Source organism: Pseudophryne corroboree, chromosome 5 (assembly GCF_028390025.1).
Source record: "Pseudophryne corroboree isolate aPseCor3 chromosome 5, aPseCor3.hap2, whole genome shotgun sequence".
In the NCBI taxonomy this organism is placed as follows: Eukaryota; Metazoa; Chordata; class Amphibia; order Anura; family Myobatrachidae; genus Pseudophryne; species Pseudophryne corroboree.
This window is the reverse complement of record NC_086448.1, coordinates 262110107-262182195: the sequence shown is the minus strand read 5'-3', so window position 1 is coordinate 262182195 and position 72089 is coordinate 262110107.

Below are 72089 nucleotides of genomic sequence, written 5' to 3'. Positions count from 1 at the left end.
ACCCCTTCCCTTTTGTAGCACCTGGTATACAGTACCTATCTCCAGAATGATTGAGCAGCTACCACAGTTTGTCTGCATGTGTGAGAAGGCATTGAATGGGAGCAGCATTTGGAAGGCATGCTGGCTAATGGGAGATCTTAGGGGTGACTCTCAGATAAAATAGCCATCAGTCTGGATCCATTTTAGTATGAGCCTTTATCATGAGGCCTTAATGTAGACAAATCACATGGCCCTATGTGAGCACTGCTATTATGTAGTGTTAAAACTGCTGACATCAGAGAAGCCTTGACATGGCCCAGCAGCTTATCCATGTCTTTGCAAATGCATGTAACAAATATCTCTGAAATTTTATTACCAGATAGATTCAGGTATTGTTACAGGTATTATTCATACCCCTTTCAGACCGCCACCTATGAACATGGGTTATTGGCACATGAGCGCGCATAACCCGTATACAGGTGCGGTCTGAAAGGTGCAAGAGTTGAAATACCGGGTCGTGCGACACAGTATTTCAACCCTGGTCATGAGCATGGTTGAACTCGTGTTCAACCTGGCATTCTATGTGGTGTGAACGGGATCCGGGTCAATGTGACCCATTTCCCATTCACTGTATGTGGACGGGCGGTGCTTGGAGATCATGTGTGCTCCAAGCACTGTCCCCACTGTGTCACCGCTGTTATCACCAACTCGGCAATATGCCGTGTTGCAGACAGTGGCAGCGGGGTGCCTGAAGCGGGGCGCACACTGGGAGCTCCCATGTCAGGCTCCCGGGTGAGACCCACCTCAGGCAGACTGAAAGGGCTATAAGTTTGCTGGGGGGCTACCAGGGGGGGGGGGGGGGGTAAACACATCCCATCTCTGATGTGTGGATGTATGTATTATATGTGCTGCCCCTGTATCCAATCGTCAGTGGCGCTGTATACCACAGCTGCCATGCAGCAACCGGGACTCGGCATTAGGCTTCACTCTCCTAAGCCTCTCCAGACTCTCACTGGCTAGTTTCACAGGAGTAACAGAAGAAGCTGATTTTATAAATGACCTACAGTATATAATGAACATAAAGTTTCAGTATAGTAGGTGTGGTTTCGATAGGGTATGGTATAGTAGTTCAACAATGTTTTGGTTGACAGTTAATAGGTTGACATCAAATGGTCGACATGCATTAGGTTGACAGGTAAAGATTGACATATGAAAGGTCAGCAGATGTTAAGGTCAACAGGTACAAAAGGTCGACATGTCAATGGTATACACTTTTTTTAGGCAAAATCTTGTATATTTCAGTTCTGTGACCACCATCAGTCCAAACGTAGATGCTTGCCACGCTTTGGGCAATGTGACTTGCTCTATTCCCAACCGATGTCCACATGGGTAATAAATCAAACAAATGTTGCGAAAACATGTGAAACCCCCCATAAAATGTGTCAAACATTTGTGTGTTAACCATTGTCATGTCGACTTTTGAACATGCCGTCCGTTCAGCTGATGACTTTTTGTACCTGTCCACATAATTTATGTCGACCATATGGTGTCAACCTATTGACTGTTGACCAATACATTGTCGATCTATCATCCAGATACCCAGTAAATACAAAGCCGAGGGCTGGTAAACATAGATGCTGATTATTGTGATGGTGACATCACCAGCAGTAGGTAGCCACTTCTGATTGCAAATTCACCTCTGAAGCTGGCAGGTGCTGTCTGCATTGATCCTGCTATGTTATATGATTTAATGTGCATATTCTATAATAATTATTTAGCATTTTTAAGAAGGAATATTATATGTGATTTCTTATAAAGAGTTTCTTTTTATTTAATTCAAATCTAATGGTAAATATGTTGCTCCTCATCAAAACAAGTGTCAACAAACCTATCAGCATAATTATGGGCGTAGATATGCTATGTCTGTGTTAAAGTTCTTTTATTTATTTTTGAAATCATACTGTACGCTTTTAATTCCCCTAAATGGGTTTTTCATTTTCATTTTTTTTCGTTAAAATTACAGTACTTTGCAGCTTCTGGGATTGTAACAACATTTTTAAAAATGTTTTCATTTATATAAAAAAACACACAAACTTCACTTTCATCCAAGTTAATTGCTCTAAATTTCATGTTTCTACTGACCTCCAATATCCACTTTGCCTTTTTGACATTGACATTTAATGCTTCTCATTATGTTCCTTGATTATACTAGAGAAAGCATTATAATGTTATCATTTTTATTACTTTTTAAACAACCCAAGGGATTAATATCACAAGAGCAGAAATGTCAGTATATTTTGCAAACTAATTTTAATGCGGTACACCATTAGTTTCTTGTGCTTGGTGCATTACATATATATATATATATATATATAGTGAGGGGGATGAGACAAGCGCCAAACAGTGAAATACAGACAGTGGCACTGAAGGGGGGGGGGGGGGGGGGTACTTTTTACCCAGGCCCTGTTATTCAGAATTAATCACAGCAACAAATGTGTTAGCTGAAGGGCAAAACCATGTGCACTGCAGGTATAACATGTGCAGAGAGAGTCAGTTTTGGGTGTGGTGTGTTCAAAATAAAAACTAAACTGCAGTGTAAAAATAAAGCAGCCAGTATTTACCCTGCACAAAACAAAATAACCCACCCAGATCCAACTCTCTTGACGTTATATCTGCCCCCCCCCCCCTACAGTGCACATGGTTTTGTCCATTAGCTAACAAATTTGCTGCTGCGATCAGGTTTGAAGTAGGCCAAAAGAATGCTCTACACATTTGTATATTTTTATTTTTTCTATGTTCTCCACATAATTAAAACTGGGAACTAAGCACTGAATGACACTAGAAAGAAAGAATCTAACCAGACTCCACCAAAAGGAACGTATTGTATAAACTACATAATCAATGTATTGTGTTTTGTAGCGCTCAGGATTGTGTCTCTCCAATTTGCAGTGCACGTGGTTTTGTCCATTAGCTAACAAATTTGCTGCTGCAATCAGATCTGAATTAGGCCCTTTTTTTTTTTAACAAATATGCAAAAGTTTTGGCAGGTGTTGAGAAAGTGCTGCATAGTAAGAATGCTTTCAAAAATAGAAGTGTTAATAGTTTATTTTTATCAATTAACAAAACGCAAAGTGAATGAACAGAATATATATCTAAATCAAATCAATATTTTGTGTGACCACCCTTAGCCTTCAAATAAGCATCAGTTCTGCTAGATACACTTGCACACAGTTTTTGAAGGAACTCGGCAGGGAGGTTGTTTCAGACATCTTGGAGAACTAACCACAGATCTTCTGTGGATGTAGGCTTTCTCAAATCCTTCCACGGGATCCGAACCCCCCCGAACTTCACCCATTTTACACGGTTCCGAGGCAGCCTCGGATCCTTCCGCCTTGCTCGGTTAACCCGAGCGCGCCCGAACGTCATCATCCCACTGTCGGATACTTGCGAGATTCGTATTCTATATAAGGAGCCGTGTGTTGCCGCCATTTTCACTCGTGCATTGGAGATGATAGCGAGAGGACGTGGCTGCGTTCTCTCAGTTTCTGTGTTCAGTGTGCTGCAAATATCTGTGCTCAGTGTGCTGCAAATATCTGTGCTCAGTGTGCTGCAAATATCTGTGCTCAGTGTGCTAAAAATATAAACGTGCTCAGTGTGCTGAAAAACACTCCATATCTGTGCTGCATTGTAGTATATAGTAGGAGTACAGTGCAGAATTTTGCTGACCACCAGTATATATATAGCAGTACGGTACAGTAGTCCATTGCTCTACCTCTGTGTCGTCAAGTATACTATCCATCCCTGTGCTGCATTTTAGTTGTGCGCAGTATATAGTAGGAGGACAGTGCAGAATTTTGCTGACCACCAGTATATATATAGCAGTACGGTACAGTAGTCCATTACTTTACCTCTGTGTCGTCAAGTATACTATCCATCCATACCTGTGCTGCATTTTAGTTGTGCGCAGTATATAGTAGGAGGACAGTGCAGAATTTTGCTGACCACCAGTATATATATAGCAGTACGGTACAGTAGTCCATTGCTCTACCTCTGTGTCGTCAAGTATACTATCCATATGTGTGCTGCATGTGCTGTTTGGGGACTATTTTTTAAATCTGCCATCCTGTCTGACACTGCAGTGCCACTCCTAGATGGGCCAGGTGTTTGTGTTGGCCACTTGGGTCGCTTAGCTTAGCCATCCAGCGACCTTGGTGCACCTCTTTTTTTCTTTGCTTCATGTGCTGTTTGGGGACTATTTTTTAAATTTGCCATCCTGTCTGACACTGCAGTGCCACTCCTAGACTCAAAAATAGTTTAGATACACCATTTGGGAATGAAATTCAAAACAAATAATCCATATGTGATCCATTGATTATCTATGTTGGAATAATGAGTATATAGGAATTATTAGAAATTATACTTACCGTTTTGAACAGATACCTCGAATTTAAAAAGAGACAACTACACCAGGAATAATGGGGACAAGGAGATATATGCAGATTTGGGAATAATATGGGAAAATACATCTGAGAAAATTAGGGATGTGTACATCCACTCATACTGAGAGGAACAGGTTCCATAGGTTCCTACGATACAAGATAAGGGATGCTACCGTGGAATGAGATAGTAGGTATATTTATATACAACAGGTAGACTCAATATCTCTCAATTATAAGGTGGCTCAATATATTAAATGTATTATAATAATGAGATTGCTGGGTACTACTCCATGAATTAGTATTCTGTAGGACCACCTTTATAATATATTTATAAGTGTACAATTTGTATGCAGATCACATATTTTTAATCACATTTATTTGGAGGGTCACTATTAGATCAAATCATCATTATAATTTCACCATTTTCAGTTCACTCACCAGATAATAAACACTCTTGGCCATGAAATATTTACATGACCATTATAAATAACATACAGTCACTATCTTATTTTCACTGTATTACATTAAATTCTGACACAGACACACATAGTATACCACTCAGTTGTTTTTCACATTTTTATTGTTTATTTTATTTTCACATTGCACAGTTTGAGGTGTTCATTTTGTTGTTTTTCCTATTATGTGGTTGCCAATTACAACTGTTATACATCACTTTTCCAATACACACTCACCTTACTTACTAAGCATATTCAAGTTTATCTCTCATACTGGAAACACCGAGTATCCCTTTAATATTACTCTCAGGAACCTATTATTATGATTCCATTGGATCTAACTAGTCAGATGACTTGAACCGTAGCCCAGAATCAGAGACACAGATTTAACATTATGTCTATTTCTGGTGCACGTAATTTGGGCTCTCTGATAGGTTAATAGGTGTCACATGATTAGACTGAGCACAGTCCAAATCCCATTAACAGGAGACGCAACGTGATTGGATGGCTCAGTCATGTGACCGGGAATCTGCCCCGTGATTGGTGTATCTGTACTGTTAAATTAGGGCTATTGGAGGCATTCTGGTTAGCCCTGAAAAAACTTAACTGTGAAACACGTTTCGGCGAGTCACACTGTGCTGCTGTGTATAATAACAATGTGCTAAATGTATTGTGTTGTTAGGAATAGAGCGAGATCTATACTAAAGCTGAGCTGGCTATTGTGAAGCCTCATGACACTGATGGAGCTCACAAGCTTTCCTGCACTGAGAGGATTATTTAACAACATATGACTCAGCAAGCTGCATGTACTAGCAACATTGTAGCAAGACTAAGATACACTGCTTAATGTAGCAGCTGATACATCTCTACAGCACTGCTTGTTACTTTACAAGTATAGAACAATTATCTAGCAATGTTTATGTGCTACTCAGGTTAAATGCTGTTTATTTGATATATAGGTTTCCATCACACAGCTGATAATTACAAAACAGCTAGTTAGGATATACTGCTATTAACAGCTGATGGAGTGTTTCAGTGTATGGCATTAGTGCAATATTCAAACAGCTCACTAAACCCTGTGCCTCACAGCTATGATCTATATTCCACTATAATAGTAGTGAATATTGTGGAAAACTGTCAGTTTATATGCATTCTTGGACATTACAGTGTCTCTCATTAACAATATCACTAATGAACATTGTGATTACTCACTTAAAGTGATATTGACTTTATTAATTACCTGCTGTAAATAGACTGAGAACAGCTAATTATATTGCGATCACTAGTGGGGAGAAGCACTGATCTATAGCTGTATAAGCATATAAGTGAACATCAATTATCATTCACTTAAAGTGACACTGACTTCAGGTATTACCTGCTGTAAATCCATTAATGAACAGCCAATTACATTGAGATCACTAGTGAGGAGAAACACGGATTCATAGCTGTATAAGCATATGAATGCATATAAGTGAGGGGTCATAGCACCCAAACAGATTATTCACTTAAAGTGATACTGACTTCAGATATTACCTGCTGGAAATTGATTGAGAACAGCTAATTACATTGAGATCACTAGTGAGGATAAACACTGACTCACAGCTGTACAAGCATATGATTGCACATAAGTGAGGGGTCACAGCGCCCAAACTGAGGGGGAGCTTTCTATTGGAATATTGCACTTTACAGTACCCTCAGTAAGCCTATCTAGTACAACTGATCAGTGACTTCAAAGCGCCATTGGGCACTCAGCCTAACAACACAGATAATTTGATTCAAGCGTCATAGTACCTATAATATATTATATATGTGTGGCACTACACAGTTAGCACAGTGTGTGTATTTATTCACACATATCACATTTTGTTTTGTCAATTTATATGTTTTTGGTTTTACTATTTCACAGCTACAGGTCTTTTTAACGAATATGCTCTAATAAAAGTTATAATTTATGTATCAATTTAATGTTTAAGTGCGCCACTTCAAGTCCAATCCTTCTCTGTTTCTTTTTGTCCACTCCTAGATGGGCCAGGTGTTTGTGTCGGCCACTTGGGTCGCTTAGCTTAGCCATCCAACGACCTTGGTGCACCTCTTTTTTTCTTTGCATCATGTGCTGTTTGGGGACTATTTTTTAAATCTGCCATCCTGTCTGACACTGCAGTGCCACTCCTAGATGGGCCAGGTGTTTGTGTCGGCCACTTGGGTCGCTTATCTTAGCCATCCAGCGACCTTGGTGCACCTCTTTTTTTCTTTGCATCATGTGCTGTTTGGGGACTATTTTTTAAATCTGCCATCCTGTCTGACACTGCAGTGCCACTTCTACATAGGCCAGGTGTTTGTGTCGGCCACTTGGGTCACTTAGCTTAGCCATCCAGCGACCTTGGTGCACCTCTTTTTTTCTTTGCATCATGTGCTGTTTGGGGACTATTTTTTAAATCTGCCATCCTGTCTGACACTGCAGTGCCACTCCTAGATGGGCCAGGTGTTTGTGTCGGCCACTTGGGTCGCTTAGCTTAGCCATCCAGCGACCTTGGTGCACCTCTTTTCCTCTTTTTTCTTTGCATTATGTGCTGTTTGGGGACTATTTTTTTAAGTGCCATCCTATCTGACACTGCAGTGCCATGCCTAGATGGGCCAGGTGTTTGTGCCGGCCACTTGGGTCGCTTAGCTTAGTCATACAGCGACCTTGGTGCAAATTTTAGGACTAAAAATAATATTGTGAGGTGTGAGGTGTTTAGAATAGACTGGAAATGAGTGGAAATTATGGTTATTGGGGTTAATAATACTATGGGCTCAAAGTGGCCCCAAATTCTATGATTTAAGCTGTTTTTGAGTGTTTTTTGTTAAAAAACACCCGAATCCAAAACACATCCAAAATACGACAAAAAATTTTCAGGGAGGTTTTGCCAAAATGTGTCCGAATCCAAAATACGGCCGCGGAACCGAATCCAAAACCAAAACCCGAAAAATTTCCCGTGCAAATCACTAGAATAAATTTGGAGCCAAACAGATGCCTCCTTGATGGTACTGAATGATGGATAAATACCTGCCTGATTTGATTTAGTTCTTTTTCTGTCCATTCACTTTTCATTTTGTTAAATGATAAAAATAAACTATTAACACTTCTATTTTTGAAAGCATTCTTACTTTGCCACATTTACAGTATTTCACACCTGCCTAAAACTTTTGCACAGTGCTGTACTTCTGCCAAGATCCCAAATAAATTGCATGTGTGGTTCTTCATCAAGGTATAGTATGTAATGACATTGAAGCTGGGTACACATTAGACGACCAGCAAATTATACAATGTATGGCACCCAAGATGGCTGCCTCACCTTTTGTATGCTCCTGATCATCTCCATAAAACAGCTTAAATTCACCACAACTGACCTATGAATCATCATAAATATCCAAGGACTTACCTTGAACTTGTACTACTCTACGCGGACATTTCATCAAAACCAACGGATTGCATTCCTGCGCTGAGATACACACTGGATTGAATCCTGGACTGAATCCTCTGCATATCTCCACTGAGAAATCCTTCAGTTTAGCAGCTGCTGTACTCTGCATTGGACATTACCCAGATAAGGTACTGTGGATTACAACCTATCTTTGGCTACATCCTGCCCCTCACTCAGACATCATCCACCTCTGTTCTCTGAGCAACAAATAACTGACTTATTGCATTAATCTACTAATATCAGTATATTCAGGCTCTGAATTGCTTAAGGCTCACTGTTTAAAATCAGGATCAATTTCCAGGACACGTTATTACTACCCCCACAAAAAAATCTACTTCAAAGGCCTCTCACACTGAGACTTTCACACCTACACAGTAGCAATTGGCTTCTAACACCTTTCCAAAAGGCTGCCTATCCTAGGATAATTGACTAAATCAGCAGTTATTTTATTTATTACTTGCTTCAAATATACACAATAGGTTATAGCAATAACTTTGTTCATAATACCATTATAATTTTGGATCACATACCGAATTGGGGGAAAACAAAACACAAAAAGGAAAAAAGAAAAAAAAACAAGAACAAAAAAAAAAACCCCCACTGCTTTCTCTCCCTCTCTCATCATCATATGCAGCTCAAATTTATAGTAATCTGTCATTGATGACCAAATGTATACGTATTGCTCCAGCTTCATTCTTTCACTCCGCCCACCACGTTCTGCAGTTCCTATCACACCATCCCAGGCTTCTATTCTCCAATCCCTTGGCATTTTAAAAAGAAAACACAGGCGCATTTGTGGGAAGCGAGCATGCCGGAAATGTATTTCCCCCGGTAACAATCTAAGTCCTTTGCTCACCTGCTCACCCCCATACATAAAGAACAATCAAATAGAAGTGATACCCAAAAGACGGCCCTGTGTTTGGAAGGACAGAACTGTCAACTCTCACTTTGTGACCCCCATACCCAGAGCTCCTGCACTTAACATAAAGAAAACTGAAGGCCCTCTGGTATGCCCAATCAGGTCAGTCCTTTGTAATGCCAGATCTATAAGAAACAAGACTGCAACAATTGCTGCCCTTATTGAATCTGCAGATCTAGTCTGTATTACAGAGACCTGGCTAGATGAAAATTCAGCACCTATATTGGAGGCTGCAGTACCAACAAACTACTCTGTCATCCACAACCCAAGACTGGACCGCAGGGGTGGCGGGGTGGCTATCTGCTTCAAAAAAGAACTTAAACTTAGGGTCCACCCTATTGAAACTACTCGCTCATTTGAGTGCATTGCTGCCCGGAGTTCGACAGGATTAGGTTTCAGAGTACTTCTCATTTACCGGCCACCTGGAGATGGAAAGATATTTCTACAAGAAATTGCAGACACTGTTGCTGGCCTGGTTCTGGAATATCAAAGATGGCTCATCCTCGGGGATTTCAATGCATGGGTGGATGATGAGCTCTCACGCCTTGGCCAAGACCTCCTGTGCACAATGAATGGTCTGGGCTTCACACAGGTCATTCCCTCTGCCACACATAAAAGTGGTCACACTCTCGACCTTGTCTTTCAGATTGGATTAGAAGTCACTGACCTAAAAATAAACCCAGTCATCTGGTCAGACCACTACTCCCTCTGGTTCTCAGTTGCAACCCCTCAATTAAGATCTCTGCCCGTGGAATTGACCAGGTATCGTCCAAGGAGGGGTATGACTCCCCAGGCTCTTGCAGCAAATCTGGATCTCTCTGCTATACTGGGTGCCTGTGAAGATCCCTGTTCCCTAGTCCGTTATTATAATAGGGATGTTATGGCTGCAATTGATATTATCGCCCCTGTGCGTTTAAGACCTCGTAAACCACAACGTCAAGCTCCATGGTTCGACAACAGTGTTAGTGAGCTCAAGAAAAGGGGGCGTAGACTGGAAAGACGATGGAGGAAGACTAACCTAGTTTATGACAAAATAAAACTAATAAAGCATAACGAAGAATATCAATCGACAATCACTCGTAAGAAAGCACAGTTCCTGTCAAATGAGATCACAGCAGCAAACAATAGGCTAGCTCAACTTTTCCGCACAGTGGAGATGCTTTGCAAGCCAGCATGCCTGCAGACTGATGAGACCCTCTCCCAGGCAAGATGCAACGAGTTTGCAAACTTCTTTGCAGATAAAATATCCACTATCCGGGTTGGAATCTCCACAGTGCCATCAAAGGAGTGCCAAACTACAAAGCCTGCCAATATAAGCTACCTGCCTTCATGGACCATCTTTGATCCAGTGGATGTAAAGGACACTGCTGAAATTGCTCGGATTTTGCGTCCCACCACCTGTGATCTGGACCCAGCCTCAACCAAGCTTCTAATAGGTTGTATGGATATAATTGGTCCTGTCTTTACAAAAATTGTTCAATGCTCTTTGCAGACAGGCATTTTTCCTGGACCCCTAAAGGAAGCAATTGTTAGACCGCTTCTTAAAAAACCTAATTTAGATCCCGACTGACTGCATGACCAACTACAGACCGGTATCAAACCTTCCTTTCCTAGGAAAGGTTATTGAGAAAGTCGTTGCAACTCAACTGGAAACCCGCCTGACAACCCATGATATTTATGATCCATTTCAATCAGGATTCAGGAGAAGACATAGCACTGAAACAGCCCTGGTGTGTGTGTTAAATGATCTTCTGATAGCAAAAGACAGAGGTGACTGTTCAATATTAATCCTTCTGGATCTCTCGGCAGCATTTGATACCGTGGACCATGGGCTTCTGATTGAGCGACTGATACATTTCTGTGGTCTGGATGGCACAGTCCTAAGCTGGTTCAAATAATTTCTCACAGGCAGGTCACAGACAGTATCATCTGGATTATACTCATCACCATCAGTGCCATTGCCATGTGGTGTCCCACAAGGTTCTATACTATCCCCCATGCTTTTTGCAGTATACATGCTCCCTTTGGGTGAAATAATCAGGCGCCATGTCCTGGTCTACCACTGCTATGCAGATGATACACAACTGTACTTGTCCTTTGCTCCGGACACTGAAAACCCAATAGCAACCCTAAATGGCTGCCTAGCTGAACTACAGGAGTGGATGAGCGCTAGTTGGCTGCGACTGAACCCGGATAAAACAGAGGTCCTTATGATGCGACCGCAACATCAAAGGACAAGACTGCAGCATAGTCAACCAACTGGACTTACACTCGGGGATTCAGAATTACAGACCAGTGATCGTGTGCGGAATCTTGGCGTTGTCCTGGATGGTGGCTTGACACTTAAACATCAGATATCAGCCACAATCAAATCCTCATTCTTTCACCTGAGGAACATAGCCAGAATCAAGCACTTAATTCCCTCAGATGATATACCAAAAGTCATACATGCATTTGTATCATCTCGTTTAGACTACTGTAATGCCCTCTACCTTGGTCTACCAGCAAAAGAATTTCAGCGCTTACAGCTGGTGCAAAACACAGCTGCCAGGCTATTAACCAACCAGCCCCGTTCTAGCCACATAACACCCATCATCTACTCCCTTCACTGGCTGCCTGTACGATGGCGAATCATCTTCAAGATTGACTTACTGAGTTTCAAAGCATTACATGACCAAGGCCCAAGGTACCTGAAGCAGCTTCTGACCCCATACTGCCCCACTCGATTACTGCGATCTGAAGATGAAGGACTTTTAGTAGTACCTAGAATCTCCCGTAATTCATCTGGGGGTCGAGCTTTTAGTCATGCGGCTCCGACTCTATGGAACTCACTTCCCCGCACAGTGCGAGAGGCCCCAAGTATAGAATCCTTCAAAAGTAGACTCAAGACTTTTCTGTTTACTCAAGCATTTCCATAATGTCCCTTTTTGTATCTTCATGCTTCTGTATTTTATGAAAATGTACTTCATTATTTTCTGTACTATATTATGCTATGTATCTGTTAAGCGCCTTGAGTCCTATTGGAGAAAGAGCGCTATATAAATAAAATTATTATTATTATTATTATTATTATTATTCAATGATTTTCCTTGAACTCCCGAGCAAATTATATAGTGTGTACAATCTTGCAATAGATATCATCAGTGGCCGCATCCAGGAATATGCTGTTGTTGATGATTTCTTAAGATTTTTCTGCATGTAGGTCGGACCAGAAGATGTTGCTGGTGATCATGGGGCACGCAAATAGTGCGTACACACTGGATGATTTAAATGATTTGGCATTCCAATACGTTGGAATATGCCATTTTTTTTAAATCGTCTAGTGAGTACCCACCTTAATAAGTACAGAAGACAATTGTGTTTTGCATTTGTCAGTATATTTTAGTGAGGTTGTAAAATGTGTAAGAAGGAAAAGGAAAATATAACTTTATTCATTAGTTTATTCAATATGTCAAAGCTACAGTATGTAGTCAAAAAGTCGACACTAAAAATTATAACCAGTTTGAAACTTTTGATGATAACTATTATACACCAAGCATTAGAATGTTTTGAACTTTGACAGTTCCAAAAAAGAGGCACTGTCGTATTACAGGAGATGAAAAGAAAATCCACCATATATGGCGAAAAAACAGGCGCTGTGAATGGGCTGGTTCTCTAAGCTGCCGTTGGAAAGGGTGATAGTTGGTCACCCTACAATCATGAACATATAAGTGTGAAGAAACCAACTGCGCTTAAATGTATATAATAAATTTTATATTGGCTGAATAAAAAAAGCCACAATACACATATACAATATAAAATCACACATGGGATCAATAAAAATTCATATACAAAGAATAATCAATGCTAAATAAAAACAAAGCCTTACTGAGCCAATCTCTAAATAGCAATTCATTTCTCTTACGGCAGTTTTTGTATGCAAAAAGCCGGTATATACAAATTTTGCTGATGAAAACGAAGAATCCTGCAGGACATACATACACATGTGTTTTGTAGCATCCAAATTGGAATGAATAGTTACCAAGTCTCCTGTGGTGTCTCGGCTGAGTATTCCACCTAGCGTAGGTCCAGAGTGTTCTCTTGCTCCAACGCAATGGTAGTGATGGTTCTCCCCGTATTAATCTCTACAAAAGAGGGACTGGGAGCTCCCAACATGCAAATGTTTTTTGTAAAGTCCTGCATGAATGGTCAGCAGTGATCGGGTAAGAGATATGGCTCCTTTCTAATGCCTTTCGCTGTCACTTGGCAGCTTTATCAAAGAGAAATTAATTGCTATTTAGAGATTGGCTCAGTAAGGCTTTGTTTTTATTTAGCATTGATTATTCTTTGTATATGAATTTTTATTGATCCCATGTGTGATTTTATATTGTATATGTGTATTGTGGCTTTTTCTATTTAGCCAATATAAAATTTATTATATACATTTAAGCGCAGTTGGTTTCTTCACACTTATACTGTTGTGTTACAACTCGGTCATTGCTAGGTGCTTCCTAGGAGTGTTTCTAGTGCTTCCAAAGTAGGGCTAATAGAGTAGTGGGGACGAAGCCCCCCTCAAACCTACATCTTTAGCCAAAAGAAAACACTTATTTGATACACATCAATGGGGGATGTAGTTATATGACCAATGCTGGGATCCCGGACGATTCAGAGTCTGTCAGTTGGCATTCTGACTAACAGGGACAATTCCTACTCGTGGGTGTCCATGACACCCATAGAGTGGGAACAGAACCTGTGGCGAGCGCAGTGAGCCACCGAGCCTGCTGCTTGGCGAGAGCAGTGAGCCCGTAAGGGGCTTCGTTGTGCTCGCCCACCCATCAGCCATCTAAAGATTGGGATCCTGGCATCATTATGGTGACCGGCGGGATCCCAAACACCAGTCATCCGAACCCACCCCACCAATGGTGCTGCAATATTCACTGTTTTTGATTGTCCTGACTATCCAGACTTTAGGACAGTCCTCAAGTAGAGGGACTATCCACTCTAATTTAGAATAGTGGGAAGTGGTTGTTTACTTTGAGAGCATTAACACTCTTTTATGTACTGCTCACCTTATGTTTCTGTTCTGTTCTTGAATTTAAGTGGATGGAATCCCCTGTTCTTAAAATGTAAACAGATCAGCTGCATTCTCAAAAATTCATCTTCACAATTTAGCAGATGAAACAGTGGAGATTATGGTGGTTACTATCAGTGTCATTGTTCATAACCAAGCACTTCTGCATAACAATGTGCCCTATTGGCACAAGGTTATCACTGGTACTAAGGCAATTTACCCATTGTAAACAAAAAAAATGTACCACAGCTTCTACTTTAAGATTTGCAGCATCACTAGGTCTATGATATTTAAAGAAGATGCAGTTATGTGTCCCATATTAGGGGGGCTGCTGTCTGATTAAGAGAGTTCCTGGGCAGTAGAGACAGAAATAGGGGGGAGATATGAGAAATGGGATGCATTTAAAGAAGAAACAGAGAAGGATAGATGAAATAATTGAAGTGAAGAAAAACAAAGAGAGGTTTAGTGTATAGAAAGAACTGTAGATGAGGGAGGAGAAGATATCTACTGATTAGGGAGTGTCACGGTCCGGCGGGAGACTGTGCAGGGGAGCCGGCTCTTACCTGTCCGGTCCCTTTGGAGAGGTCCAGCTGGCGGAGGTGCGGGCTGCTGGCGCCGGGCAGGGTGTGCTGGGAGGACAGGCAGGGGCACTGGTTGGCAGCTCAGCAAACTGGCAGCATGTCCCTCCGGCAGGGGTTAGCAGTGCTGCTGTGAAGCCAGGGCTTCTGTGAACAGGCTGGGCTGTGTTCCCAGTGGCCATCTTGGATGTGAGCAAAAACCCTGTCTTGCCCACACTTCACCAATTTATCACTTTCCTGTGGCCAATTAGCTCTGAGCAGCTGCTATAATACAGGAAGGCCTGGGGGAGGGAATTTGCCAGTGCAACGTCTTTCACAGTATCTGTGAAGCTAGTTCTCTGTGCTCCCACAGCGTCTTCAGTGTCAGGTTCTTGTTAAAGCAAATTACCCAAGCCTTCTGATATAGCCTTATGCAGACTGCCGACTCTGTTCCCGTATCCTATCCAGCTACCTGTTCTGGACGCTGCAGTAACCAGCCTTCGGAATTCCTCCTTTAAAGTACTGGGTCACGGTTCCAGTATCCTCAGCCACCCGCTAACCTACAGTAGTATCTCTATTCAACTGTCTTTGGCAAACTCTGTTAAACTACTCCAAGTAATAAATGCGCAAGACCTTCATCCGTCCCGCTCGTTTGTTATTCAGAGATCCAAGTGCACCAGAATCATATCCCCAAATCCGGATCCACAAAAATCCTGAGAAGTGACAGTTTGCACTGTCCACATGGATCCAGGAACTGGACAGGATTCTGGCTTGGATCTCCTATACAGCATAGCGAGGCGTCTGGAGGGATTGGAAAATTCACAGAGACATTTGGCGCAGTGCCTCAAAGAGATATCCACTCGGCAGGATTCCATCCAAGCCTCTCTAGCGAATACTACTCCTGCCCGTCGACCGGAGTCACAAGTTTCTCAGCCTGTCCTGGTGTCATTGGGGTCATCACCGCCCTCTCTCCGTTTGCCAACCCCCAACAAGTTTGACGGGAACTCTATACTCTGTTGTGGATTCCTTAATCAGTGCGATGTGCACTTTACATTACAGTCAGCCAATTTCCCAATGCAAAAGGCGAAGGTGGCGTACATAGTCTCCTTACTCTCAAGGGTAGCCCAGGAATGGGTCTCACCGCTCTGGGAAAGAGATGATGCTCTGCTGATTGACTATCCAAAATTCAGAGCCACTTTTAGGAAGATCTTTGATGAACCGGGATGCTCAACAACAGCATCCATTGAGATTATACGTCTACGCCAAGGGAATAGGCCAGTCGGCCAGTATATCATTCAGTTTCAAACCTACGCATCTGAACTATAATGGAATGAGGAAGCCTTGGTTGCAGCGTTTTGGAGTGGCCTTTCTGACCGTTTGAAGGATGATCTAGCGCCTCGAGACTTACCACCAAAACTGTATGATCTCATTTCATTAGGTAACTAACTCGATCTACGATTCTGGGAGAGGCAGGCCGAAAAAAGCAAGGGCGATCGCTATAGTTTCCGCCCTGTACCTCTGGCACCCACTCCACTAGCAGTAGATTCTCCTGACGAACCCATGCAGCTGAACCGGGCCCGACTTACTCCTGAGGAGCACCAGAAACGGCGGTGAGAAAATTTGTATCTTTACTGTGGGGCACCGGGACACATGGGGGCATCATGCCCACGGCATCCGGGAAACTCCCGCTCCTAACTGGGCTAGGAGACACCAGGTTAGGAGTCTTGTCTCGCTCTCCAAAATACTCTGAACCTACTCTACCAGTCACTATTGAACTCTAGCAAGGTACTAAGTCCATTCTCTCTCTTTTAGATACAGCAGCAGCAGAGAATTTCATCACAGCTTATCTGGTTCAGCAGCTTCAGATCCCTGTGCGAGATTTGTCCCGTTCCATTTCGTTATCTGCGGTTGATGGAAGCCGTATTCCTGGTGGAGTAATTTCTCAACGGACTCTTCCTATTTGAGTTGGTATCAGTGCTCTTCATAAAGAGCAATTGGAACTTTTAGTTATACCCAAGGCATCACATCAAATTATGCTGGGTTACCCTTGGTTTAGTAGGCATAACCCGCATATCGATTGTCACTCCATTCAAATCTTATCCTGGGGGAAGACTTATCAAACCACTCAATAAAACCCTTGTCACATCACCCCCGCAGATTCCGTCTCAGTACGCCTCTTTCTCCGACGTCTTCAGTAAACAGGGAGCAGATATCTTGCCACCCCATAGGAAATGGGACTGTCCTATAGGCCTCGAACCAGGGAAAGATCCACCCAGAGGTCGGACATACCCTTTATCAATTCCAGAAACTAAGGCTATGTCCGAGTATATCCAAGAAAACTTGGCCAAGGGGTTCATTCGGTCATCTACCTCACCATCTGGAGCTTTGTTCTTCTTTGTCCAGAAAAAAGATGGGGGGTTAAGACCTTGTATAGATTACGGAGGCCTGAATAACATCACGGTAAAAAATCATTACCCTCTACCCCTCATTTCCGAATTATTTAATCGAGTCAAGGGAGCGACCAACTTCTCCAAACTAGATCTAAGAGGAGCCTACAATCTGATCGGGATACGAGCAGGCGATGAATGGAAAACCGCGTTCAATACCAGGGGTGGTCATTTTGAATATCTCATCATGCCATTTGGTCTGAGTAACGCCCCTGCCGTATTCCAAAATTTTGTCAAAGAAATTTTCCGAGACCTTCTATATCAATCTGTCGTGGTCTATCTGGATGACATCTTAATCTTTTCCCCAGACCTTGGCACACATCGACGACACATCCTAGAGGTTCTACGTAGACTGCGGGAGAACCATCTGTATTGCAAGCTAGAGAAATGCATCTTCGAGCTGGTTTCAGTTCCCTTTCTAGGGTATATAATTTCAGGCTCCTGATTACAGCTGGATCCGGAGAAAGTACAAGCCATATTGAATTGGTCAAGACCTTCCTCTCTTAAAGCGGTGCAGCGTTTTCTAGGGTTCTCTAACTACTATCAGAAATTTATTAGAGGATTCTCCGCCTTGGTAGCCCCCATCACCGCTCTTACTCGAAAAGGAGCAGACCCGTCTCATTGGTCCCCAGAAGCAGAGTCCGCTTTCCATCTGCTTAAACAAGCATTCATATCAGCACCAGTATTAAGGCAACCAGATATAAATAAACCCTTTTTCCTCGAAGTGGATGCCTCCTTGGAAGTGGTAGGACCGGTACTCTCTCAAAGATACGAAGATCATAAGTTTCATCCTTGTGGTTACTTCTCGAAGAAGTTTCTCTCCGCCGAGAAGAACTACACTATCAGGGAGCAGAAGTTGTTGGCAGTTAAGCTAGCCCTAGAGGAATGGCGATACCTCCTGGAAGGCGCTAACTTCACAATTACCATTTATACAGATCATTGGAACTTAACCTTCCTGAAAGATCTACAATGTCTGAGTCCGCGTCTTGCTCATTGGACTATATTCTTCTCCCGCTTTTCGTTCATCCTGACTTAACGGTCCGGTTCACAGAATCTAAAAGCAGATGCTCTGTCACGATCCACTACTTCCATTGAATCTGAAGAACCTCCTCAAACACACCCAATTCAAGATGCAAAAGTTTTTGCCTCCACTCGTCTACAACCTCCTGCAGGGAAAACTTTTGTCACTCCCCAACTACGGAAGAAACTCATATCTTGGGGTCACACTTCCCGATTTTCAGGTCATCCAGGTGTTCACAAGACAATGGAATTTCTGCAAAGATCATATTGGTGGCCCACGCTGAAAGCAGATGTGACAGCCTTAATTTTCTCCTGCGTTAAGTGTGCCCAACACAAGGTCTCTCGGCAACCTCCAGCTGGGAAGTTACTGCCTCTTTCTGTACCCTTTCAACCGTGGTCCTATTTATCAATGGACTTCATAACAGATTTACCATCTTCTAGAGGCTACACTACAATCTGGGTGGTAATAGACCGATTCTCCAAAATGGCCCACTTTGTACCATTGAAGAAATTACCAACAGCGTCTGAATTGGCCCATCATTTCATTTCCGAGATTTTCAGGCTTCACCAAAATTGTGTCTGATCGAAGGGTGCAATTTGTAGCAAAGTTCTGGAAATCCCTTTGCACAGCCTTACAAATTAAATTGCAGTATTCCACAGCCTATCATCCACAGTCCAACGGTTCCACGGAACGAGTTAATCAAGATTTGGAGACCTTTCTATGCATTCACCTTTCCTCTTCTCAGGATGATTGGGTAGAACATTTACCTTGGGCTGACTTTGCCCACAACAATACTTACCATTCTTCTACTGGGCTTACGCCCTTCCTCATTGTATACGGAGCCCATCCTAAAGTTCCTGCATTTGAAACCGGCACTCGACTAACCATCAGTGGAAACTTCCCTTAAGCGTTTTTTGAACATTTGGAATCGGGTTCATACCAATTTTCAAAAGGCTTCTCTTCGTTACAAGAAATGGGCTGATAGAAAACGAAAAACAATTCCTAGTCTCAAGGTAGGAGACCAAGTTTGGCTTTCTACAAGGAACTTACGCTTACGAGTACCTTCAATGAAGTTTGATCCCCACTTTATAGGTCCTTTTCCAATTGTGGGAATAATTAAACCAGTGGTTTATAAACTCAAACTACCCCCTTACCTAAAAATTCCTTCTTTCCATGTTTCCTTGCTAAATCTTTTAGTTTTGAACCAATTTCGGAGACTGTTACCACGACCACCCAAAGTACTAACCCAGAGTGGAATAGAGTTTGAGGTTAAAAAGGTACTTGACTCCCGAATTCGTTATGGTCGGTTACAGTACCTATTGGACTGGAAAGGATATGGTCCGGAGGAACGGTCCTGGGAGTATGCAACAGATGTTCATGCCCTAGCATTAGTTTGCAAATTTCATTCTGAACATCCAGAGAAGCCTAAATTGTGTCCAGGGGCCACTCTAAAGAGGGGGGGGGGGTAATGTCACGGTCCGGCGGGAGACTGTGCAGGGGAGCTGGCTCTTACCTGTCCGGTCCCTTTGGAGAGGTCCAGCTGGCGGAGGTGCAGGCTGCTGGTGCCGGGCAGGGTGTGCTGGGAGGACATTCAGGGGCACTGGTTGGCAGCTCAGCAGACTGGCAGCATGTCCCTCCGGCAGGGGTTAGCAGTGCTGCTGTGGAGCCAGGGCTTCTGTGAACAGGCTGGGCTGTGTTCCCGGTGGCCATCTTGGATGTGGGCAAAAAGCCTGTCTTGCCCACACTTCACCAATTTACCACTTTCCTGTGGCCAATTAGCTCTGAGCAGCTGCTATAATACAGGAAGGCCTGGAGGAGGGAATTTGCCAGTGCAACATCTTTCACAGTATCTGTGAAGCTAGTTCTCTGTGCTCCCGCAGCGTCTCCAGTGTCAGGTTCTTGTTACAGCAAATTGCCCAAGCCTCCTGATATAGCCTTACGCAGACTGACGACTCTGTTCCCGTGTCCTATCCAGCTACCTGTTCTGGACGCTGCAGTAACCAGCCTTCGTAATTCCACCTTTAAAGTACTGAGTCACGGTTCCGGTATCCTCAGCCACCCGCTAACCTACAGCAGTATCTCTATTCAACTGTCTTTGGAGAACTCTGTTAAACTACTCCAAGTAATAAATGCGCAAGACCTTCATCTGTCCTGCTCGTTTGTTATTCAGAGATCCAAGTGCACCAGAATCATCTTCCCCAAATACGGATCCACAAGAATCCTCAGACGTGACAGGGAGGGCCCCAGAATGGATATAGCACAGGGCCTTGCATTTGCAAAGACAAGGCCCTGCACATTAACTGCTGCACAGTGGAGGCAGAGCAAAAAATGGAGAACTGTCCATAAGTGGGCAATCCATTTAACAAAAGTGTAGTAGAATGACATTGTAAGATACAGCAAAAGAGGTTTTGTACAGTTGTGCCTAAGAGTTTAACCAGTGAACATTACCGTGAAGAGGATGAAATTCTTTAGGAGATGCATTGTACAAAAGTGTAAGATCAAGTCCAACCTCTTCTTAGAACATTGTGCCTTGTTAACAATAAACTGTCATTCACAAACTCTGAATTCATGTAGAGAGCGCAATCCTGTACAATCACCCTCTCATTGGATCATGTTGTGATACAAAGGCAGTAAGGACTATTGCAGGTGATAACTTCAGCTTCAGTTATGCTTCCCTTCCCTCATCATTGTTTCTGATTAGTATTTACTAAGATTGTTAGCTAATTGCCTTTGTTTGACTTTGTATTTTGCTTATTCCTTTTTGTACTTTGCTATATTCTTTAATACAGTATGATTATTTTTTATTGTTTTCTTCATTTTTCACCCTCTGCTATTGTTGGATACAACCTCAGTGTATTAATCTGGTTATTATAAGAGGGTGCATGTTACCTTCACTTTACAGTATATTCCCACAGGTATTGTTTACTATTGTTACCTCGTTCCGGTAATCTTGAGTACTATAGCAGTTGTTATTAGGTAAAGCTTCCATTAGTTGTCTCATTAAACTAATTTGAATATACTATTAATTCATATCTAATTTAGAATTATAGAGTATTGTCCTGACAGATACAGTATAAAATAAACATCTAAGTGATCAATACACAATGAAGCTCTGTCCTATTGGCACCTTGACATGTGATCTGACAAAGTGATGGAACAGTATTCATATTCTCACCTACATATTAATTCCCCTCAAACTCTCACTTTCCTCCACATCTGCATCATTTTCATCTATCATTCCCCACAACCAGTCTGCCAATTTATTGTGAATGTTGCAGCCTGACTTTCACTAACCTAATAGCTCTCATTCTAGTGGATCTTAATATCACTTTTTGATATCCAGCTGCCACTGCATTAACTCATCTCACTTCCTTCTATTCTTCTAAGCTTTCTCCAATTGGACATCATTATGCACAACTGACAATGAAAATTCTTGGGCATCAAATAAAGTTGTCTTTGTTCCATCTCTAAATTTTGCAACTTCAGTTTCTTGCTCTATAACCACATAAGCTTTTCCTTTCATCTCACATCCTAAATTCAAATCAAGGAGCACATAACAGCAGATGAAGTTCCAGTCACCACATATCATCTCACTTGATCCAAACTTTAACTTTGGTACTCCGGCAGACCTTTCAGTTGCTTTTAGACAAATATCTTTCTCTCTATCAGTTGTCTTGCTCTCCCTTGATTGTCTGCAATTGGCCTACCACATTCAACATGCCATGGAGACAAGGGACGTGCGTTGAGGTAAATGGCTCAGAAGGCAGAGATGTGCAGAAAATATAGGCAGGGGAGGCACTGCCTCACCTGTCATAGACTTTGTACTCCAGAGTTTTGACTATAAAAATGATTAGAATAATACAAAAAATACTGTATTTATGTTACATTCTTTCATATAGTCAAAACTGGACTATGACAGGAAAGGCGCTGCCTCACCTGCCTCACCTCACCGCACACCACTGATTGAGATTGTGCTAACTAAGGACCTTATTCGGCTTCAGTTGCAGTTCTGCGATTGTAGCAGAACTGCAACTGCTGAGAATTGCACAGCAAGAGCCGCCCAGCATGTTAAAAGTCCACCCGGTACAGAACAAGCCGCCCACCAATGCGTTTGCAATTATGCAAATGCAGCCGCAGAATTGCAAATGCATCGTAAAAATCAAGCAACATTGACAGTTGCAATTGAACCAGGGCTACTCAGAATAATGAGAATGCAGTCAAACCGGGCACCATGTTTTAAGTCGCAGCAATCGCAGCTGATGTGAGATGCATGCCATTAAAAATGCCATGATACGCCTGCATTTTCTCAACCACTCTCTGCAAAAGCCATGTGCATGCCCACGAACACCTGCCATGTGTCAATCATTCTGCAATCGCATCCTGGCAAGATGAGATCACAGAAGAATTGCAGATCACGGGTCATGCATGCGCAGATGGCCAATAATCGTCCAATTTGCAATTTTGCAACTGAACCTGAATAAGGCCCTAAATTAACAAATAATCAATATTCACACTCTCCCTTCTTGATATCTCTGGCCCATTTAATACAGTTGACCACATTTTCCGCCTGTACACTCTTTACCCGTTTGTTCTTCATGGCACTGTTTTATCCCACTTCACCTCCTACCTTTCTAGTTTGACAAAATGTGCACTAGACTTTCTATCTTTATGCCTCAAGGCTAGGAATTCCAATACCAGGATCCTGGATTCCCAGGAATCTGGCATTCCAGACAACTTTCTGTACTGGATAAAGACGGGATTACAAACATACTGTAACATCTCAGGTATTTAGACGTTTCACTTCAGACTGAGACTGAGCCAGTATTTGACCGCCATCTTCCTAGTTGCTGAACAAACAGCATATCACTCTTGATTAAGTCATATTACTTCAACCGAGGCTGGGTGCATTGAATAGAAGTGACGTGTGTGTCAAGTTGCCATTTTAACCATGCTCTGTTTTGCTTCTGCTGTGTTACTGTGAGTGTAATATTTCTGCTGGAGCTTCTGACTTCCTGTAATTACATTATTTGAGTCATTACATATGCAGCAAGTTATAATTTAAATGATTACTTAATTAACTAGTACACAGGAACAAAAGGTAGGAGTTATTATATAATCACTGAAATATGATGCTCCAATTTAAGGCATCTAGCTTTGACCCTCACTAATATTCTGTCATCAATATATTTTTGAAACTAAGTTTTCTGTATGATGACCCAGATCCAGTCTCATCTACAGAAGTTCATCTTGTTCACTATTAACAAAGCAGCAATACTTTTGAGTATATATTGTAGTATTCTGTTGTTGAGCCTCTTATTAAAAGCTACATGAGAATTATCCAATCCTACAGTCGGAAGTATTGTTGAATTCATCAACGTTTGTTTGATATTCTACTCTACTCCAGATTCTTTATAATCAATATTGATAGAATATTAAGAGAAAGCTAACAGAAACACATGCTTTTTGTAAATCACTTTTCCTTTATTGCAATACAGGGTTAAACCTGATTGGATCTTGGTAATACCTATCACTGACCTGGGGGTAAATTTACTACGGTGGGAGATTTGTAGAACTGGTGATGTTGCCCATAGCAACCAATCAGATTATATATATGATCTGCTAGAAGCAGCTAGATAAATGGTAAGTAGAATCTGATTGGTTGACATGGGCAACATCACCAGTTCTAAAAATCTCCCACCTTAGTAAATGTACCCCCTGGTTTGGGAGTGTTGTGGACTCAGGGTTTCTTCCGGTGACCGGGAAGAGGAACCGCAACTGGGCCACAGTAGAGATGGCCGAATGTAAGTTTTCCTCATGCAGGATCAGGTCGGCAGACAGGAGGCACGCGTGGACGCTAAAGGTCTCCTGAAAGATAGAACTTGAAAGGTGCTGATGAATCAGTGAGGAATACCAGGTGCTGGAGGCACAAACTGCGCTAAAGTGCACAGGGGTTTGGAGAGTCTGAAGTGCTTGTAGGCGCTGAAGTGCTTGGAGGCACTGAGGTGCGGGGAGGCGCGGAAGTGCTTGGAGGCGCTGAGGTGCTTGGAGGCACGGAGATGCTTGGAGGCATGGAGGTGATTGGAGGCATGGAGGTGCTTGGAGGCCCGGAGGTGCTTGGAGGCACGGAGGAGCTTGAAGGCATGGAGATGCTTGGAGGCATGGAGGTCCTTGGGGGCACGGAGATGCTTGGAGGCACGGAGGTGCTTGGAGGCACGGAGGTGCTTGGAGGCACGGAGGTGCTTGGAGGCATGGAGATGCTTGGAAACCACAGGAATGCGGGAGCACTGGAGATCACAACTTCTGTAGGCAGAATAGATGATACTCAGGCACTGATGCAGTGCCTGACGCCTGAATTTATACTTCCCACCACCATCTGGTTGGTGGGAAGTGCCTGATTACGTCACCCGCCCAGACGCCGGGCCGAGTGACGGAAGCCGGGAGCCGCCAGTGAGGACGGCCGCAGGGAGGACCAGCGCACCCGGAGAGGTAAGTAAGGCGGACGGGGCGGCGGCGTGACAGTACCCCCTCCTCTAGGGGTGGCCCCTGGACACTCCCCAGGTTTTGTAGGGTGCTTGGCATGGATGATTCGGATTAGTCGAGGAGCTGAGACCTCAGAAGCTCCTATCCAACTTCTCTCCTCAGGACCATAACCTTTCCATTCTACCAGATATTGCAGGTTCTTATGAAGATAACGAGAGTCCAGAATAGTTTTGATCTCGAAGTCTGTCCCAGTTTCAGTTTCTACCGAAGTGGGGCTTGAGGGCTTAGAATGAAAATGATTAAGGATGAGAGGACAAAGGAGAAAAAACATGAAAGGCATTTGGTATGCGTAGATGAGAAGGTAATCCCAACTTGCAGACCACAGGATTCAGGATTTGTAGCACAGGGTAAGGACCGATGAACCTTGGGGCGAACTTCATGGTGGTACCTTTAGCTGGAGGTTACGTGTGGAGAGCCATACCCTGTCACCAACCTTGTATTGAGGAGCGGCTCGCCGTTTCTTGTCCGCAAAGAACTTGTATCGGACAGAAACCTTTTTAAGACTAGCATGAACCTTACTCCAAATTTGTCTGAAGTGTAGTAGAGTGGAAGTCACAGCTGGAACCTCTCCTGTTGGAAGAATTGGTAATTCCGGAACTTGTCGGTGGAAGCCATAGTTGATGAAGAACGGAGATTCACCAGTGGAGGAATGAAATGAATGGTTATGTGCAAACTCTGCCCAAGGCAATAACTCTACCTAGTTGTCCTGTGAAGGGGAGAGATACAGGTGGAGGAAAGTCTCCAAGTCTTGATTGACTCATTCCGTTTGTCCATTAGTTTGGGGGTGATAAGCGGACGAAAACTTAAGTTTTATTTGTAAGGCCGAGCAGAGAGCTTTCCAAAACCTTGCGGTGAACTGTACCCCTCGATCAGAGACTATTTCTTGAGGTAACCCATATAACCGAAAATGTTCTTGGACAAATATTAGAGCTAATTTAGGAGCTGTCGGCAGACCAGTCAATGGAACGAAGTGCGCCATCTTCGAAAAACGGTCGACGATCCCCCAGACAGTGTTGAAACCTTTGGAACAGGGCAAGTCGGTGATGAAGTCCATGGAAATGTGAGTCCAGGGTTTCATAGGAATGGACAGAGGACGAAGTAACCCAGCAGGAGGTAGGCGAGGAGATTTATGCTGTGTACACTGTGGACAAGAATTAACGTAATCCTGTACATCCTTCCTCATGGAATCCCACCAGTAGGAACTTTGCAGAAACTTGTACATCTTCTGGGTGCCGGGATGACCGGAAAACTTGGAGATATGGGCCCACTGTAGTATCCTCGACCGGAATTTAGCTGGTACGGTCATTCTTCCAGGGGGAGGACCTGGAGTAGTTGAGGCAGCGGAGACAGAAATTGGATTCAGAATTAAACTCCGCTCAAAAGAATCCTCTTCATCTGTGGGAGTTTGTGAACGGGACAGTGCATCCGCTTTAGTATTGAAAGTCCCGGCTCGGTACTTGATAACAAAAGAGAATCGAGTGAAGAAGAGTGCCCATCTAGCTTGGCGAGGATTCAAGCACTGTGTGGTTTTGATGTACAACAAATTTTTGTGATAAGTGTAAATGGTAATCACGTTTGGCCCCTTCTAAGAGATATCTCCACTCTTCCAAGGCAGATTTAATTGCCAAGAGTTCCTGGTCTCCAATAGTGTAATTTCGTTCAGCTGGAGAGAATTTATGAGAGTGGAAACCACACGGATGTAATCTCTTATCTGAGGAGTACTGAGAAAGAACGGCCCCAACTCCGACCGAGGACGCGTCAACTTCTAGGAAGAAAGGTTCCTCGAAATTTGGTTGTTGGAGTACTGGAGTGGACATAAAAGCCGATTTCAAGTGGGAAAAAGCCTCTATGGCTTCGGGAGGCCACAAACCTGGGTTCGAACCCTTTCTCGTCAAGGCGGTAATGGGTGCAACAATGGTGGAGAAACTTCTAATGAACTTTCTGTAATAGTTCGCAAAACCCAGGAATCTTTGTATTGCTTTCAAGGAGAGTGGCTGTGCCCAGTCCCGAATGGCGGAAAGTTTCTCCGGGTCCATGCGAAGCTCCATCCCCGAGATGATATAACCGAGGAACGCTATTGATGTTACTTCGAAGGTACACTTGGATATCTTGGCATAGAGATGATTCTCACGTAGACGGCAGGGTACCTCTTTGACCTGTATCCTGTGTTCAGCAAGGTCTTTGGAAAAAATCAGTATGTCATCCAAATATACCACGACACTTAGGTATAACATGTCTCGGAAGATTTCGTTGACGAATCCCTGGAAGACAGCAGGAGCATTGCTAAGACCGAACGGCATCACCAGATACTCATAATGCCCATCCCGGGTATTGAAGGCGATCTTCCATTCATCTCCCTCTCTGATGCGTATAAGGTTATAGGCCCCCCTCAATTCGAGCTTGGAAAAAACATGGGCACCACGAACTCTATCAAATAGCTCTGTGATTAGAGGCAAGGGGTATTTATTTTTGATGGTAATATCATTTAAGGCCGCGGTAGTCGATACATGGTCTTAACCCCCCGTCCTTCTTTTTCACAAAGAAGAAGCCCGCTCCAGCCGGGGAGATAGAGGGGCGAATGAATCCCTTGTGAAGATTGGACTTGATATAGTCTGACATAGCTTGTGTCTCTGGAAGGGACAGAGGATAAATGTGACCCCGGGGCGGCATTTTCCCTGGGATGAGGTCAATGGGGCAGTCCCAAGACCTATGGGGTGATAACTGGTCAGCCGCCTGTTCCGAGAACACATCCTTGAACTCTTGGTACGCCTCCAGGATAAGTTCTTCCTCCGCCTTAGTAGAAACACGAAGCAGATAGACAGGGGTGAGACAGTTAGCATGACAAAAAGAACTCCAAGACCGAATCTGTGCGGTCTTCCAATCGATATGGGGATTGTGAATTTTGAGCCAAGGCATTCTGAGAACCAGATCGTGATGCATTTCCAGAATCACCAGGAACTCCAAATATTCTTGATGTAGAGCCCCGACCTGTAATTTAACTGGAACCGTGCGCTCTGTTATGATACCCTTGGATATCCTAGTACCATTGATAGCTGTCAAGGAAATAGGCCGTTCGATGGACCATACTTCCAAATTCAGGCTTTGGACACAGAGAGAAGAAACTAAATTCCCCGCAGCCCCGGAGTCCAACAGGGCTTCAAAAGACTTGGTAGTAACCTTGGTGGTTAACGTTACAGGAAGCAAACAGTCCGAAGTCGGAAAAGATTTGGTCGTAACCCCCAACTTGACTCCTCCGGAACAAGCTAGGCCTGCCCGTTTCCCGGACGGGATTTGCAGGACTTGATGAAGTGACCCGCAGCTCCGCAGTACAGACAGAGTTTACCTTCATGACGATACTGTCGCTCCTCCGGGGACAATCGGGATCGGTTAATCTGCATGGGTTCGTCCGGACTTGGGACCACCGCTTGCCTTGCAGGGGGAAGCCGGAACCTAGAATGATCCGATCGACTATGTTCACCTCCACGTTCCTGCATCCGGAGATCTACCTTGACACAGAGAGAGATCAATTCCTCTAAAGAATCCGGAAGCTCCCGAGTGACCAACTCATCCTTCAGGCGATCAGAGAGACCGTTCCAGAAAGCAGCTCTCAGAGCCTCATTATTCCAGTGAAGTTCAGAGGCAATGGTTTGAAAATGAACCACATACTGACCCACGGATCGGGAGCCTTGACGGATGCGGAGCAAGTCAGAAGAGGCCGAAGTCATCCTGCCGAGCTCGTCAAAAATTCGTCGAAAAGACGTGATGAATTCGGAGTAATTGGAAACCAGTGAATCAGAACGTTCCCATAATGGAGACACCCAATCCAAGGGAGATCCTTCCAGCAGAGAAATAATATATGCCACTTTGGACCGGTCTGTAGGAAAGTTATGTGCAAGTAGCTCGAAATGTACCTCGCATTGGTTTAAAAAACCACGACAATTTTTAGGATTCCCATTATAACGGGACGGAGTAGGCAGCTGAAGGCACGGAGTGGCACCGGCCGATGGCTGAACATTGCTGGAAGCGGCAACTGGTGCGGCTACTGGAACTGGTGCTGGAATTACCAAGGCTAGGGACACCTGAATCTGATCCAGACGCCCGGACAACTCCTGGAGGTACTGCATCACCTGACCTTGAGCCGCTTCCTGACTTTGTACTCGGGAAGCCAGATTCTGGATGGCACTTGAGTCCGTGTTCCGATCCTCCGGCTCCATGGGGCCTGAGTATACTATCACTGACCTGGTTTGGGAGTGTTGTGGACTCGGGGTTTCTTCCGGTGACCAGGAAGAGGAACCGCAACTGGGCCGCAGCAGAGATGGCCGAATGTAAGTTTTCCTCATGCAGGATCAGGTCGGCAGACAGGAGGCACGCATGGACGCTGAAGGTCTCCTGAAAGACAGAACTTGAAAGGTGCTGATGAATCAGTGAGGAATACCAGATGCTGGAGGCACAAACTGCGCTAAAGTGCACAGGGGTTTGGAGAGACTGAAGTGTTTGTAGGCGCTGAAGTGCTTGGAGGCACTGAGGTGCGGGGAGGCGCTGAAGTGCTTGTAGGCGCTGAAGTGCTTGGAGGTGCTGAAGCGCTTGGTGGCACTGAGGTGCTTGGAGGCGCTGAGGAACTTGGAGACACTGAGGTGCTTGGAGGTGCTGAGGCACTTGGAGGCACTGAGGCGCTTGGAGGCACTGAGGTGCTTGGAGGCGCTGAGGCACTTGGAGACACTGAGGTGCTTGGAGGAGCTGAGGCGTTTGGAGGCACGAAGATGCTTGGAGGCACGGAAGTGCTTGGAGGCACGGAGATGCTTGGAGGCACGGAGGTGCTTGGAGGCACGGAGGTGCTTGGAGGCACGGAGGTGCTTGGGGGCACGGAGGTGCTTGGAGGCATGGAGGTGCTTGGAGGCATGGAGGTGCTTGGAGGCACGGAGGTGCTTGGAAACCACAGGAATGCGGGAGCACTGGAGATCACAACTTCTGTAGGCAGAATAGATGATACTCAGGCACTGATGCAGTGCCTGACGCCTGAATTTATACTTCCCACCACCATCTGGTTGGTGGGAAGTGCCTGATGACGTCACCCGCCCAGACGCCGGGCCGAGCGACGGAAACCGGGAGCCGCCAGCGAGGACGGCCGCAGGGAGGACCAGCGCGCCCGGAGAGGTAAGTAAGGCGGACGGGGCGGCGGCGTGACAATACCAAAATCCTGGGATTTCATAATGTGTCCTAGATTTTAATCTCTACTTAATTGCTGAATCGCTCAACTACAGATGTGTCCTTCCTCAGTTTACATACAATCGATTGTCATGTGTGAAAGCATCGCAGTAGCGACTAGTTGCAGCTGTGTGTATGCACCATGCATTTCCATGGCAGTGGGTACATACACACGTGCCGGCAAATAGTCACACTCTTTGCAGCAAACAAGTCGCATTTACCATGACTCATTTGCAAGAGGATTAAGGACAGATCTGTACATTAGAGGCATTTCTGTGCATACTGAGTAGTTGTAGCATGGAGCTTCATTACCTAGTACACCTAACATGCTGTCTGTTCATAAAGAAACAGCTGGTGGAGGGGACAGGGGAACCAGGCTGACAGCAGGGTACGTAGAGTAGTATACCTAGGTATATTCGGGCGCTGTAGACGTGAGGTGCTTTGCTAAGCAGCTGTCTCAAACACAGGGAAGTCACTGCCACAATTCAAAACCAACAGAGAAAAAAAGACTGCGCTAAATATTATATTTGTATAGTACAATATGAAAGAGCAAATAAATAGCTCTAATAAAACAATTTATTATACAATTAATAACACTTTATAAAAAACATTCATGTCACATTAAATTAAAAACTGCAGATTCATGCAGTGAATTGATAAATTGTTACCATCCATGTGCATCTGCAACAAAGGATTTACCCTGGAATAGTCCGTTCCTATTAGCACCCCTGTAGCGAATAGTAAAGTCCAATGCAATAGTTACCCAGTTTGGGTGGGAGTCCAGTGGAGGAGTACTGCGATTTTGACCATTAGAGGTTGATTTGATTCAAGTGTCCCTTAATGATGGGCTCCTCATGCAGTGCGGTCTGAAGCCTCCTAATCCAAACTGTTACTGGGCTCCTCTTAAGATGCGATGGATAATGATGTCCAGGGGTTGGTTCAGGTCCTTTCTCCAGCGCACTTGTAGCTTGGTAACACAGGCACCTGACCGGTTTCGCTGCACTCCAAATGGCAGCTTTATCAAAGGTGTAGATTGCTTGTAACACTGGGCTTTATATACCCTTCCCAATAAGGTGTCTAATTAGCACCTGGTGACATGATTAGCAATTCTACTACAATATCATTATAGACATCTAAAAACAATTAAAAGAATATATATGTACAATACAATTTTTATTATAGTGTAGTAACTCCTAATTTGTTTTATTCAGTATTATCGATAGACAGCAATGCTTACTGGACAGTTTCAGCCAATCATAACAATTGTTATGTTCCCGTTGTCATGGAAACAAGACCTAGGACTTCTCTTATGGGTGAGGTCCTGATCAGCTGGTTAAGTTAATCTCTGCCCCTTGATCACCTGATCAGGTCTCCGGTCACATCGCCACACTCCCGGTCACATGATCCACCCGGAACTCATTTCACTGGCTAGTATTACCAGATCGGCAGCGTACATTGCTGAGTAACCGATCACCTGACTCTCTGTCCTGTCACATGACTCTCACAAAGTTAGTACAAGAAAATTTGTTTTTTTACATGACGATACACGTGACTAGGATGCCGATCACGTGACCGCATTACGGCCACGGGACCCGCATCCAAACATAACATACATTCAAAAGACTTGTATAGCCCCAAGTTTCACAATAATATAAAGGTCTGTATATATTTTTTCATACCATTTCGATATTCAAAAATCCCATCTATACAGATGATACATAAACAATATATGTCACTGGGGTGCCGATCACGAGACCACATTCTCGGTCACATGATCCGCATCCCGGACACAAATGTATATTCAATTGGCCTAAATAAATATGTATATGATACTACAGAGAAAGAGATATCTCAGAAAATATATAGTGCTGTAATCCAACTCGAGTTCTTTATCAATAAGAAGTAATAACACTTTTCTCTGCTTTTGTATATGACGTGGTTGTCACGGCAACCAAAACTATGTGATAAAGAACTCAGATAATAATATCTGTTTAAATCATTATTTGTATTAAAATATTATTTTCAATGTAGATACCTACTATATTTACTATTCCTATGCAAAACTAATTGGAGATCTTACTATGAAGTTTCTGAACAAACTAGAGACCATCCTTAAAGAGGGTTTGTTCTCTAAATGTATATCCTTGAATGAGTTTAACTACCTTCCGAACAAGCATCCTCAGATAGCCACGTTCTATCACATCCCAAAAATCCATAAGAACTTATCCCACATTCCCAGGTAGACCCATTATTAGTGGAATTGGGTCTTTGACTTCAAGAATATCTGAATTTGTCGATAGCTATACAGGTTGAGTATCCCATATCCAAATATTCCAAAATACGGAATTTTTTGAGTGAGAGTGAGATAGTGAAACCTTTGTTTTCTGATGGCTCAATGTACACAAACTTTGTTTAATACACAAAGTTATTAAAAGTATTGTATTAAATTACCTCCAGGCTGTGTGTATAAGGTGTATATGAAACATAAATGAATTGTGTAAATGTACACACACTTTGTTTAATGCACAAAGGTACTAAAAATATTGTCTAGAATTACCTTTAGGCTGTGTGTATAAGGTGTATATGAAACATAAATGCATTCTGTGCTTATACTTGGGTCCCATCACCAGGATAACTCATCGTTGTATGCAATTATTCCAAAATATGGAAAAATCCGATATCCAAAATACTTCTGGTCCCAAGCATTTTGGATAAGGGATACTCAGTCTGTATAAAAAAGTATGTTCCTTTATTGGAGTCCTACATTCAAGACTCCACATATGTGTTAAAATTGGTTAATGATTTACAATGGCAAGACTCCTACAAATGGTGTTCTGTGGATGTAGTCTTTGTATATGTCCATTCCTCATGATAAAGGCATTTGGGCAGTTGAGAATAGGTTAAGAGAGGATCCAGAAATTAGTGATGTGAAACTTAAATTTACTTCTCAATGTCTGCATTTCGTTCTCAAATATAATTATTTTTAATTTCTTGATGAGTGGTTCCAACAGGTATGTGGCTCAGCAATGGGCAGTATTTGTGCTCCAAGTCTAGCCAACATATATATGGACTAATGGGAACAGAAAGCGATCCAGGGAAGACTAAAAGAAAATATCATCATGTACAAGAAGTACATAGATGATGTACTGATAGTCTGGAATGGTACTGAACTGGAGTGGAATGAGTTTATGAGACAAATCAACATAAACTCGTACAATCTGAAGTTTACGGGCACATTTAGCCCCAGCCGTCTGGAATTTCTGGACCTGGTACTGTCAACTGAGAATTTTCATAATACTGGGATGATTGAGACGTTGACACATTTTAAACAAGTAGATAGCAACAACTATTTAGAATTTAACAGCTGTCACCTTCCACAATGGAAGGAAAATATCCCCCTCTCTCAATACACTAGGCTTCAGAGGAATTGTACACACTTATACAAGTTTTATGAACAGGCAAGGGTCTACACTGAGAGATTTAATGAAAGGGGCTACCCAGAGAAACTTGCAACAATGGCTAGAGAAAATGCAAGAGCAACAGAAAGATATAGCTTACTCAAGTATAAGAAAAAGGAGAAGAATAGGAGAATTTTCTGCACCTTTGTTACTCAATTCAGTGCAGGGTTTCGAGAACTGGAAAAGATAGCTAGAAAAAATTGGCATATTCTCCAATTAGATCCAGTCCTTGGGCCCAAACTTCCGAAGGAACCTGAAATTATTTATAAAAGGGTTAAAACAGTAAAATTGCTGATATTTAGAAGTAAACTGCAGAAAATTCAAGGGGACAAGACTGAAAACTTCCTGGGAGAAAGAAAAGGTTTCTTTAGCTGTGGTAACTGCAAGGTCTGTAGTGTGGCAGAAAAAGGAAAAAAGACGTTTATAGGGAGTGGGAATCAGACTTCTCCCAATAAGATTAAATATTTCATTAATTGTAACAGCTCTTTCTGTATAAACATACTTAGCTGCCCATGTGCGTTAAGATATGTTGGTAAGACCAAAAGTGTGCTGAAGATCAGAATCTTGGAGCATACCCGGAATATAAAAAAAAACTGGTTCTAAATCATAGTGTTCCCGACATTTTTGCTGAATGTCACAACGCCGATCCTAGCTTTACTTAGATTCATGGGAATTAAACTTGTACCCCATAATAAGGATGGGGGAAATAGAGAGGAACAACTGCTGAGACGGGAGACTTTTTGGATCTTGTCTTTGGACACGCTGATCCCCAGGGATCTAAATGAGACACATGAAATCACCCCTTTCATTAGACAGAGATGAGAATTTGATGAACAAATTTGATAAGTGATAAATGTATTTCTTTATTCATATGAGATAATTAATTAGTATCCACCTTTTCACCCTCATGCTAAAACTGACTAGTATCAAAAGGGGTGAGAGAGTTAAAAATCTATGTCTAGTATGTCCAATTTGAAGGTTGAAATTTAGCATACGTAGAAATGTATTATATTTTGATGACTCTTATTCTCATTTTTATTATTATATATCTTTTTATATCATCTATTCTTCAGTATGCTTCCATTTCTAGGTGTTCCTGGATATAATAATAATATCAAAACGTAATACTTGCCCTGTCTAGAGAGTTTTTTCTAGTGCTGATCGATAGTATCTATTTTGTTGCAAAGGTCTTTTAATTTGTGAAAAAAGTAGCGTAATTGATCCCAGTGGCTGAATACAATATAATGTTACTGATTTGCGGCTGCTGTTTATTTGGATACTCGTTTTGGGCACACAGACGTATACATTTTGAATATAGTAATAGACACTGAGAAAGTAAAAGAAAACTATGGAGTTTCTGTAAAATTCAGCTGAGTGTGTAAAAAGCTGCTAAACCGATTTTTAGAATGTTTCCATGTTGTTTTCTGTGTTTATTTATCTCCCAACTGCTATGTGCATTTTTAAAGTGCATCTTTAAAGGTAAACTTTTTTTTTTAAAGTAAATATGTATTTTGTGTATGTAATCTCACTGTGTATTACCACCTACAAATGGCTTCCTCTTGTCAATCACCTTGCAAACGCAATTGGATTTTTTGCACCATCCCGTCGCTGACCAGCGCTGCCCTTTGTTTTTGTACGACGTGTGTCTGCATTGTGGTGCATGCGCAGTTACTGCCTGATCACCCGCTGTGCGAAAACACAGCAGCGGTCAGGTCTGAATCACCCCCCAGAGTGCACTAGAGTAAAGCTCACTAACCAGCACAAACAATAGATATATATTTCTTTATTTTTAAAACTTGCAGCTCGGTTCAAACTGTGTGGATTACAGGGTTTATAGATGCATGTCAACAAAGTGCAGGGTACAGTGCCACAGCAGCATGCCCCCTAGACACAGTCTCATTATACAGCACAGCCACTTGTGAGTCCAAAGTATCAGTACAGCCACTACAGCAAAGTATAGCGCTGCTTTCAGCAGCATGGCCCCTATACACAGTCACTTTAAGCAGAGCAACTTGTGAGTCTGGACAAAGCACAATACAGCAGCGTGCACCCTATACACAGTCACTTAAAAAGCACAGTCACTTGTGAGACTGGACACAGCACAATACAGCAGCGTGCCCCTATACACAGTCACTTAACCACTTGCCTGGCATGGTTGCATCAGATGTGCCCATACCAGCAAGTGCTTTATCTGACCTGGTTGCACAGGATGCGACCAGTCAGACAAACAGTGTTAGCAGCTGCAAGGAAGGGAATTTTCCCTCTGCTGCTGCTCACAGAGGGACCGGAAGGTCCCTCTGACTCCCTGCACCCTCCCCTCAGTATTGCCGTGCTGCCGATCATTGCTGATCGGTCAGCACGGCAGGACCCCCTACCCAGCAGCTGCAGGCAATAGCAGCTGCTATGAAAGTGTAAACCAACCCCCCCAAGCCCCACCCATGTGTACCTGGCAGCTGTGTGGGGTTTAAAAAGTAATGTTGCGATGTTACAGATGTTACTGATATTTCTGTCCAATGTTCCGATGTTTGAGAATTTCTTTTCTTTAACTAAAATCATTTTGGATAGAGTTAAATTCATGTTCTTCACCTAATTCACTCATAAAAACCCCCAAAAAATTTCTAAGCAGTTTTTGGGAATAACCGTTAGTGGTTAAAGAGCACAGCCACTTGTGAGTCTGGACACAGCACAATACAGCAGAGTATAGCACTGCATACAGCAGCATGCAGCTTGCCCCTAATACACAGTCACTTTAAGCACAGCCACTTGTGAGTCTGGACACAGCACACAGCCAATAAAGCAGTCAGTGCAGCCTACAGCAGCGTGCGTTACTGTGAAATGGCACCGAGTCCCAGCCGCGACACCTGACATAGATTCCAACTCCATCAAGAATCCGATGCCGGGAGGATGACATTTGGCCTTGAAGTGGGATCCGATCCTAGTGGGAACACCCAAGCCTTGGCTCAAGTGGACTCGGGTCCCTGGTGTTCGGAGTGGCTCGGATTCCACAGAATCCAAACCGTTCATCTCTAGTACATAGTACAGATGTACCCAAGCTCATCATGGCTACATCTGCGGCAAACGGGCACTCTCGGCGTAGCTAGATGCACCCACGCCGAGCCGTGTCTATTGCCACCCATATTCATGAGAATAGGGTGTGTGTGTGCGAGCTTAGACGTGCACATAGTCACGTTGAGATGTAGCCATGATGAGCTTGGCTACATATGTAGAGTAAGGCATATTGGACTTATATCGGTTCGTAATCAAACCATTTTACCATGCCACATTTCCATAATTTGTTTCCAAGATTTCAACAAGCATATTAGAGAAGTGTCCGGTATGTATTTCCGGTGGTCGGGATCCCGGTAGTCAGGAGACCAACGGCAGAATCCCGACAGCTGGAATCCCAGCGGCGAGCGCAGTAAGTCCCCTTGCTGGCTCGCTGCGCTCGCCATATTTTGGGCCTGGTGGCGAGCACAGCAACCCACACTATTCCATTCCACCCCGGGTAGTGGCATGGACCACCACGTGAGTGGGAAGTAGGGGCTTTGGTTGGGATTCTGACCACCGGCATTTCACTGGCTGTTGGGATTCCAGCATAGATCTCCTAAACCGCCCGAATCGCGACAGCCGGTAAATTAACTGCATCCCTTTGAGACAGAAGTCTTATTTAAAATATTATGGGCTATTCTAGTAAATAATATAAATAAGCTTAATGATTTTTGAAACATAGAATTTGAAACAAAGAATTTGATGGCATATAAGAACCGCTTGGTCCATCTAGTCTGCCACTTTTTTTTTTTATTTAAACTCAACCTTATAGAAACATAGAATTTAACAGTTATGTGGCACCCCATCAGAGCTGCCACGGACTTTTAACTTCTGTGCCCCTTTCCACCCCCTTACATAATACAGCCTGGCTGAACGCTTTGTTCTTGTCAGCAGTGAAATAGTTAAAGTCATATTCTGTGCTGTATCTGGCATGCACTGGGACAGTTAACAGTTGGGTGCTGGGACCGTTGGCAGTTGGGCAGCAGCCATCTTAAGGGAGAGTGATGGAGAGGGTGTGTGAGGAGACGCTGTGCAACTGATCTGTCGGAGCCACTGTTCCTGGCGACCAGGGTTAGTAAAACAGCAACTGGAGAACAGTCTGAGACTCCATGAGCACATCCACAGCATCCGTTGGCAGTGGCTAGCAAGTAATGGACTGGGGCAGAGCAGAGGTGGAGACCCCATTGCTGGAGTCGCCCAGGGACTGTGGTGATGCAGTTCCACCCACACAGCTAAGGAAGGTAGAGGTGGGATGTGAGATGGATTCCCGGCCCTGCACGGAAAGTAAAACGCACACTCACACTGAAGGGAGACAGGGAGCAGTTAGAGGGGACGGAGTACTTGGTCATTGAGAGACCCTTCTTTTACGTGAACCCGAAAGGACTCTGTGTAAAAGTGCAGGTTCATTAACTACTAGCCACCATCCCAGCCATATATATTACAGAGACTACTGCTGAGAGACTATTTCTAAAGTAGTGCAACTGGAGAGATACTAACCTAATAGAGCAAAAGCAGCTTAAACTAAACCCTATTGTGGACAGTGATAAATATAGTGGTAAACTACCACTTCATAACCCTGTACTGTTAAGCACCATTATTACCATCCAGGCCATCTCATGTAGTGACAAGAATTCCTTTAATGTAGAAGGAAAAGGATTAACTGATAATGAAGGACCTCTGCAACCAGTAAGTTTGAGGGATAGCATACAGCTGTAGTGAATTACTGCTTGACACCTTAATCTATAACGCTACATAGTGTATTGATATTCCCCTGACATCATATGGAGAGACTTAGATTGTACAAGAGCAGGGTATTACCTTATGTGTGCAGCATGTGATTAGAAACATGAATCTAGGCCCTCCAACTGTGTCAGAATAAAAGTCACTATATAATATTAATCTTATAGAATTTGAAATCTAAGCAAAAATTCACTATGACATTTTATTATACATAAACTTAAATTATTTTGCAGTTCTGTGTTTTCAAAACAACAGCAATATAAGTTCAGTTTTGGTGATTGAGCTCAGCAAACCATTCAATATATTTTTTTTGTGAATAGTGGAAATAAAGTTATATAGATGAAAGAAAATACATTTAATAGGTATCATGACTTGATATGGACATGAAAACTAATAGGTTGCACGCATGCTATCAGGTGAAGGAGTATTGTATGTGATTATTATCTAATAATGTCTTTGTAAACAAGTAAGACTGAATTCACCATGTCATTTGAGGCAATTGCCTAGTTAATGTTATTGTTTATGTAAAAACCTTTTGAGTTAATTTCGTAAGCTTGTATACTTATTGTATGTACTCATACAGTATATCACTCACCTAGAGCATTTATTGAGTAAACTCCAATGTATTAGTTAATAAATGTAAACCTTATTTGAAGCTAGTGTTATTACTTTGAAATTGAGTTCACTTTTCCATCTCAACGATCTTTGAGATGTAACAGAGAACTTACCCAAGCCTGCTGTGAAGGAAGATACTGTGTCCTCATATCCAGTTGTCACAGTAACACTAGGCTTGAGTGCAGTAACCCATTCAGGTCCTGCCTGATGTTTGTAATTCAATGTCCATATTTAATTCCTCTAAAATTGGATGTGGAAGATTAAATGGGGAAAGTCTAGGGGTAACAGTATTGGAAAATGATTTGGGGGTACTTATTGATAATAGGCTTAATAACCGTACACAATGACAAAGAGCAGTAAAGAAGGCAAGTAAGGTGCTAGCGTGCATAAAACGGGGAATTGAGACAAGGGACGAGGATGTAATCCTGCCGCTGTACAAATCATTGGTACGTCCGCACCTGGAATATTGTGTTCAGTTTGGGACACCACTGTATAAAAAAGATATCGGTGAACTCAAAGGGTCCAAAGGCGAGCTGCTTAATTGATTAAAGGGCAAGAGGGACTGGATTACGAGGAAAGGCTTACTAGGTTGAATATGTATACACTGGAAAAGAGGCGTCTAAGAAGAGACATTTTCTCTAACGTCCTAAGTGGATGCTGGGGACTCCGTAAGGACCATGGGGATTAGCGGCTCCGCAGGAGACTGGGCACAAAAGTAAAGCTTTAGAACTATCTGGTGTGCACTGGCTCCTCCCCCTATGACCCTCCTCCAAGCCTCAGTTAGATTTCTGTGCCCGAACGAGAAGGGTGCACACTAGGTGGCTCTCCTGAGCTGCTTAGTGAAAAGTTTAGTTTTAGGTTTTTTATTTTCAGTGAGACCTGCTGGCAACAGGCTCACTGCATCGAGGGACTAAGGGGAGAAGAAGCGAACTCACCTGCGTGCAGAGTGGATTGGGCTTCTTAGGCTACTGGACATTAGCTCCAGAGGGACGATCACAGGCCCAGCCATGGATGGGTCCCAGAGCCGCGCCGCCGGCCCCCTTACAGAGCCAGAAGACAGAAGAGGTCCGGAAAATCGGCGGCAGAAGACGTCCTGTCTTCAACAAGGTAGCGCACAGCACTGCAGCTGTGCGCCATTGCTCTCAGCACACTTCACACTCCGGTCACTGAGGGTGCAGGGCGCTGGGGGGGGGCGCCCTGAGACGCAATGAAAAAACACCTTGGATGGCAAAAAATGCATCACATATAGCTCCTGGGCTATATGGATGCATTTAACCCTTGCCAGAATACTTAGAAAAACGGGAGATAAGGCCGCCGATAAGGGGGCGGAGCCTATCTCCTCAGCACACTGGCGCCATTTTCCCTCACAGCTCCGTTGGAGGGAAGCTCCCTGGCTCTCCCCTGCAGTCACTACACTACAGAAAGGGTTAAAAAAGAGAGGGGGGGCACTAATTACGCGCAGTATAAAAGATACAGCAGCTATAAGGGGAAAAACACTTATATAAGGTTATCCCTGTATATATATAGCGCTCTGGTGTGTGCTGGCAAACTCTCCCTCTGTCTCCCCAAAGGGCTAGTGGGGTCCTGTCCTCTATCAGAGCATTCCCTGTGTGTGTGCTGTATGTCGGTACGTTTGTGTCGACATGTATGAGGAGAAAAATGATGTGGAGACGGAGCAGATTGCCTGTAATAGTGATGTCACCCCCTAGGGGGTCGACACCTGAGTGGATGAACTGTTGGAAGGAATTACGTGACAGTGTCAGCTCTGTATAAAAGACAGTGGTTGACATGAGACAGCCGGCTACTCAGCTTGTGCCTGTCCAGACGTCTCATAGGCCGTCAGGGGCTCTAAAGCGCCCGTTACCTCAGATGGCAGATATAGACGCCGACACGGATACTGACTCCAGTGTCGACGGTGAAGAGACAAATGTGACTTCCAGTAGGGCCACACGTTACATGATGGAGGCAATGAAAAATGTTTTACACATTTCTGATAATACGAGTACCACCAAAAAGGGGTATTATGTTCGGTGAGGAAAAACTACCTGTAGTTTTCCTGAATCTGAGAAATTAAATGAGGTGTGTGATGATGCGTGGGTTTCCCCCGATAACAACTGATAATTTCTAAAATGTTATTGGCATTATATCCTTTCCCGCCAGAGGTTAGGGTGCGTTGGGAAACACCCCCTAGGGTGGATAAAGCGCTCACACACTTGTAAGGGCTCTACCCTCTCCTGAGATGGCCGCCCTTAAGGATCCTGCTGATAGAAAGCAGGAGGGTATCCTAAAATGTATTTACACACATACTGGTGTTATACTGCGACCAGCAATCGCCTCAGCCTGGATGTGCAGTGCTGGGTTGGCGTGGTCGGATTCCCTGACTGAAAATATTGATACCCTAGATAGGGACAGTATATTTTTGCCTATAGAGCATTTAAAAGATGCATTTCTATATATGCGTGATACACAGCGGAATATTTGCCGACTGGCATCAAGTCTAAGTGCGTTGTCCATTTCTACCAGTAGAGGGTTATGGACACGACAGTGGTCAGGTGATGCGGATTTCAAACGGCATTTGGAAGTATTGCCTTATTAAGGGGAGGAGTTATTTGGGGTCGGTCTTTCAGACCTGGTGGCCACGGCAACAGCTGGGAAATCCACGTTTGTACCCCAGGTCGCCTCTCAACATGAGAAGACGCCGTATTATCAGGCGCAGTCTTTTCGTGGACAAGCGGGCAAAAGGTTCCTCATTTCTGCCCGTGACAGAGGGAGAGGAAAAAAGGCTGCAGAAATCAGCCAGTTCCCAGGAACAGAAACCCTCTCCCGCCACTGCCAAGCCCTCAGTATGACGCTGGGGCTTTACAAGCAGAATCAGGCACGGTGGGGGGCCCGTCTCAATGATTTTCAGCGCGCAGTGGGCTCACTCGCAAGTAGACCCCTGGATCCTTCAGGTGATATCTCAGGGGTACAAATTGGAATTCGAGACGTCTCCCCCTCGCCGTTTCCTAAAGTCGGCTTTACCGATGTCTCCTTCTGACAGGGAGACAGTTTTGGAAGCCATTCACAAGCTGTATTCCCAGCAGGTGATAATCAAGGTACCCCTCCTGCAACAGGGAACGGGGTATTATTCCACACTGTTGTGGTACCGAAGCCGGACGGCTCGGTGAGACCGATTCTAAATCTAAAATCTTTGAACACTTACATACAGAGGTTCAAATTCAAGATTGAGTCACTCAGAGCAGTGATTGCGAACCTGGAAGAAAGGGACTACATGATGTCTCGGGACATCAAGGATGCTTACCTTCATGTCCAAATTTACCCTTCTCATCAAGGGTACCTCAGGTTTATGGTACAGAACTGTCACTATCAGTTCAGACGCTGCCGTATGGATGGTCCACGGCACCCCGGGTCTTTACCAAGGTAATGGCCGAAATGATGATATTCCTTCGAAGGAAGGGAATTTTAGTTATCCCTTACTTGGACGATTCCCTGATAAGGGTAAGATCCAGGGAACAGTTGGAGGTCGGTGTAGCACTATCTCAGGTAGTGTTGCGGCAGCACGATTGGATTCTCAATATTCCAAAATCGCAGCTGGTTCCGACGACTCGTCTTCTGTTCCTAGGGATGATCCTGGACACAGTCCAGAAAAAGGTGTTTCTCCCGGAGGAGAAAGCCAGGGAGTTATCCGAGCTAGTCAGGAACCTCCTAAAACCGAGCCAAGTCTCAGTGCATCAATGCACAAGGGTTCTGGGTAAAATGGTGGCTTCCTATGAAGCAATCCCATTCGGCAGATTCCACGCAAGAACTTTCCAGTGGGACCTGCTGGACAAATGGTCCGAGTCGCATCTTCAGATGCATCAGCGGATAACCCTGTCACCAAGAACAAGGGTGTCCCTCCTGTGTTGGTTGCAGAGTGCTCATCTTCTAGAGGGCCGCAGATTCGGCATTCAGGACTGGGTCCTGGTGACCACGGATGCCAGCCTGCGAGGCTGGGGAGCAGTCACACAGGGAAGGAATTTCCAGGGCTTATGGTCAAGCCTGGAGACATCACTTCACATAAATATCCTGAAGCTAAGGGCCATTTACAATGCTCTAAGCTTAGCAAGACCTCTGCTTCAAGGTCAGCCGGTGATGATCCAGTCGGACAACATCACGGCAGTCACCCACGTAAACAGACAGGGTGGCACTAGAAGCAGGAGGGCAATGGCAGAAGCTGCAAGGATTCTTCGCTGGGCGGAAAATCATGTGATAGCACTGTCAGCAATTCCGGGAGTGGACAACTGGGAAGCAGACTTCCTCAGCAGACACGACCTCCACCCGGGAGAGTGGGGACTTCACCCAGAAGTCTTCCACATGATTATAAACCGTTGGGAAAAACTCGACAGGTATTGCGCCAGGTCAAGGGACCCTCAGGCAATAGCTGTAGACGCTCTGGTAACACCGTGGGTGTACCAGTCAGTGTATGTGTTCCCTAATCTGCCTCTCATACCCAAGGTACTGAGATTGATAAGATGGAGAGGAGTAAGCACTATATTCGTGGCTCCGGATTGGCCAAGAAGGACTTGGTAACCGGAACTTCAAGAGATGCTCACGGAGGATCCGTGGCCTCTACCTCTAAGAAGGGACCTGCTCCAGCAAGGACCCTGTCTGTTCCAAGACTTACCGCGGCTGCGTTTGACGGCATGGCGGTTGAACGCCGGATCCTGAAGGAAAAAAGGCATTCCGGATGAAGTCATCCCTATCCTGATCAAAGCCAGGAAGGATGTAACCGCAAAACATTATCACCGCATTTGGCGAAAATATGTTGCGTGGTGCGAGGCCAGTAAGGCCCGACGGAGGAAATTCAACTGGGTCGATTCCTACATTTCCTGCAAACAGGAGTGTCTATGGGCCTGAAATTGGGGTCCATTAAGGTTCAAATTTCGGCCCTGTCAATTTTCTTCCAAAAAGAACTAGCTTCAGTCCCTGAAGTTCAGACGTTGTAAAAGGGGTACTGCATATACAGCCTCCTTTTGTGCCTCCAGTGGCACCTTGGGATCTCAATGTAGTTTTTGGGTTCCAAAAGTCACATTGGTTTGAACCACTTAAATCTGTGGAGTTAAAATATCTCACATGGAAAGTGGTCATGCTGTTGGCCCTGGCCTGGGCCAGGCGCGTGTCAGAATTGGCGGCTTTATCCTGTAAAAGCCCTTATCTGATTTTCCATTCGGACAGGGCGGAATTGAGGACTCGTCCTCAGTTTCTCCCTAAGGTGGTTTCAGCGTTTCACCTAAACCAACCTATTGTGGTGCCTGCGGCTACTAGGGACTTGGAGGACTCCAAGTTGCTAGACGTTGTCAGGGCCCTGAAAATATATATTTCCAGGACGGCTGGAGTCAGAAAATCTGACTCGCTGTTTATCCTGTATGCACCCAACAAGCTGGGTGCTCCTGCTTCTAAGCAGACTATTGCTCGTTGGATTTGTAGAACAATTCAGCTTGCACATTCTGTGGCAGGCCTGCTACAGCCAAAAATCTATAAATGCCCACTCCACAAGGAAGATGGGCTCATCTTGGGCGGTTGCCCGAGGGGTCTCGGCTTTACAACTTTGCCGAGCAGCTACTTGGTCAGGAGCAAATACGTTTGTAAAATTCTACAAAATTGATACCCTGACTGAGGAGGACCTGGAGTTCTCTCATTTGGTGCTGCAGAGTCATCCGCACTCTCCCGCCCGTTTGGGAGCTTTGGTATAATCCCCATGGTCCTTACGGAGTCCCCAGCATCCACTTAGGACGTTAGAGAAAATAAGAATTTACTTACCGATAATTCTATTTCTCGTAGTCCGTAGTGGATGCTGGGCGCCCATCCCAAGTGCGGATTGTCTGCAATACTGGTACATAGTTATTGTTACCAAAAAATCGGGTTATTGCTGTAGTGAGCCATCTTTTCTAGAGGCTCCTCTGTTATCATGCTGTTAACTGGGTTTAGATCACGAGTTGTACGGTGTGATTGGTGTGGCTGGTATGAGTCTTACCCGGGATTCAAAATCCTTCCTTATTGTGTACGCTCGTCCGGGCACAGTATCCTAACTGAGGCTTGGAGGAGGGTCATAGGGGGAGGAGCCAGTGCACACCAGGTAGTTCTAAAGCTTTACTTTTGTGCCCAGTCTCCTGCGGAGCCGCTAATCCCCATGGTCCTTACGGAGTCCCCAGCATCCACTACGGACTACGAGAAATAGAATTATCGGTAAGTAAATTCTTATTATTAATATCTTCAAATATGTAAAGGGGCATTACAAAGAGTTATCAGCTGAATTATTTATTAAAAGAACATTGTTTAGGACATGTGGGCACTCGTAGAGGCTGGAGGAGAGAAAATTCCGTACGCAACGGAGGAAAGGGTTCTTCACGGTTAGGGCAATAAGGATTTGGAATTCCCTACCAGGGAAGGTGGTAATGGCGGACTCTTTAAATGCATTTAAAAAAGGATTGGATACATTTCTGATTGAAAATGATATCCAAGGTTATAACATTTAAAATATTGACGTTGTTAATCGGGTGTAACATGATTTATAGTTGTTAACTAGTCATAAAACATTACTTCAGCAGGTATATTATAATCAACTCAACTTAATACAGGTTGAACACGATGGGCATTTTGCCTCTATTCAACCTCTATAACTATGTTACTATGTAAGTATGGGTGTATTTATGAATAGAAAATATGATCATTTTTCTTAAGTTTAGAATACAATTATTTGAAGGAATATGGTGAACAATGAGACCCTGAAGATCTGCGTTATTAGGATTAAGAGGATTTAAAAAGCAGTAATAGGGCCAATAGTAATTCAAACCTGGATAATGGAACTTTAGACCGAAAGTTGGTAAATTTAAATTACGCTTTTTATCCAAGATGCAGCAGAAAAAGAAAAAAAAAAAGAAAAATGTGATTTCCAATTCATTCAAAGGATGTTATTATGTTAATTAAAATATAGGTGGGCATCTTCACAAGGCCATAGCATTGCTCCTAACAAGTTCAGCTATAAATATAAATTAGTTTAAAGTTTTCATGGTACACATAATGCTTAATAGAAATATCTGTTTGAATGCACCTTGCATTAAAAGTCTGTTTCATATTTGTAATTCTTTCATTTCTTCAGTTGTGTTGTGACATCAGAAGGAATTATGGAATAAAATATAAGTGTATCTGGAAGAAAAGTACATTCAACCATGTCTTGTTCTTTCATGTCCATATCAAGTCATGATACCTATTAAAGGTATTTTCTTTCATCTATATAACTTTATTTCCACTATTCATAAAAAAATATATTGAATGGTTTGCTGAGCTCAATCACCAAAACTGAACTTATATTGCTGTTGTTTTGAAACACAGAACTGCAAAATAATTTAAGTTTATTTATAATAAAATGTCATAGTGAATTTTTGCTTAGATTTCAAATTCTATAAGATTAATATTATATAGTGACTTTTATTCTGACACAGTTGGAGGGCCTAGATTCATGTTTCTAATCACATGCTGAAAAGTACTCTGTTGGCTTGTAAAAAACCACCATTTCATTGTGATCTCTTCTAGAGCACAATATTGAACAGGCTCATAACAAAACAGTTCACACATGAGGGTAAATGAAGAAGATAAGGCAAACTAAAAGTTTGGAGCCTTAGGGCTGTTTCACACACTTGTCTGGACGGAAACAGACGGACAAAAGTCGTCCTTTTTTTTACCGGCTGGCAAAGCCTTTCACACATAATGGCTTTTAGCCGTGCTTACTGCTGTGCGCATGTGCAGCAGCAGCAGTAGCAGAAGAAAAAAGCCGTTGTGTGTGAAAGCTCCCATTCACACACATTCTAGACTGCCACCAGGGACACGGCAGCCGAACCTTTCAGTGGATATTTCCGGCTGCAACCCGGCAGCCAGGCCGAGCCGTGCTGTGTGAAAAGAGCAGTGTGTTTTCATATATAACTGAATGTATCATATATCCAGCTTTTTGCCGTCCGGTGAAAACCAGCTAGTGTGAAACAGCCCTTACTGCTGCCCATAAACAGGGCTGGTGCAAGGTCTCTCTGCACCCTAGGCAAAGCTTCAGCTTAGTGCCCACTAACCTGCAACCCACCCCCACCACTTCCCAGAGGGGAGATGCACGTGGCCACTAGGTGAGCTGGCGTGAACTGCATCATTTATACATAAACAGAGAAAAGAGACAACACTCAAGGACTTTTAAAATGATAAAGTAGATTGTAAACAAGTCACAATATTTTGTGACTTTGTTCGCAATATACTTTCACTTTAAAAGTCCTTGAGTGCCGTCTATTTTTTCTATACTGTATAATACTGTATATGGGATCTGGGGGGGGGGGGATATTTCATTGGGGTTGGGTATGGGATGCCGCAGGTCAGAATACCGACATTTTGAATGAAACTTATTTACGTTACCCTAAACCTCCATCCCCACAGCCTAACCCTAACCCTCCTCGGCATACTAACATTCAGGATGCTGCTTGTCGGAATTCTGACAGGTGTTAGAGCATTTTAAGAGAGGAGGCATCTGTGTGCAAACTCCTGGTGGCCCCCTCCTCTCCACGGCGCCATAGGGTTTGGCATTGTGACGGTGTCTACTGTGCATGCGCAGGTGTCTGGAAACATTGCGCCCGCCATGATCCGGAGACTACTTACCTACAGGACATGCACAGCGGCCATTTTGGTAGTGATTTTTGTTGCGGTTGCTGTGGCTGCAGCGCCTGTCGTGTAACTCCAGAAAGGTAAGTATTAAAACAACAGGGGTGCAATGTGTGAGGTGTGGCCCCCCCTGGATCCAGGGCCCTGTGTGGACCGTACACATTGCACCCATTATAGAAACGCCAATGTGTGTTGGGATTCCGGCGCAGGTGTTCAGATCACCAACATCCTGTCTGCCAGGAAGTCAACTACATCCTTTTAATTGTATGTGTATATTTATGTACATGCACATACATATATTTGTATGCTCCTTATTGTGTTCCATCCCCCCCATCTGTAAGTTCATTACTGACACACATACAGAGGTATCCTTCAGTTTTTTGCTAGATGAATTCAGTGGTGCCCTCCAGTGGCTGGCGCCCCTAGGCAGCCGCCTAAAGCTGCCTAATGGTAGAGCCGGCCCTGCCCATAAACTGTTATGGGGCTGATGCTGTGCCGTACGTACACCTGTTTGCAGAGCATACCTTACACTGCGTATCAGGGTTGCTATCAGAAATTGTGGGTTCAGGGACTGACAAAATAATAGAAATAAAGAAATATTAATAAATAATATATATATATATATATATATATATATATATATAGGAAATGAAGAACACAAGCGCTAAATTGTGTTTTAAATTATATACAAAGGTGAAAAGCAAGTATTTAGGATGGTGAGTTTATCTGGATCACTTATCTGGTTTAGATATGCAATGATCTTTCAGCCTTCATTTAGATTCAGTACATGGAAATAAAGAAACAGCAAAACATAGTGTGTACCATTCATAAACAAATCACATAACACTGTCTGAATCAAAGCGGCATCATTAGGGAACTGGCATATTCCCACTATTAAACACTTCTTAGCCACAGCAGTGAAATATTTAAAAAACATAAATTTAATAAAATAACATAAGAATGGCTGAATAACACACGTACAAGAATTAAAAACATATAGAGCTTATCTGTCCATAAATTGGATACCTGCAAAGCGTTCCAACGCGTTTCGTCCGTCTGTGTCTGGACTTCATCAAGGGGATAACCACAGTGAGTCTGGAGGCTCCATTTATACCGGAGAGGGGTGATTTCCAATGTCCAATAATTATGACCTCACTTCCTGTACTCCTGAGTTATTATGTATTTAACCTTAAACAAGTAATTCATTCAGTGATAAAGTTTGTGCAATGATAAAGGGTGAATATACATCCAACTGGTAAGTGAAAAGATTGAAAAGGTGTATAAAATAAGCTGAAATAGCTTCTCCGCATGTGGAGACGGCGGTGGAATGCATTTGGAACGCACCGCCGTAAAAGGGCGCGGTGGAACGCACCGCCATTTTGGAAATGTCACGGCCGCCGTAAAAGAAGTTGTTAGTGGCGGTTTGAAATAATAACACACAGAAGGTGTATTGTGAGCTGTGTTGTGACCATAGAGAGGTTATATATCTATATAAAAAGGGGGGATAGAGCCATATTCGAAGCATTTGGGTAGCAGTTGAAACGCACCACCATTTTGAAAGTGTCACTTCTTTTGTAAACAAGGAAGTGATTAATAGGAAAAAAAGAGTGGAATAATAGTGCTTTCGGATAAAAAGAGTGGAATAATAGTACTTTAGGATAAATTATATAGCAATAAATTAGTGGATACGGGAAACTAGAAAGGGTTTAGTGATGTAGTGATTTATAAAAGGTGATATTACGATAAGATCCGCGGTGAAACGCACCGCCATATTTGGAGGGCTGTAGTGGAACGCAAGAGGTGCCTATATTGCAAGATAGTGAGAATACTACTCGCATGTGTGCTGACAAGCACTATTCATTTGTTTTGTCCATTCAAAAAAGGAAGGTGGTCTGAATGTGCTGAATTTGCACAAGAAACCCGTTTGTGATGTGTTATGAAATGGCATAAAAAACGTTGAATTACATTTAACACTATAATTATGCCCCTTGCACCACATTAAGTTCTCACAGTAATGCCCCTAATACCATATTATGCCGCCACAGTTATGTTCCTGTCACCATATTATCCCCCACATAGCAATGCCATTGTCACAAAATTATGCCTAATACCTGCTCATTGTCAGGGGTTCTGCTCATTGTCAGAGTCCCCCCCTCCCCTGCCGCTGCGGGTCTGTTGTCCCACTGGGAACACTGTTCACACCTGCCTGCTTTAAACTATAAAAAATGTCCCTCACAAAATGTTCGCTGCATAAGAGGAGACAGTTATTGAAGATACTAGAGGAGGCAGGTTGGACGTTTTCTATAGATTGCTGTGGGTGGAGGGAGACAGACGGGGACAAAAGGCGGTGGGGGTAAGGAGGCTGGCGGACGGCAGCATGAGCAGCCTGAGACCTCTACTCTCTGTCAGGGATGCCAGGCCCGGGACAGCTGTGCTCCCATTACCCCCCTGATGGTGGCCCTGCTGCGTATGCTGAGGTCTGGTGCCAGATTTATGGCTGCGAGTACATGCAAATGCTAATAAGAGGCCGTCACCTGGTGCACAAGCATGTACCTGAATGTGCAAGGACTGGGACACCCGCTTTTAGCATCTCTGCACGCTGTAATACTGCCAGTGTCACTTTAGTTGCCATCAGTCCCGGCGCTACCCGCTCAGCAAAGGGATGCAGTGCAGGTACTGTAGGTGCTAGGCAGGAGAGGTGCTCTAGCTGCTCTGCAGTCCCACTGATGCGCTTCCTGCCCCCCTGCTGGCAGTGTCTCCTCTCCTCTCCTCTTAACACATAATGGCACCTAGCCTATGTGATCTAGCATTGTTCTGCAGCACTCCAATGTTGCTGCTCCCCGGTGCTACTTTCACTGTATCCTCCTGACCGCCTCACTAATGGGGCAGCCCAAACCACCGGCACTTGTCCGGGACCCAGAGCCATGTGCTCTTAGATGTGTGGCTGCTCCAGGAAATCCTCAGATGTTGGTGCTTCCCTCGCTGGTGCCTAGCAACTGCTCGGTAAGTGCACCCACCCCTGCCTGCCCCAGCGGCCAGGACCCGACGCCTGACAGGGAAACCAGACAGGCCCCTAATCACAGGCTGATCCTGTGGATGCCCATGGCCACAGCAAGGAGATAAGGCCCTGAAACCCCCACGACCCGGGCAGAGGTCCACAAAAACGTGGAACGGCAAGAGGAACACAAGACAGCCCACTCCCACGAGCACATGCGACGGTTGACAGCCCCAGTCCAACCAGAGATCCCTGCAGTCTGACCATTGGAGGATACGCCACCACCTGACAGGTAACATGCGGGTAAGGCAACCATTATATGGGGTCTTTCCATTGATTAAACCAGAAAGAAAATAAAGGGGATAGAGAAAAAAAACAGGACAGGGTAGGCAAAGTGCAGAAGAGAGATGGTACAGGAAAGGAGAATAATAAAGTAAAATACAGAAAGAACATGAAAGATAACAAAACTGATATGCTCAATAATAAGACAGTACTCTGTCCAACATCCATATGAAAAGAGAGCCCCAGCTTCAAAGAAATTGATAAAAGTACAAAGAAACACCCCCTAATTTACTCAGCAACCAAATCAAAATAACTCCCCATAAAAACCTTAACCCATGTGTGTCCGGCTAAAGTGTGGGTGTACAGGACCTAGAGGTTTATGACACTACTGTCATATATGGGTCGTGATGTCATTGAGTCCAAGTTTGCCAGTTGTGCATGATGCCAGCCGAACTTGGACTTTTTTTGAAGGGACAGTCATTTATTTTTATTTATTAACAGTTTCTTATATAGCGCAGCATATTCCGTTGCGCTTTACAATTTACAAGGCATGGTTTTGCCTTGTAAATGTTTTCCCCTTTAAAAAATGTCCAAATTGGCTGGCATCCAGCACTTCATGTTTAGGGGTGCCTGGGGCACGGCATGAGTGCCATCATTCCAACCAGTGTCTTTTTTTGCCTCTGATCGGGGCATCGGACACCGTCATGAAGGAGAAGCAACCAGCAGCTGCTCTGCCATGTCCGTGTTACACTGTGTGAGTGCTGTCCTTGGCTATGATGCCACACTGTCAGTCTGAGGAGCCAAGGGTGCTGCTGCAACCACCCAAAGTAAGTAGCAGTGACTCCTAAGGTACCCAGAGTGATTGTGCCAGTGCTGCACATCTGGTAATGATGTTTAAGAAAAGAAAAAAAAGATTTTTCAATGTTTTTTTTAAATATTTGTTGAAAATGGGAGGGCAGAACTAAGTGGGAGGAGCTGTGGGTAGAGGGGAAGAGTCAGGATTCTTAAACCGCCCCCCCCTAAAAGTAAAGTCTAGATCCGCCACTGCCACCTGCTGCTGCCAACTGCTGCACCTGTCACACTGTGACAGGCAGCGGCGCCGGCAGCTTTCAGCTTCCTCTCCCCCTCCCTGACTGTATAGCGCAGAGCCAGAGTGTGCACTGTGCAGGCCAGGAAGGAAGACCCAAAAAGGGGCGGCGCTACATGGAACTGAGGGGCGGAGCTACACAGGACCAGGTTGATCATGAGGAAGAAAAGGAGGATGGACAGCAACGGCCAGCCAGACTTCCTTTTGGTATGAAGATGTAAAGAGTGAGTGAGCTTGACAAAATTTATGTGTGTGTGTGTGTGTGTGTGTGTGTGTGTGTGTGTGTCTGTCTATGTTTGTGTGTGACTGGGGGCAAAATGTGTGTAAGCGGCACTACCACAGGCTGAATTTTGTATAAGCGTCACTACCACAGGCGGAACGTTGTATAAGCGGCACTACCACAGGCAAAATTTTGTGTAAGCGGCACTACCACAGGTGGAATTTTGTGTAAGCGGCACTACTACAGGGGGGATTTTGCGTATGCATCACTAGTACAGGGGGCATTTTGTGTAAGAGGCATAACCACAGGGTGGGATTTTATGTAAGCGGCACTACTACAGGGGGGATTTTGTGTAAGCTTGTGCTAGTGGCATAATTTGAAATGGGGGTACTATTGTATGGCCGTGCCCCTTCCGTGTAAGGCCACACTCCTTTTTCGGTGTGCACTAAAGGCGCGCGCTGTCCCTTTGAAAAGTATGGCAGGGCGCAAATTTATAGTTTGCAGGGGGGCGCCGAACACCCTAGCACTGGCCCTGGTTGCCACCATAAACCCACCATTGCTTGTACCATCAACACTTGCACCAGTCCTATGACAGGTGCAGTTGCGCTGACTCTGGCTGGCCTCCTATGGCGGCAGCTATGAACATTGGCATTGCATGAATCAGGCCATATATGTGTGCATATGGGAGCTCATTAAAGCTGAGGCCAAGGAAAGGCATGTATGTCCTCTTCAGCTCCACAAAACAACACTAGTGGACAATACTAAATTGATAAGGATACAAATTGCTTGTACCCTATGTGCTGAAGGACAAATAATCGATTAGGCAAATATACTCAATTTGTGCAGTCTGCATTAAATTTTTTAAACAGATGTACAGATGATTTTGCATACTCCCTTAAAGATGTTGTAACACGGATGAGCCACTGAATGGATGTGCTGGTAAATATTCCACTGGTCAGTGGCGAATTTCCCATTAGGCATGTGAGGTATGTGCCTAGGGGTGGCACCTGTTTGGGGGCGGCACATGGATGCTTGTGTTGGTACTGTCATCCTAAAAAGTACCAGTAACTACAAAATATTTTCACTGTATTCAGGGCCGGTGCTAGGGTGTTCGGCGCCCCCTGCAAACTATAAATTTGCGCCCTCCCATACTTTACAAAGGGACAGCGCACTTCTTTGGTGCACACCAAAAAAGGGGTGTGTTCTTACCCAGAAGGAGCATGGTCACACAATAGTACCTCCATTTTAAATTATGCCACACTAGCACAATCTTATTCACATAACACCGCACCTAGTAGTGCTTCTTATACTCAAAATTCCCCCTGTAGTAGTGCCGCTTATACTCATAATGCCCCCTGTAGCAGTGCCACTTATACTCATAATGCCCCCTGTAGTAGTGCCGATTACACAAAATCCCCCCTGTAGTAGTGTCACTTACACAAAATGCCCCCAGTAATAGTGCCGCTTACACAAAATCCCCCCGCAGTAGTGTCGCTTACACAAAATACCCCCATAGTTGTGCCGCTTAGACAAAATTCCACCTGTAGTAGTGCCGCTTACACAAAATGCTCCCTGTAGTAGTGCCGCTTACACAAAATCCCCACATAGTAGTGCCACTTACACAAAATCCCCCCATAGAAGTGCCACTTACACAACATGCCCCCTGTAATAGTGCCGCTGACACAAAATTCCACCTGTGGTAGTGCTGCTTACATACATTTTGCCCACCCAGACACACATACACACACATAGATACACATACACAAACAGATACACACACACATACACAAACAGATACACACACATACATACACACACACAGATACACACACACATACAGATATATATATATATATATATGCACACACACACATATAGATACACACACGCATACATACACACACACACACACTTTCTCAAGCTCACTCACTCTCTTTACCAAAGGAAGTGTGGCTGGCCGGAGTTGTCCATCCTACTGTTCGTCCTCATCATGATCAGCCTGGTCCTGTGTAACACTGCTGCCTGTCACAGTGTGACAGGCACAGCAGTCGGCAGCAACAGCTACAGGGAGGACAGGCGGCGCAGCACAGGGATGCAGGGCAGGGTGAGCACCTCTGCACCCCGGAGCCTACCTGCACTGCATCCCTTTGCTGAGTGCATAGCGCCGGGCCTGACTGTACTGTACCATATGCCATCTTAAATGGCTTGTAAACAGGTAGGACATGCACATACTGCTCCTGTAAGCTCTTTTACTTAGTAAATATGTAAAATATGTACATAATAAAAAAAAAAATTCATAGTTAGTGGCTTTTTCTTTATTATGCTTGATGAAAACAACATCTCCAGCATGCCCCGGTCACTTTAAAAAAATTCTGCAATTGGTGGACTTGTACGGCAGTACCCCAGGACTAATACAGCAGTACCCCTGGACTCATACAGCAGTGTCAGACAGGATGGCACTTTTCAAAAACTAGGCCTCAAACAGCACCTCATGCAAAGATGTTGAAGAGGTGCAATGAGGTAGCTGTTTGACTAAGCCAAGTGACACAAATAATTCCCACTGAAATTATACGCCTAAATCACTGGAATTAAATGGCAGTACCACTGGACATATACGGAAGTGTCAGACAGGATGGCACTTTAAAAAAAATAGTCCCCAAACAGCACATGATGATAAGAAGAAAAAAAGGTGTAAGATGGAATTGTCCATGGGCTCTCCCACCTGCCCTTATGTTGTATAAACAGGACATGCACACTTTAACATACCAATAATTTCAGTGACAGGGTCTGCCACACGACTGTGGCTGAAATTATTGGTTTGTTTGGGCCCCCACAAAAAAATAAGCAATTAATCCCCCCCACCAAAAAAGAAGCAATCAATCTCTCCTTGCACAAACTGGCTCTACAGAGGCAAGATGTCGACCTCATTCTCATCCTCCGATTCCTCACCCCTTTCACTGTGTATTAATTCGTCCCCACTGGAATCCACCATCACAGGTCCCTCTGTACTTTCTGGAGGCAATTGCTGGTAAAGGTCTTCCCGGAGGAATCTATAATTTATTTTGATGAACATCATCTTCTCCACATTTTGTGGAAAGTAACCTCCTACGCCGATTGCTGGCAAGGTTACCGGCTGCACTAAATACTCTTTCGGAGTACACACTGGAGGGTGGGCAACTAAGGTAAAAGAAAGCCAGTTTGTGCAAGGGCCTCCAAATTGCCTCTTTTTCCTGCCAGTATACGTACGGACTGTCTGACATGCCTATTTGGATGATGTCACTCATATAATCCTCCACCATTCTTTCAATGGTGACAGAATCATATGCAGTGACAGTAGACGACATCAGTAATCGTTGGCAGGTCCTTCAGTCCGGACCAGATGTCAGCTTTCGCTCCTGACTGCCCTGCATCACTGCCAGCAGGTGGGCTAGGAAATCTTATCCTTTTCCTTGCAGCCCCAGTGGCAGGAGAAATTGAAGGAGGAGCTGTTGACAGGTCACGTGAGTTGACAATTTACTCACCAGCAGGTCTTTGCACATCTGCAGACTTGTGTCTGCCGGAAAAGAGAGATACAACAAAACCTAGGATAGAGCACGGTGGCCACAATGTAGTGCTCTGATTTCAACAGATTGACCACCCTTGAATCCTGGCAAAGCGAATGAAGGGCTCCAACCACAAGTCTAACATACTTTGCGGAATAGCTCCGTCTTATCTCCACCTTCAATTTCTCCAGCTGCTTCTGCGAAATCCTGATGAGGGGAATGACCTGACTCAAGCTGGCAGTGGCTGAAATGACTTTACATGTGGCAAGTTCGAAGGGTTGGAGAACCTTGCACAACACAGAAATCATTCTCCACTGTGCTTGAGTCAGGTGCATTCCCCCTCCTTTGCCTATATCGTAGGTGTATGTATAGGCTTTAATGGCCTTTTTGTGCTCCTCCATCCCCTGAAGCATATAGAGGGTTTGAATTCCACTTCGTTACAACCTCTTGCTTCAGTTGATGGCAGTGCAGGTTCAGGAGTGTTTGCTGTTGCTCCAGTCTTCGGCACGCGGTGGCAGAATGTCGAAAGTGGCCCGCAATTATTCGGGCCACCGACAGCATCTCCTGTACGCCCCTGTCATTTTTCAAAAAGTTGTACACCACCAAATTAATTGTATGTGCAAAACATGGGACGTGCTGAAATTTGGTGGCATTGTCCAATATCACAAATCCCCAGGAGAGTCTAATTAGGGTAAGCCTTTCTGTGATGATGTTGTCAGCTGTGTGCCTCTTACGGAAAGCTGTGATACATAGCGTAGCCTGCCTAGGAACGAGTTGGCATTTGCGAGATGCTGCTACTGTTGCCGCTGCTGTTGTTGCTGCAGTAGGCCATACATCTACCCAGTGGGCTGTCACAGTCATAGAGTCCTTAGTCTGCCCTTTTCCACTTGTCCACATGTCCGTGGTTAAGTGGACACTGGATACAACTGCACTTTGTAGGACACTGGTGACTCTTTTTCTGACGTCATTGTACATTCTCGGTAGCACCTGTCTAGAGAAGTGGAACGTAGATGGGATTTGATACCGGAGACACACTATCTCCATCAATTCTCTAAGTCCCACTGAACTAATGGCGGATACCGGACGCATGTCTAACACCAACATAAGTGTCAAGGCCACATTTATCTGCTTTCCAACAGGATGACTGCTGTCATATTTCATCTTCCTCACAAAGGACTGTTGGACAGTCAATTGCTTACTGGAAGTTGCACAAGTGGTCTTCCGACTTCCCCTCTGGGATGACGATTGACTCTCAGCAGCAACAACAGCAGCAGCAACATCAGGCGTACCACTCAAGGATCCTCCGGAGGAATCCCGGTTAGGAGAGGACTCCTCAGTCTTAACAGTGACATGGCCTGCAGTACTACTGACGTTCCTGACTGAGGAGGAAGTTGACATTGAAGGAGTTGGTGGTGTGGCTTGCAGGAGCTTGGGTACAAGAGGAAGAAGGGATTTAGGTGTCAGTGGACTGCTTACACTCTTACCCAAAGTTTCACAACTTGACACTGACCTTTGATGAATGCGCAGCAGGTGACATATAAGGGAGGATGTTCCTAGGTGGTTAACATCCTTACCCCTAATTATTACAGACTGACAGAGGCAACAGACAGCTTGACACCTGTTGCCCGGATTTGTGCAGAAATTATTCCACACCGAAGTGGTGGCTTTTTTGGTAGCTTTCCCAGGCATCACAATGGGCTTCTTCATTCCACGGACAACAGGTGTCTCCCCCGGTGACTGACTTAAACAAACCACATCACCATCAGAATCCTCATCGTCCACTTCCTCCTCAGCACCAGCAACACCCATATCATCATCCTGGTGTACTTCAACAGTGACATCTTCAATTTCAATATCAGGAACTGGACTGTGGGTGCTACTTCCAGCACTTGCAGAGGGCGAGCAAATGGTGGAAGGAGCCACCTCTTCCCATCCAGTGTTGGCAAGGTCAGGCATCGCAACCGCCGACACACTTGGACTCTCCTTGGGGATTTGTTATACCATCTTAGAACGCACAGTTCTTTTCTGTGCTCTTTCCAGCCTAACTCTTTTAATTTTTCTAGCGGGAGGATGAGGGCTTCTATCGTCATGTGAAGCTGAACCACTAGTCATGGACATAGGCCAGGGCCTCAGCCGTTCCTTGCCACTTCATGTCGTAAATGGCATATTGGCAAGTTTACGTTTCTCCTCAAACCATTTAAATTTCTTTTTTGGGTCTTTTTACTGAACTTGGGCCCTCATTCCGAGTTGTTCGCTCGGTAGCTGCTTTTAGCAGCATTGCACACGCTAAGCCGCCGCCTACTGGGAGTGAATCTTAGCTTTGCAGAATTGCGAACGAAAGATTTGCATAATTGCGAATAGAAATTTCTTTGCAGTTTCTGAGTAGCTCGGGACTTACTCTGCCACTGCGATCAGTTCAGTCAGTTTCGTTCCTGGTTTGACGTCACAAACACACCCAGCGTTCGCCCAGACACTCCCCCGTTTCTCCAGCCACTCCCGCGTTTTTCCCAGAAACGGCAGCGTTTTTCCGCACACACCCATAAAACGGCCAGTTTCCGCCCAGAAACACCCACTTCCTGTCAATCACACTCAGATCACCAGAACGATGAAAAATCCTCGTTATGCCGTGAGTAAAATACCTAACTTTTGTGTAAAATAACTAAGCGCATGCGCTCTGCGAACCTTGCGTATGCGCAGTAAGCGACTAATCGCAATATAGCGAAACTCGGCAACGAGCGAACAACTCGGAATGAGGGCCTTTGGCTTTTTGGATTTTACATGTCCTCTACTATCACATTGGGCATCGGCCTTGGCAGACGACGATGGCATTTTATCATCTATGTCATGGCTAGTGGCAGCAGCTTCAGTACTAGGAGGAAGTGGTTCTTGATCTTTCCCTATTTTATCCTCCAAATTTTTGCTCTCTATTATTTTTCTGGAGTTACAGCATATAACACAATATGCAACACAGGAATGACTGATGGCTGGTGGACAGGACAACACAGCAGCACTGTGAGGGACTTGTTGTTGTTGTTAATATTATTATTATATGTCAGCAGTGGACATATAGCAGCAGCGCATACCACTGTGACTACCTGGTCACTGGAATGACTGATGGCCAGGACACTACCACTGGTCTGGTGCAGCACAACACAGCAACACTGTGAGGGACTTGTTGTTGTTGTTGTTGTTGTTGTTGTTATTATTATTATAATACTGTAGCAGTGGACATATAGCAGCAATCTATACCACTGTGACTGCCTGGTCACTGGAATGACTGATGGCCAGGACACTACCACTGGTCTGGTGCAGCACAACACAGCAACACAGTGATGGACTTGTTGTTGTTGTTGTTGTTGTTGTTGTTGTTGTTGCTGTTATTATTATTATTATACGTCAGCAGTGGACATATAGCAGCAGTGTATACCACATTTGACTGCCTGGTCACTGGAATGACTGATGGCCAGGACACGACCACTAGTCTAATGCAGCACAACACAGCAACACTGTGAGGGACTTGTTGTTGTTATTATTATTATTATTATTATTATTATATGTCAGCAGTGGACATATAGCAGCAGTGTATACCACTGTGACTGCCTGGTCACTGGAGTAACTGATGGCCAGGACACTACTACTGGTCTGATGCAGCACAACACAGCAACACTGTAAGGGACTTGTTGTTGTTATTATTATTGTTATTATTGATATTATTATTATTATACATCAGCAGTAGACATATAGCAGCAGCGTATACCACTGTGACTGCCTGGTCACTGGAATGGCTGATGGCCAGGACTCTACCACTGGTCTGATACAGGACAACACAGCACCACTGAATGGGACTTATACAGCTACACTGGATATATGGTAGCAGAGGACACCACCACTGTGACTGGTCACTGGACTGATGCTGCACAAGACACTACCCCTGGTCTGATTCAAGACAACACAGCAAAACTGCAAGGGACTTATACAGCAGCCAGCACCACTGGGGACATATAGCAGCAGTGGGCACCAACAATGTGACTGGCTGGACTGATGCAGCACAATACACTGACTACACTGGACTGGACTGAGCAGCACAACACAGCACAAGACTCGCCACTCCACTTTCCCGCTCTTACACAGACACTGAGGACGGAGATACGTCCTCTCACTACACTCTCCGAGTCTGGAGTGAAAATGGCCGTGATGCGCGGCTCCTTATATGGAATCCAAATCCCGCGAGAATCCGACAGCGGTATGATGACGTTTTGCCTCGTTCGGGTTTCCGAGTCAGGCGGGAAAACCCGAGCCGGGCTTGGAACTGGGTTCAGAGCGTGAAGTTTGGTATGGTTCAGTTCTCTGAAACCCCGAACTCGCTCATCTCTAGTTAGCAGTATCTGGTTTCGGGTTTTTTTGTAGATACCCTGGGGCCTATTCATCAACTGGGGCCATCCAGCTCCCAAAAATGAAGTATCCAACTCACGAGTTGGAAACTCCGGTGTGGGGACAGCTGCTCTGCAAAGCAGCTGTCTCTGCGGTCACCTAACACTGCTAGCTCAGTAGCAGTGTTATTTACTCAACTGTGCCGGTCTTCTGCGCATGCATGACCTGAGATCATGCATGAGGTCATCCATGCACACAGTTAAAATTGTGCTGTACGGTGGTGGCATAGGGATCCGCTCTCACCCATCTTTGCAACCCTGGATCTCCTTTTCACATGAAGGAGCCCAGAATCAGCTCCCTTTATTTTCGGCCCCTAATAATTAATGGGTCCATTTTCTGGTTTTGGTTTTAAATCTTCAATGTGTTATAGTTTTGACAAAATCGCACTAAAATGTTTTGGTTTTTAAATCTGGATTTCTTTAAAAATTGATGCAAATAGCTAAAATTATGTAATTTTGGACAGTTTGTGTTCCTACAGTATTATTAACATCAATAACATTCATTTCCCATCAATTTTGACCACCTTACAGCTGACAATATTGTTTTCACCAATAATTCCAAAGGCTTAAGTGAGCTGGCTGGCTAAACTGCAGTACGTGACAGAGCAGCAGCACAAACAGATGGCTATTTAAAAGTTTTTAGCACATCTAAAAAACATAGTGGCACAGCAGTGGCAGACGGTGGCAGTTTAATAAACTATAAAAACCCATAGACTGGTTTAATTAATCAAGAACAACAGTAGATCAGAGGCCCAAGACCAGTACAGGGAAATGGAGATGGGATATTTATGTAGTGGCAGGCAGTTAAATGATAGATAGATAGATAGATAGATAGATAGATAGATAGATAGATAGATAGATAGATAAACTAATACAGTCATGGAACAAACTATTATAAAACAATCATCCATTTAGGGATCATTAGCACTGTTCTATCTAAAATGAGTGGCATATAACTTTATAGGACTGATTGCACTCATAGAGTGGTTGAGCATTTGTTTGCCTTCCATTACTCATTTAAAGTGGATGTTATTTATGTTTATTCACTGCATTTCAATTTTTACACTAATAGGTCTATTGTGTTTGGTAATATTGTTATGCATATTGCAGCCACATTGTTTGTTGCTGTGGGGCTTTACAGTCACATGACCAATCATTTTGTAGCTTATCTAACCAGGCCCAATAGTGTTGCCCATACCAATGTCCTATATCTAAAGTATTTCAGTATTTTAGTAACTGTGGCCTACAGTATATTGGGTGGCAAAATTGAAGTATTGTTTTATTATACATCTGGAAATTACTCCTTTACCTCAAACAGTTAAGGCCCATATAGGTGGTCATTCCGAGTTGTTCGCTCGGTAAATTTCTTCGTATCGCAGCGATTTTCCGCTTATTGCGCATGCGCAATGTTCGCACTGCGACTGCGCCAAGTAAATTTGCTATGCAGTTAGGAATTTTACTCACGGCATTACGAGGTTTTTTCTTCGTTCTGGTGATCGTAATGTGATTGACAGGAAGTGGGTGTTTCTGGGCGGAAACTGGCCGTTTTATGGGAGTGTGTGAAAAAACGCTACCGTTTCTGGGAAAAACGCGGGAGTGGCTGGAGAAACGGAGGAGTGTCTGGGCGAACGCTGGGTGTGTTTGTGACGTCAAACCAGGAACGACAAGCACTGAACTGATCGCACTGGCAGAGTAAGTCTCGAGCTACTCAGAAACAGCACAGAGAAGTCTTTTCGCAATATTGCGAATCTTTCGTTCGCAATTTTGATAAGCTAAGATTCACTCCCAGTAGGCGGCGGCTTAGCGTGTGCAAAGCTGCTAAAAGCAGCTTGCGAGCGAACAACTCAGAATGAGGGCCATAGACGGGCCGATGCGGGAGAGATGTGTGCTGAGCGAACCGGGGGGGAGGCGCTCATTTCACCCAGCGGGTGAAGTGATTGACCCGCTAGATTGGCCTGCATGCAGGCCAATTTAGCCCAAGCTATAGCGATGCGCGGGGTTGCGCATCGCTATCGCTGTAGGGGGTACACACGGAGCGATAATGCTCAAATTCTAAGCAATCTAGTCAGATTGCTTAGAATGTCGCTCCGTGAGTACCCCCCTTTACAGTGATGCAGTGTTGCAGTTTAATACAGTTAAACGTCACTTTATTTTCTGTTGTCTGCCTTAAATTTGGGATTTGGGGTTCTCTGTTCCTCTGCCTTGCTGTGACAAGAAGATTACTGAGAAGAGACTTCTAAGACCAGGTGCTATGCACACTACACTCAACACCCACCACTAGGGGTGTCACTAGATGGTGAGTATTTTGTATTGGGACTTCTGTGGAGCAGCATATAAATCGCTTGTGAGATTTATTTGCTGTCCAGTGGCAAACAATAGAAACAGCAGTGAAAGAGGTGTGGATTATTAGATCCACACTAAAAAAAGTCTACAGTCAATAGGTCAACAACTTATGGTCGAAATGCAGTAGGTCAACATGGTCAAAGGTCAACACACTTTTTGTGGTTTTTTTTGAGTGTTTTGTCACTTTTATGCCACAAACAAGCCCCATTATTGTACCATGTCCCCTTGCATGGCTCGCTTCACTCACCATGCTTCGGGCAAGGTTATTATTCCCGATCATAGTCCACATGGATGCTAAGATATTAAAAAGTTTTAGAAAATAAAAAATAAAATATGTGTTAGCCACTGTCATGCCGACCTTTTGACCCTGTCAACATTTTGAACTTGTCAACCTTTTGAACTGTCTATATTTTACATGTCGACCTTTTGACCCTGTCGACTTTTTGACCTTGCCGACCTAATGCATGTCAACCATTAGTGGTGACTGTAGACCTTTTCAGTGTAGATCTTTATACCGGATACCCAATGAAAGTGTAAATTTCAGCTCAGGAGGACAACTGCCAAGCTAGTTTCATTGTGTTCCACAGTTTCATCAGAGGCATAAAGAGACCATCCTTTGTATTAATGAAAGGATGAATAGCAATACCATTCTAACATGTAAGCATACTATCTGATACAAGTATAAAGCTAGATAGAGACAGACAGACAGACGGACAGATAATCTATACAGTATTATTCCATTAAACAGACAAAATAAATATCTGTGAGATAGTAGAATGTATTTATAATTGTTGAGCATATTGCGTTGTTTTCATCTTAATATGTTAGCAGGTTTTATAACTAAAATAAGTAATTCATTTTAAGTCTCCTTTTTAGAACATTAAATGATCCGTATTTATTTGTGTAAACACACAGTAGGAAACAAACATGCATGAAAAGCTTTTTATCTTTTGAGTTGAGCTATGTGGAGATCAAGGCTGTAAATGCTTCTATTCACAGCAAGGAAACGACTAAAAGGACATGCATCGATAGATGTACGAAACGTCAACTAAGAATTCCTTCTTTAATGACATACATGCTGAGAGTATGCATTCTGGTTTTATATCTAGGCCATTCTAAAAGTGGTGTCAGCAACAGTTAAGCATGAACACACATGATCACTTAGCATGCAATGCTTAAAGGGCTAATAGTTCATGGAGTTACTAGTTCACTTCTAAACTAATGTTCTCCTTGTTCGCCCAGATCACTGAAGCTTGATTTTAAAGGCATTTCAGATGGGAGGTGGTGTGCTACAAAATTCTGGCAAAGAATCAGACTTAAAGAGTGAAAAGAATAAAGCTAGAAAAGCAAAAAGGAATTTCCTGCTCCTAATGTGGGATCTGTTCAATTTGCCGACACCGGAATACCGACAGCGGCAATGTCGCCAGCTGGAATACCGGCGCACAGGGGCTAATTCCACTTGTGGTTATCCATGACACCCATAGAGTGGGAATAGAACCTGTGGCGAGTGCAGCTCGCCAACGAGCCCACAAGGGGACTCGCACCACTCGCCCCACTGTTGGGATACTGAAATTACGAATGTAATCCCCTAATGTGGTATCGAAAATAAATTTACTAGAATACGGTATGACAACATGGTTTTAAAATTATCACAGGCAGATGTTACCTACTTTTAATGTATTAGCAGTAGTGATGAGCGGGTTAAGTTCCTCGGAATCCGAACCCCCCCGAACTTCAGCCTTTTTACACGGAGGCAGACTCGGATCTTCCCGCCTTGCTCGGCTAACCCGAGCGCGCCCGAAACGTCATCATCCCGCTGTCGGATTCTCGCGAGGCTCGGATTCTATCGCGAGACTCGGATTCTATATAAGGAGCCGCGCGTCGCCGCCATTTTCACACGTGCATTGAGATTCATAGGGAGAGGACGTGGCTGGCGTCCTCTCCATTTAGATTAGAAGAGAGAGTGAGAGTGAGACACTTGATTTACTGGAGCTTAGGAGTACTCAGAGAGTGCAGAGTTTACTAGTGACTGACCAGTGACCACCAGTGCAGTTTTATTATATTATTATTTAATATAATCCGTTCTCTGCCTGAAAAAAAACGATACACAGTGACACAGTAACAGTATACCATATCTGTGCTCAGCCTCAGTGTGCTGCATCATCTATGTATATCTGACTGTGCTGAGTGCTCAGTGCTCACACAGCTTAATTGTGGGGGAGACTGGGGAGCAGTAGCAGGAGGACATATTATTTAACAGTGCACACTTTTGCTGCCAGAGTGCCACTGCCAGTGTGACTGACCAGTGACCACTGTCTGACCACCAGTATATTGTGATTGTCTGCCTGAAAAAGTTAAACACTCGTCGTGTGGTGTTTTTATTCTATAAACGCATTCTGCTGACAGTGTCCAGCAGGTCCATCATTAATTATATAATATATACCTGTCCGGCTGCAGTAGTGATATATATATATTTTTTATATCATTATCATCCAGTCTATATTAGCAGCAGACGCAGTACGGTAGTCCACGGCTGTAGCTACCTCTGTGTCGGCAGTCGCTCGTCCATCCATAATTGTATACCACCTACCTGTGGTGTTTTTTTTTTTCTATCTTCTTGATACTAGTAGCTTACTTTAGGAGTCTGCAGTGCTGACAGTGTCCAGCAGGTCCGTCATTATAATATATACCTGTCCGGCTGCAGTAGTGATATATATATATTTTTTATATCATTATCATCCAGTCTATATTAGCAGCAGATGCAGTACGGTAGTCCACGGCTGTAGCTACCTCTGTGTCGGCAGTCGCTCGTCCATCCATAATTGTATACCACCTACCTGTGGTGTTTTTTTTTTCTATCTTCTTGATACTACTAGTAGCTTACTTTAGGAGTCTGCAGTGCTGCTGACAGTGTCCAGCAGGTCCGTCATTATATAATATATACCTGTCCGGCTGCAGTAGTGATATATAGATATTTTTTATATCATTATCATCCAGTCTATATTAGCAGCAGACGCAGTACGGTAGTCCACGGCTGTAGCTACCACTGTGTCGGCAGTCGCTCGTCCATCCATAATTGTATACCACCTACCTGTGGTGTTTTTTCTTCTTCTATCTTCTTGATACTACTAGTAGCTTACTTTAGGAGTCTGCAGTGCTGCTGACAGTGTCCAGCAGGTCCGTCATTATATAATATATACCTGTCCGGCTGCAGTAGTGATATATATATATATTTTATATCATTATCATCCAGTCTATATTAGCAGCAGACGCAGTACGGTAGTCCACGGCTGTAGCTACCTCTGTGTCGGCAGTCGCTCGTCCATCCATAATTGTATACCACCTACCTGTTGTGTTTTTTTTTTTCTATCTTCTTGATACTAGTAGCTTACTTTAGGAGTCTGCAGTGCAGACAGTGTCCAGCAGGTCCGTCATTATATAATATATACCTGTCCGGCTGCAGTAGTGATATATATATATTTTTTATATCATTATCATCCAGTCTATATTAGCAGCAGACGCAGTACGGTAGTCCACGGCTGTAGCTACCTCTGTGTCGGCAGTCGCTCGTCCATCCATAATTGTATACCACCTACCTGTGGTGTTTTTTTTTTCTTCTATCTTCTTGATACTAGTAGCTTACTTTAGGAGTCTGCAGTGCTGACAGTGTCCAGCAGGTCCGTCATTATATAATATATACCTGTCCGGCTGCAGTAGTGATATATATATATTTTTTATATCATTATCATCCAGTCTATATTAGCAGCAGACGCAGTACGGTAGTCCACGGCTGTAGCTACCTCTGTGTCGGCAGTCGCTCGTCCATCCATAATTGTATACCACCTACCTGTGGTGTTTTTTTTTTTTTCTATCTTCTTGATACTAGTAGCTTACTTTAGGAGTCTGCAGTGCTGACAGTGTCCAGCAGGTCCGTCATTATATAATATATACCTGTCCGGCTGCAGTAGTGATATATAGATATTTTTTATATCATTATCATCCAGTCTATATTAGCAGCAGACGCAGTACGGTAGTCCACGGCTGTAGCTACCACTGTGTCGGCAGTCGCTCGTCCATCCATAATTGTATACCACCTACCTGTGGTGTTTTTTCTTCTTCTATCTTCTTGATACTACTAGTAGCTTACTTTAGGAGTCTGCAGTGCTGCTGACAGTGTCCAGCAGGTCCGTCATTATATAATATATACCTGTCCGGCTGCAGTAGTGATATATATATATTTTTTATATCATTATCATCCAGTCTATATTAGCAGCAGACGCAGTACGGTAGTCCACGGCTGTAGCTACCTCTGTGTCGGCAGTCGCTCGTCCATCCATAATTGTATACCACCTACCTGTTGTGTTTTTTTTTTTTCTATCTTCTTGATACTAGTAGCTTACTTTAGGAGTCTGCAGTGCAGACAGTGTCCAGCAGGTCCGTCATTATATAATATATACCTGTCCGGCTGCAGTAGTGATATATATATATTTTTTATATCATTATCATCCAGTCTATATTAGCAGCAGACGCAGTACGGTAGTCCACGGCTGTAGCTACCTCTGTGTCGGCAGTCGCTCGTCCATCCATAATTGTATACCACCTACCTGTGGTGTTTTTTTTTTCTTCTATCTTCTTGATACTAGTAGCTTACTTTAGGAGTCTGCAGTGCTGACAGTGTCCAGCAGGTCCGTCATTATATAATATATACCTGTCCGGCTGCAGTAGTGATATATATATATTTTTTATATCATTATCATCCAGTCTATATTAGCAGCAGACGCAGTACGGTAGTCCACGGCTGTAGCTACCTCTGTGTCGGCAGTCGCTCGTCCATCCATAATTGTATACCACCTACCTGTGGTGTTTTTTTTTTTTTCTATCTTCTTGATACTAGTAGCTTACTTTAGGAGTCTGCAGTGCTGACAGTGTCCAGCAGGTCCGTCATTATATAATATATACCTGTCCGGCTGCAGTAGTGATATATATATATTTTTTATATCATTATCATCCAGTCTATATTAGCAGCAGACGCAGTACGGTAATCCACGGCTGTAGCTACCTCTGTGTCGGCAGTCGCTCGTCCATCCATAATTGTATACCACCTACCTGTGGTGTTTTTTTTTTTCTATCTTCTTGATACTAGTAGCTTACTTTAGGAGTCTGCAGTGCTGACAGTGTCCAGCAGGTCCGTCATTATATAATATATACCTGTCCGGCTGCAGTAGTGATATATATATATTTTTTATATCATTATCATCCAGTCTATATTAGCAGCAGACGCAGTACGGTAGTCCACGGCTGTAGCTACCTCTGTGTCGGCAGTCGCTCGTCCATCCATAAGTATACTAGTATCCATCCATCTCCATTGTTTACCTGAGGTGCCTTTTAGTTGTGCCTATTAAAATATGGAGAACAAAAATGTTGAGGTTCCAAAAATAGGGAAAGATCAAGATCGACTTCCACCTCGTGCTGAAGCTGCTGCCACTAGTCATGGCCGAGACGATGAAATGCCAGCAACGTCGTCTGCCAAGGCCGATGCCCAATGTCATAGTACAGAGCATGTAAAATCCAAAACACCAAATATCAGTAAAAAAAGGACTCAAAAATCTAAAATAAAATTGTCGGAGGAGAAGCGTAAACTTGCCAATATGCCATTTACCACACGGAGTGGCAAGGAACGGCTGAGGCCCTGGCCTATGTTCATGGCTAGTGGTTCAGCTTCACATGAGGATGGAAGCACTCAGCCTCTCGCTAGAAAAATGAAAAGACTCAAGTTGGCAAAAGCACAGCAAAGAACTGTGCGTTCTTCGAAATCACAAATCCACAAGGAGAGTCCAATTGTGTCGTTTGCGATGCCTGACCTTCCCAACACTGGACGTGAAGAGCATGCGCCTTCCACCATTTGCACGCCCCCTGCAAGTGCTGGAAGGAGCACCCGCAGTCCAGTTCCTGATAGTCAGATTGAAGATGTCAGTGTTGAAGTACACCAGGATGAGGAGGATATGGGTGTTGCTGGCGCTGGGGAGGAAATTGACCAGGAGGATTCTGATGGTGAGGTGGTTTGTTTAAGTCAGGCACCCGGGGAGACACCTGTTGTCCGTGGGAGGAATAGGGCCATTGACATGCCTGGTGAAAATACCAAAAAAATCAGCTCTTCGGTGTGGAAGTATTTCAACAGAAATGCGAACAACATTTGTCAAGCCGTGTGTTGCCTTTGTCAAGCTGTAATAAGTAGGGGTAAGGACGTTAACCACCTCGGAACATCCTCCCTTATACGTCACCTGCAGCGCATTCATCATAAGTCAGTGACAAGTTCGAAAACTTTGGGCGACAGCGAAAGCAGTCCACTGACCAGTAAATCCCTTCCTCTTGTAACCAAGCTCACGCAAACCACCCCACCAACTCCCTCAGTGTCAATTTCCTCCTTCCCCAGGAATGCCAATAGTCCTGCAGGCCATGTCACTGGCAATTATGACGAGTCCTCTCCTGCCTGGGATTCCTCCGATGCATCCTTGCGTGTAACGCCTACTGCTGCTGGCGCTGCTGTTGTTGCTGCTGGGAGTCGATGGTCATCCCAGAGGGGAAGTCGTACTCGTAAGACCACTTTTACTACTTCCACCAAGCAATTGACTGTCCAACAGTCCTTTGCGAGGAAGATGAAATATCACAGCAGTCATCCTGCTGCAAAGCGGATAACTGAGGCCTTGGCATCCTGGGCGGTGAGAAACGTGGTTCCGGTATCCATCATTACTGCAGAGCCAACTAGAGACTTGTTGGAGGTACTGTGTCCCCGGTACCAAATACCATCTAGGTTCCATTTCTCTAGGCAGGCGATACCGAAAATGTACACAGACCTCAGAAAAAGACTCACCAGTGTCCTAAAAAATGCAGTTGTACCCAATGTCCACTTAACCACGGACATGTGGACAAGTGGAGCAGGGCAGGCTCAGGACTATATGACTGTGACAGCCCACTGGGTAGATGTATGGACTCCCGCCGCAAGAACAGCAGCGGCGGCACCAGTAGCAGCATCTCGCAAACGCCAACTCTTTCCTAGGCAGGCTACGCTTTGTATCACCGCTTTCCAGAATACGCACACAGCTAAAAACCTCTTACGGCAACTGAGGAAGATCATCGCAGAATGGCTTACCCCAATTGGACTCTCCTGTGGATTTGTGGCATCGGACAACGCCAGCAATATTGTGTGTGCATTAAATCTGGGCAAATTCCAGCACGTCCCATGTTTTGCACATACCTTGAATTTGGTGGTGCAGAATTATTTAAAAAACGAGAGGAGCGTGCAAGAGATGCTGTCGGTGGCCAGAAGAATTGCGGGACACTTTCGGCGTACAGGCACCACGTACAGAAGACTGGAGCACCACCAAAAACGCCTGAACCTGCCCTGCCATCATCTGAAGCAAGAAGTGGTAACGAGGTGGAATTCAACCCTCTATATGCTTCAGAGGTTGGAGGAGCAGCAAAAGGCCATTCAAGCCTATACAACTGAGCACGATATAGGAGGTGGAATGCACCTGTCTCAAGCACAGTGGAGAATGATTTCAACGTTGTGCAAGGTTCTGCAACCTTTTGAACTTGCCACACGTGAAGTCAGTTCAGACACTGCCAGCCTGAGTCAGGTCATTCCCCTCATCAGGCTTTTGCAGAAGAAGCTGTAGACATTGAAGGAGGAGCTAACACAGAGCGATTCCGCTAGGCATGTGGGACTTGTGGATGGAGCCCTTAATTCGCTTAACAAGGATTCACGGGTGGTCAATCTGTTGAAATCAGAGCACTACATTTTGGCCACCGTGCTCGATCCTAGATTTAAAACCTACCTTGGATCTCTCTTTCCGGCAGACACAAGTCTGCTGGGGTTCAAAGAACTGCTGGTGACAAAATTGTCAAGTCAAGCGGAACGCGACCTGTCAACATCTCCTCCTTCACATTCTCCCGCAACTGGGGGTGCGAGGAAAAGGCTCAGAATTCCGAGCCCACCCGCTGGCGGTGATGCAGGGCAGTCTGGAGTGACTGCTGATGCTGACATCTGGTCCGGACTGAAGGACCTGACAACGATTACGGACATGTCGTCTACTGTCACTGCATATGATTCTCTCCCCATTGAAAGAATGGTGGAGGATTATATGAGTGACCGCATCCAAGTAGGCACGTCAGACAGTCCGTACTTATACTGGCAGGAAAAAGAGGCAATTTGGAGGCCCTAGCACAAACTGGCTTTTTCTACCTAAGTTGCCCTCCCACAAGTGTGTACTCCGAAAGAGTGTTTAGTGCCGCCGCTCACCTTGTCAGCAATCGGCGTACGAGGTTACATCCAGAAAATGTGGAGAAGATGATGTTCATTAAAATGAATTATAATCAATTCCTCCGTGGAGACATTCACCAGCAGCAATTGCCTCCACAAAGTACACAGGGAGCTGAGATGGTGGATTCCAGTGGGGACGAATTGATAATCTGTGAGGAGGGGGATGTACACGGTGATATATCGGAGGATGATGATGAGGTGGACATCTTGCCTCTGTAGAGCCAGTTTGTGCAAGGAGAGATTAATTGCTTCTTTTTTGGTGGGGGTCCAAACCAACCCGTCATTTCAATCACAGCCGTGTGGCAGACCCTGTCACTGAAATGATGGGTTGGTTAAAGTGTGCATGTTCTGTTTATACAACATAAGGGTGGGTGGGAGGGCCCAAGGACAATTCCATCTTGCACCTCTTTTTTCTTTCATTTTTCTTTGCGTCATGTGCTGTTTGGGGAGTGTTTTTTGGAAGGGCCATCCTGCGTGACACTGCAGTGCCACTCCTAGATGGGCCAGGTGTTTGTGTCGGCCACTTGGGTCGCTTATCTTACTCACACAGCTACCTAATTGCGCCTCTTTTTTTCTTTGCGTCATGTGCTGTTTGGGGAGTGTTTTTTGGAAGGGCCATCCTGCGTGACACTGCAGTGCCACTCCTAGATGGGCCAGGTGTTTGTGTCGGCCACTTGGGTCGCTTATCTTAGTCACACAGCTACCTCATTGCGCCTCTTTTTTTTCTTCTTTGCGTCATGTGCTGTTTGGGGAGTGTTTTTTGGAAGGGCCATCCTGCGTGACACTGCAGTGCCACTCCTAGATGGGCCAGGTGTTTGTGTCGGCCACTTGGGTCGCTTATCTTACTCACACAGCTACCTAAATGCACCTCTTTTTTTCTTTGCGTCATGTGCTGTTTGGGGAGTGTTTTTTGGAAGGGCCATCCTGCGTGACACTGCAGTGCCACTCCTAGATGGGCCAGGTGTTTGTGTCGGCCACTTGGGTCGCTTATCTTAGTCACACAGCTACCTCATTGCGCCTCTTTTTTTTCTTCTTTGCGTCATGTGCTGTTTGGGGAGTGTTTTTTGGAAGGGCCATCCTGCGTGACACTGCAGTGCCACTCCTAGATGGGCCAGGTGTTTGTGTCGGCCACTTGGGTCGCTTATCTTACTCACACAGCTACCTAATTGCGCCTCATTTTTTCTTTGCGTCATGTGCTGTTTGGGGAGTGTTTTTTGGAAGGGCCATCCTGCGTGACACTGCAGTGCCACTCCTAGATGG